The 72,089-nt window shown below is 31.3% G+C and overlaps 6 protein-coding genes across 12 annotated transcripts; 3 read left to right on the top strand and 3 right to left on the bottom strand.

Annotated features, from left to right (window-relative positions):
* Positions 1 to 3,960: 3,960 nt before the first annotated feature.
* On the bottom strand, positions 3,961 to 6,018 carry LOC114406146 (chlorophyll a-b binding protein CP29.2, chloroplastic-like). The gene is made up of 2 exons (XM_028368743.1): positions 5,459 to 6,018; positions 3,961 to 4,661 (listed from the first exon to the last, which is right to left on the bottom strand). Exons 1-2 carry the CDS (start codon positions 5,963 to 5,965, stop codon positions 4,296 to 4,298), a joined length of 873 nt encoding a protein of 290 aa, XP_028224544.1. The 5' UTR covers positions 5,966 to 6,018; the 3' UTR covers positions 3,961 to 4,295.
* A 4,269-nt stretch (positions 6,019 to 10,287) lies between these two features.
* Positions 10,288 to 13,323, top strand: LOC114406145 (high mobility group B protein 1-like). Of its 4 annotated transcripts, none has more exons than XM_028368739.1 (8): positions 10,288 to 10,446; positions 11,226 to 11,319; positions 11,528 to 11,650; positions 11,729 to 11,786; positions 11,878 to 11,922; positions 12,172 to 12,252; positions 12,339 to 12,413; positions 12,996 to 13,323. In XM_028368739.1, the coding sequence occupies exons 2-8, from the start codon at positions 11,252 to 11,254 to the stop codon at positions 13,044 to 13,046; spliced, it is 501 nt and encodes a 166-aa protein (XP_028224540.1). In that variant the 5' UTR covers positions 10,288 to 10,446; positions 11,226 to 11,251; the 3' UTR covers positions 13,047 to 13,323. The 4 variants fall into 4 exon arrangements, with proteins under 4 accessions (XP_028224540.1, XP_028224543.1, XP_028224541.1 ...); XM_028368742.1 differs by lacking the exon at positions 12,996 to 13,323 and adding an exon at positions 12,637 to 12,684; XM_028368740.1 differs by having other exon boundaries at positions 10,358 to 10,481.
* Positions 13,324 to 16,575: 3,252 nt separating this feature from the next.
* On the bottom strand, positions 16,576 to 20,973 carry LOC114406144 (probable pyridoxal 5'-phosphate synthase subunit PDX2). Its single transcript, XM_028368738.1, has 7 exons — positions 20,683 to 20,973; positions 20,452 to 20,579; positions 19,331 to 19,418; positions 19,124 to 19,197; positions 18,541 to 18,732; positions 17,051 to 17,148; positions 16,576 to 16,966 (listed from the first exon to the last, which is right to left on the bottom strand). The coding sequence occupies exons 1-7, from the start codon at positions 20,735 to 20,737 to the stop codon at positions 16,837 to 16,839; spliced, it is 765 nt and encodes a 254-aa protein (XP_028224539.1). The 5' UTR covers positions 20,738 to 20,973; the 3' UTR covers positions 16,576 to 16,836.
* Positions 20,974 to 27,537: 6,564 nt separating this feature from the next.
* On the bottom strand, positions 27,538 to 31,058 carry LOC114406143 (E3 ubiquitin-protein ligase AIRP2-like). 4 transcript variants are annotated; one of them, XM_028368734.1, is made up of 5 exons: positions 30,759 to 31,058; positions 29,307 to 29,457; positions 29,075 to 29,141; positions 28,533 to 28,767; positions 27,538 to 28,028 (listed from the first exon to the last, which is right to left on the bottom strand). In XM_028368734.1, exons 1-5 carry the CDS (start codon positions 30,821 to 30,823, stop codon positions 27,791 to 27,793), a joined length of 756 nt encoding a protein of 251 aa, XP_028224535.1. In that variant the 5' UTR covers positions 30,824 to 31,058; the 3' UTR covers positions 27,538 to 27,790. The 4 variants fall into 4 exon arrangements, with proteins under 4 accessions (XP_028224535.1, XP_028224538.1, XP_028224536.1 ...); XM_028368737.1 differs by lacking the exon at positions 30,759 to 31,058 and adding an exon at positions 29,786 to 30,627; XM_028368735.1 differs by lacking the exon at positions 30,759 to 31,058 and adding an exon at positions 29,564 to 29,759.
* A 22,539-nt stretch (positions 31,059 to 53,597) lies between these two features.
* On the top strand, positions 53,598 to 56,629 carry LOC114404926 (26S proteasome non-ATPase regulatory subunit 8 homolog A-like). Its single transcript, XM_028367648.1, has 5 exons — positions 53,598 to 53,601; positions 54,641 to 54,743; positions 54,960 to 55,223; positions 55,580 to 55,691; positions 56,396 to 56,629. Exons 1-5 carry the CDS (start codon positions 53,598 to 53,600, stop codon positions 56,612 to 56,614), a joined length of 702 nt encoding a protein of 233 aa, XP_028223449.1. The 3' UTR covers positions 56,615 to 56,629.
* A 5-nt stretch (positions 56,630 to 56,634) lies between these two features.
* Positions 56,635 to 58,500, top strand: LOC114406142 (beta-galactosidase 3-like). The gene is made up of 5 exons (XM_028368733.1): positions 56,635 to 56,975; positions 57,124 to 57,302; positions 57,394 to 57,503; positions 57,586 to 58,167; positions 58,255 to 58,500. The coding sequence occupies exons 1-4, from the start codon at positions 56,763 to 56,765 to the stop codon at positions 57,729 to 57,731; spliced, it is 648 nt and encodes a 215-aa protein (XP_028224534.1). The 5' UTR covers positions 56,635 to 56,762; the 3' UTR covers positions 57,732 to 58,167; positions 58,255 to 58,500.
* Positions 58,501 to 72,089: the final 13,589 nt, after the last annotated feature.

Genomic DNA, 72,089 nt, shown 5'->3' with positions numbered 1-72,089 from the left:
ATATCAGGGATCAAAAATATATTTAAACTTATTTTTTATATGGAGTAATGATATTTGTATATTTAAAAAAAATGTATATCATCCATGCATCCACCTAGTAAATATAGTTAACCAAAAAAAATGCACGGCCAAATTATGTACTCCAATAAAAAAAAATTGTTAAATAAATATTCTTATTGCTATAACTCTAGCAAAAGTCTTTCCGTAAAAAAGAAAGTCTTATTTGTAGCTTATTTGTTTTTTTTTTAAGATGATTCAGGAATTTTATATTAATTGTCATTTATAGACTTACTTTATTTGTAAAAATAACATAGACTTTCTTTTTTCTAGGGATCTTAATTCTAATAAAAAAAATATTAAGATTTGAATCTTTTAATATAAATGTTTAAATTATTATAAAAACTAATAAAACTAAAATGAGTTATTTATCACAAATTTAATCGGATCATCTAAAAAACATAAAACCATCAAAAAGATGCCAAGAAAACAAATTTTAAGCGGATAAAGAAAGTTGTAAAATGGCTATCTAGCTATGAAGTATATGGAGGAGGAGAAATGACAAGGTTTCGGAAAATAAGGATGTCCCAAATGAATTTATGGTTAGAAAAGGAGAGGAGTTTCACCAAAGTTGGAAGTGTGTAAAGAAAAAAGATCATCTAGGAAGAATTAATACTCGAAATTGCATCATTGAAGGCTCGTAAATGTGAGGACATAGATGATTCAAATGCAATATGGATTCTAGCTTCCATATGATTTGTAATACCATTGAAACTGGTTTATGTGTTCATGATGATCAAGGGAGATTGATTTCAGTAATGACATCGTGGAGACAACCATGCACGAATGTTCAAGAAGGTCATATATGGAATTTTAATCATGTAGTGTTTGAATTAGACTATAAAATGGAATGGTAGTTGACAAAATAAATACTACATGTGAGGACTTGAAAAGATTTGAGAAATATTATTGTTGGGTGTAAAAATATTTTAGTTACTCATCCATCCTATGGAATAGGATTTGTTAAGAGACAAATAAATAGAGTTGCTCGTGAGTTAGCAAGGGTGACTCCATTGTTCCCTAACCTTTACTCTATTACTCATGTAATTTTTGTATTGATTATTTGATTCATAATGAAATGAGATAAGAACTATTCCGCAAAAAATAAATTGTAAGATATTTGAATTTCTTAAAAAATATCTTATGGAATCAAATATTATAATGAATAAAATTTGAATAATAAAGTACTATAAATGAACATCTCATCAATATTTATTCAACCCTTATTTTATATAACATAAAATATTAAATTATAATTTTGGTCCCTCTAGTTTCAAAAAATCTTAATAGAGTTATTAAGTTAATTATAGAATAATTTTAAAAATCCATAAATTATAAGTTAAAGGTCAAATTTTATTACCAACAACCATTGACATAACTATATCGGCTTTGTTCCTTAATCAAGTGATCCAGGATTCAAATCATGGTCGGCCCTCGAGTATGGAATAAATGTTGAGAGGGAAATACCCACCTTGTGTGCGTTCAAGATCTCCAATGAAGATATGTCACTCATTTTAACAGAACATCTTCGTACCAATAACATGATTAAAAAAAGTCAAATTTTATCCTCATTTTTTCTATTTTCTTTTTCTTTCCCTTCTTTTACCCCATTTGCTCTCTACCCCTAGTGACCTACCATTCCCAATTCTGCCTCATTGCATCTGGGCACTGGTGCGCAACGCCGTCAATGACACCACCAATGTCATTGACTTCATCACCACTAACAACCTTGTGATACATTGACCTTTTTTCCCTCTCTACAACCCATATCCATATCTAAACAAATTAAATCCTTACCAATCACCAATGACCTTGCGCACAATGCCAACGACACCACCAGCGCCGCTGAGTTTGACAACACCACCAACAACCTCTATGTCAATGACCTTTCTTGCCTCTTACAACCTAGATTTAGATCCTTCACCAAGATATAAACCAAAACCTCACCAATCACAATTGATCTTGCTCTGCCACGCACAACCTCACACGGCCACAACATCATAGCAAGGTCACAACACCACCACAAGGCTACCATGCACGACCACGGGCGAACGGGTTTGTGGTGGGTTTCACAATGGTTTATAATACGGTTTGTGCCATTACGGTGGGATTTGCTACGACTCACGATGGGTAGGCAATGATTTTTGCGACGAAGTTTGTTGTGATCTATGGTGCGATTCACGACGAATAACAACAGGATTCACGGTGTAATCAAAGTAAAACTATTATATAATAGATCAAAACCAACACCTACAGTCATCACTCCCTACTTATGATTATTCTTTCTGATAAAAGTATACAAAATAATTATAATAAGATTCAACTATTTACATGACATATAATTTACTGTCATCAAATTATTATATAACAAAAAGTTTAATAATTCTTTTTAAAATTATATTTAGAATAATTTCTAATTAATCCACTGTATAAAAAATATTATCAAAGTAACTGTTGAGCACTAGCACTTCTTAGTAAAGAAAGACCAAGTTCCTAAAACAAAATTCTTCACATAAAATTTAGGCTTACTTCACACACACAAGATCTTTCACTAGTAGGTCCTCCATTTCTCTTGAATCCAAATAAATTTTCTTCCCAATTGCATGTCCTAGAAGGAAATATTGTTTCTTAATACTTGGCTGATTATTGGTTTGATAATGGAGGTGTTTAACGACGTTAATATGTTAAAGTTTAAAGTACATTTTATTAATTAATGTGGCATAACATGATTGGAGGGATAAGGAAGGGGACAAGTTTTTGGAATAGGTGATTTCAATCCGTACCAAATAATTCATTTAAAATATCTATAATATATAATTACTTACTTATTTTAAATTTATAAATCTTAAATAACACATAGATTTAAAAACTAAATTACTAAAGTGAATACTTAACTTAAATCACATTAAATCTTGTAGTTGAAAAAAATATTATTTATTAATAAGAACCAGTTAAATAATGTTGCTTATTACACAAACTCACTTAAGTTCTATTGGTACGAACCAATCATGTTTTTCAGTAGAAAATATTTTATTATGCAAAATTACTTAAATTTAATCAACTCGTAGAGGCACTCTTGCTGCATATGCTCTCATTGCTATAACCCCAGTAAAAGCCTTATTTCTGGTTTATTTGGGTATTATTTAGATGATTTCAGAAATTTATATTAACTGATATTAATACATTTACTTTATTTGTAAAAAAAATCTTATTTTTTGGAATATTAATTTCAATATATTTTTTATTAATATTTAAAGCTTAATATAAAATTTTAAATAATTATAAAAACTAATAAAACTAAAATGAAATTATTTATCACAAATGAAAAGTTTAATCGGATCAACCACAAAACATAAAATTATAAAAAAAGAAAAATGCCAAAATATCAAAGTTTAAGCGGATAAAGAAACTTTTAATAGATTTGAATTTGAAAATAAAATGGAATCAATTACTATAATGAATAATAAAAGTCTTGTATATCAATTTCCCACCATTATTTACTCACGCCTTATTTGATTCAATGGTATTTTATTTAGTTGGATAAATTTCACCAAATAACTAAATTCGTCTTAAAAGTGTACATCAATGATAAATTGATTCCCTTGAAACATTAAAAATACAAATGTCTGAATGTAAAATGAATGTATAAAAAGTTCGATAAATTAATTTTATCAATAAATTTATAAAATTAATTTGTTATTAAGTTGTAATATTTAATTACTAATTTAAAAAAAAATTATTTTTTTAGAACTAATTTATTGTACTTTCAGTGCCAATTTGTTGACTTCTCACACACAAGTTTAACTATTTATCCTATATAATAAGCTGCTGACTACGCTAATCAAAATGCAAGAAACTTTGTCAAATTGGCTAGAATCAAACTTTAGTAAATCAGCGCGTATCTAGAACCCAAACTTAACAAATGAATAAATTAAAACCTTCAATGGCCTCAATCCAATTCCCTGCCATTACCTTTCGTAGTGATCTCAATTTTATCAGTATTTTTTTACCCTCGTCATTCCCTCTCGATTCCGTGCATAATAAACATTTACAGGAGAACACTTAACATCAAGCAGAAGCATTTCTGCTTAGCCTCTCCAATTTCACGTTACAAGTTTTTCACAAGTACTACTAATCCAACTAAGTGAAAATGTTCTAATTACAACCAAAAGCCGAAGAAGAAAAGACTTTTACAATATGCTAGTAATAGTGACGAGGCACAAGAAAGACTCTTCTTCTTAAGAGGAGGATGAGAAGGTGTCAATGATGGTTGTGTGGAGTGGGTCACTCAAGTGGGTGGCCCAGTTGTTGAGCGGGCCCTTGCCGGTGGCGGCGGCTTGGACTGCAAAGCCCAAGAAGCCCACCATGGCAAGACGGGCGTGCTTGATCTCCGCCAATTGAAGGGTGGCTTTCTTCTCTGGGTCTGAGGCCAGGCCCAATGGGTCGAAGTAACTGCCACCTGGGTACAACCTCTTCTCTGGGTCGAGCTCTGCATTCCTCTGGAACTCTATGTAGCCAATTACGAGAACCTCGATCCAGATCAGTGTGGTGATTGAGAATGGAAGTGGTTGCCCAAGGTATGATGACCCTTCTACTAGCTCCACCTTAAAATCAAAGACCAAGTTCATAATCAATTAAGATGCCCGTCATATATACTACTATCAAAAGAAATAACACGCATAATTTCTTTGATTCCATTTATTAGTTAACTTAAACATTTTTATGGCATCAACTATGTGATTGGATTGCAGTAAAAAAAACTGTGATGATAATTGAAGAAATATCAGACATTTATATCGTTCATTCAACCGATTGATCTAGACCACTTGGATATTCTAGAATGGATAATTGCTGCATTCTGGTTGTTTGGGACACAATTTGATTTGCAATTAAATCTATATATTTAAAAAACATGCAATAGGACTTTCACTTCATCGTTCTAAACTGGAATAATAACGTAAAATTAGAAAGAAAGAAAAAGGAATTTAATTAATATTTAGATCATTCTAAACATACAAATTAATTTAAAATTAATAAAATAATATTTTAGGACTTCATAGCATAAAAGAATTAAATTTTAAAATACGGTAGTTTTTCATGATTTCAAACACAAAATTAAAGGAACTGACCACATTACACAACAAACAAAGCCAAGCATCTGTTCCGACAAACACACCAAAACCGTTTAAAAACATTCCAAACTAAAACTAATATAGACTCTTAAATTTGGCACAATTCATGTAAATCTAACCTGTGAATCTTATTTCTTATTTAATGGATCTTGTTCTTAAACTAGAGAGAGTGTGTGATTATCAGATCTCTAATTATCATCATCAAACGATAGAAAGTAGAAATGCCCAATAACTGGAGGGGGAAAAGAAGTCACAGCAGAGAACCGTACCTTTCCGGCGTCTTGCCATGTAACACCAGTGAGCCACTCAACAGTGAGAGCTCCGAGAGTGGCGAGCATGGCCCACCTTCCATGGATGAGTTCGCACTCACGGAACCTCTGGAGCCCAAACACCTCGCTGTAGGGCTGAAACGGCGTGGACTTCACGTCCGCGAGCTCGGTCCTGGTTCCAATGATGTCCCCAGCCACGTTCTTCGCAAGGTTCTGGTCCAGCGAGTCCAGCTCGAACTGCAGGTACTCCGCGGGCTTCCCTAGCCCAAACGGATCGAACCCGTAGTCTCCGACAAGACTCCCATCGAGATATTCGGGCGCTTTGGCGCCCGGATACCAAAGGGGTCTGTCGGTGTCTCGGCCCGATCCCCTGGAGGCTTTCTTTGGGGCGGGAGCCTTTTTCTTGCCGAAGCCGAATCGGGCGTGCACTCGCCCCGCCCCGGAGTGAGCCTCCAGGAGACGCGTCCCCATAAAGGACGAGGTGGCAGCTGCTGTTGCCGTGGCCATGATAGTTTGTGCTAACGTGCGCCTGGTGTGAGAAAAATAGTGGTTATAGTGAGAGAGAGGGATGGGAGATGTATTTGACGAGGGAGGGGAGATTGGATAATCTGTGCAGGGGAGTTTGGGGGCGTTGGATTTGGAAGAGTATCCATCTGACGGTAGAGAAGAGGCTTCGACTTATCGTTATGTTTATCTGGAGGTGGTGACGTGGCGATGTATGTGGGACCCGCTGGGTTCCTGATGGTGCAATATATACGTGGGAAATTTGTGGTGCTGGTTCACTCTTCCACACTGGTTGGGTGGTTAGGATTGCGGATTTGGACAAAAAAATCTAATGAGTTTCTGTGAGATTAATTAATTCTCTTTCTGATAAATCTATTTGGGGTCTGATATTTGGTCGAATGTAATCGAAGTATTGTATTTGTGACGTTGTTGTATTAGCATTATCCCATCATCATTGATATTTTTGTTGGGTAAAGTACAGGATTCGTAAAAAAATTAATGGCAGTTAGATAAATGTGTTACTCCCTCCACCCTAAAATAATAGTTTTCCTTGTTTATTTTATTTACATCAAGAAAATAAGAATAATAATTATATAAAATTAATTTTATATCATCATCAATTTATTTATAAATTTTATTATTTGTCTTTAATATTATAAGAAATATAAATAAAAAATATAATTAATATTATATTAAAAAATTAAAATAATAATTTTTTAATAAATATTTTTCTCTTACACAATAATTATAATGAGACAGATAGAATATATGATAGTGCCAAATGGAATAATGAGAGAAATTAGGTTGGGTTGATTTTTGATTTCTTTCTCTAAAAGAAAAATTAATTTTCTTTTTTGTAAATGTGTGTGTGAGAGAGAGATAAATAAAAATATTAAAATAAAAAACAAATAAAGAAGACAGTAAATTTAAAAAATATTTCTGTATATTCATTAAACTATACTCTCTTAAAAAAATTATTTGACCCTTTTCTGAAGAAAAGATGAGAAAAAGGAAAAAAAAGTAAATATGATATATTAAAATATATAATATGATAGAATGAGAAAGATAAAAAAAATGATGAATTTTAGAATTAAAAAGTGTCTATGGATCATTACTTTATATAAGTGATCAATTAAAACTCTAATTTTATACGATTAAAGTAGAATAACTTTTGTTATCTCTTTAAATTTAAGAGAGTATTTTTGAAATATATATATAATAGAAAATATATAATAAAAATTATATATAATACTGAATAGTGTATTAATTATTTGATGTTAAAATAATAAAATTAAGGTTCAAACAGTTTTGTCAAATTGCAAAATGGGCATGTCACTTTAAAAAAATTTAAGAGTTAGTTACAATGCAAAATAGGCCTGAAATTTTTCAAAATAATGAGGAGTAAACTTGGGCCCTGTTATTTGTATATCTGTGTACTAAGTTCACACCTCATTCTTTTATTAATGTATAGAATTACTATTTTATCCTCCTTTTCCCTTACACTAGCCCATTTTAATTCTCACCCCCTTCACCCTCTCCCTCATTGCAGCACACCCCTTTTCTCTTCCTTCACATCACTGGCAACCAAAGGTTACCTTTCACATTTCACACTCGCTCCCTGATCATGTTGCTTTTCATTCTGAATTGCAGTGAGCTTTACAAATCATCAATTTGTTTTATTTTATTATTGTATTGATAGATGTAACAAATTAAAATTTATTTTCATCATGCATACATACACAATGAATGCAAATTTTTGTTGTGTGTATCTAAGTTTTATACATAAGAAAAAACACATTTTCATTATGTTTCTAGGTTTGATACACAATGAAAATGCATTTCCATTGTTTCTTTTATGCATTAAAAAAATAATTTGATTTTTTTAAATCTCATTATTTCAGTAAACTTTTATTATCTATTATTGAACTTTTAGGTACAAAATGCCGGCAAAAATATTATTAGGTGGCCATAGATGGTTCGAGAGTTTTCACCAAGAGTCTCATTAGAGAGACATTGATGTAGGTACATTTAAAATTGTTCAAGAACTTTGCACGACTTTAGTTTATAAGAAAGAGAAAAAGTGGCAAGAGGCAACAATGCTTGTTGACGCAACACAAATGACAGTTGTTACACTTAAGCTTATTGAGCCTTAGGTGCCCATTGTTGAGACATGGCGCTACTGGATGAGTCAGCATTTTGAGGTCCTAACTCCTACGCAAACATATTGCCCCGTGCTTATAGGAAGGATTAACCTGTAAGAAGTTGAAAGTGAACAATTATGGACGTATGATCTTACACTTATCTTAAAAGCAAAAGATGAATCTTTCATTCAGACTTGTTATTGCACAACAAACACAACCATGGTGTATGCTTTTTTTTTCAATAATGGAACAAGAACTTCATCCACCTTCTAACAGGGTAAATGATCATTAGTCATTGTCATCTCACATATATATATAAAAGCAATTCTTGATCTAGTCTAATATTTTAGTTTTGGTCATTGGGTGAGGTAAAAATAAATAAATTATTATAACTTTTTTAAAGTTTTCATATTCACTTATTATTTATTGGTTTAATTACTTATTTGGTCCATATAGTTTTATTATTTATACTTTTTAGTTTTTATAATTTTAAAGTGATTTTTTAGTTCCTATAGTTTATATTTTAATTCTCTTTTAGTCCTTGTAATTTGAAAGTAGTTTTTTTAGTCCTTATAATTTATATTTTTAATTTTCATTTAGTCCTTATAGTTTGAAAGTGATATTTTTAGTCTATATACTTTATATTTTAAATCATTTTTAGTCCTTGTTATCAAAATATGAGTAATATTATCAATTACAATTAACTACAAAAATATTAACAAGTAATTCATAACTAATTTATCGTAAGATAATTTGTAATAAAAAAATAGTTGATAATTTATAATTAATTTGTAGTTAATTATTTTATAAAACGTTTTAAAGAGATTAAAATAATATATGTATAGGAAGATTAAAAATTACATATATAGAGTTTTCTTTAGTATAGGGACTAAAAGAAGTTTTATAACAATAAAATCAAATGAGTAATTATTTTTTTATCTTCTAAAAATACAGGAAACCATGTAAAAACATTACTAATTTAAAATTTTAGTTTTTCTTATATTTCATATTTTATTTATATTCTATATAAAAAAATAATTTTAGATAAAAGAATATATAAAAGAGGTAAAATATAAATGGTTTATCATTTTTAACTAAACTAAAAAAAGTTTTATAACAATAAAATCAAATGAGTAATTATTTTTTTATCTTCTAAAAATACAGGAAACCATGTAAAAACATTACTAATTTAAAATTTTAGTTTTTCTTATATTTCATATTTTATTTATATTCTATATAAAAAAATAAGTTTAGATAAAATAATATATAAAAGAGGTCAAATATAAATGGTTTATCATTTTTAACTAAACTATTGTTACGAAATATTTATCAACTTTATTGATTATTAAGTTATGCTAAAAAAATTGACTAAACATTTTTAGTGAAATCTCTATCTTCATTCGAAAAGCTCAAATAGAAGAATATGATGTTGATTTTCACTAAAATTAACAACTAACGACTTACTATCACATCATAATAGTAATGATATTTGAACATTTCATTATTTTTAACATCTCATTAATATCTATCATTTTACTCTTTTCTGTTCCTATCACATCATAATATCTATTTTATTATTCTCTTTTTCTAGGTATCAATTGGTATTTGGGGTATCTATATTTATTTTTCTCTAATTAAAAAAAAGTGAGAACACATAAAATTAAACTAATTTTTCTCTGATCATAATATCATTTTAGATTAGATGAAATTAGATCAATTTTATCTTAAAATTAAACTAATTAAATGTTAAATAAAAAATCATATTTTTTATTCATAGGAATTCAACCCATAATAAAAAAAGTTACAATATTTATATATCTTTGTTGACTAATTGAGTTAGTCCTAGTTGCTAAATAAAAAATTTATATAAATAGAATAATTATTTCCCCTCGCAATATTATCTAGTGTAATCCACCTACTCTCCCATCCAAATATCGTGGTTATCTGGCCCAAATAAAACACCAACACTTTGGTGCCCTTTTTATAGCAAAATTTCGGTCAATTATGATTATGATATAAAATAATAACGGTCTTACAAAAATTATTTAGCTGGTAATTATTGAAAAGCAATAGCAATCATTAAATATTTAAATTAAGCATAATATCGTGGTCGAGTGGCAACCGGGTGTGGCCGGTGAAAACCAATTCTCGGGTTGAGTCGTGTGGAGGCAAGGCACCAAAGTCTCCAAAAGTTAACCGGTAGATCCGGTTGCTTTGATCCGTTTTGCTCTCTATTGGGCCGTACCCTCTTCTTTAGTTTCCAACAGCCTTTCTCTCTCTGCTTTTGCTAGTGGTACTGTCTTAGCTTTGATTCTCTGTTCTCTGTTTTGTTCTGTTTCGCGTGTAAGTTCCCCTGTTCCTCTTTTCCTCTTTCTAAGGTATTCTTGTTCTTCAATAATATCCCCCTTTTTTAATTTTCCTTTTTCTTTAGGGGGTTATATTTCTTGGCTTCAATTTCTGTTTGGAAGATGAGAAAATTCGAAGTTTGATTTCTTTTTATACTTTTTTTTGTGGTTTATGGTTTTGAGGAGTGTAAAAATAAAAAAAAGGTGAGTTAGGAGGAGGAAATTGCATAGTATCTGCTGTTTTCATGCTTTTCAATTTTGTTCTCTCTCTCTCTCTCTATTAATTTGAATTTGTATACTGTGGCCTCAAAGCATGTCAAGGGGAAGGATATATGTGACTTGAGGAGTTTTTATGTGCTTCTTTTTGTTGATTGTTATATCATAATTTTGATAATTTAGACTGTCTCTGATTTCTGAACTTTGATGGAAAAGTCAACTTTAATGTGTGTGACAATTATTCTGGTGCTACAAAATCTCAAACATATGAATTTCTTCAAAGTGGATTCCTAGGTAGATATGTAACATTCGGTCAAGCATCAGTTAACCTTAACCCCGTAATATTTCTGAAACTTTGGTTATCGTATGATCCATGTAGCCGACCTCACCATATGTAACACCATATGTAACACCATATGGTGCTTTTATTATACCCTAATTTTAGTGGGGTTCATGTTTTGTGTATTTAGCTAATTTTGCTATTTAACTTCTTGAAGTTCTATCTATCTTTTGTCCCCTTTTTTTGGGAATTTTCTGACTCCCGTGTTTTGATTGCTGTAGATTGTCTTCATACAGGAACTTGAACAATGAAGAATGCAAAGGGCAAGGGAGCAGCAAGGGCCTCAAAAGAATCACTGAAGCCCGTTGATGACCGGTTAGTGAGTGTATCATAACAATTAAGTGAAATTAGTTGATTGTTCATATAAATTTGTATCTCCTTGTCCATCAGGGCGTTGGCTTTCTGGCACATTTTTTTTTATATCGAAACATTATATTAATATCTAATCATACATACTTGATGGTGCATCCAGCTGTTACAGGAAATAATGTAGTGATGGAACATATATCTCTGTTGTTTTCAGAAAGGTTGGAAAGCGGAAGGCTTCCGGTAAGCCTGGGAGAAGTAGTGCACCAAAGAAGGAGAAGAAGGCCAAGAAAGACCCCAACAAGCCTAAAAGACCACCCAGTGCTTTCTTTGTGTTCCTGTTTGTATCTTCTTTACTCTTTCCTTCATATCTCTCCCTCAGAAAAATGATATGACTTATTTTCCTTCTCTGTGATAGTGAGGAGTTCAGGAAGACCTTTAAGGCTGAGAATCCTAATGTGAAGGCTGTATCAGTTGTAAGTTACATGTTAATTTGCTTCATCTTCAATGACGACGTGCCCTTTTTGAATATGCATCTGAATTGTTTGCTGCACTCTTTGTTTGAAGGTTGGGAAAGCTGGAGGAGAGAAATGGAAATCCTTGTCCAGTGCTGTAAGCTTTGCAATTGTGATAAATAATGGCTCATTTTGTTATCTTTTAAATTATTTGACTCTTCACTGTTTTTTTAGTTGTTTTCAATATAAATTTATTTTGAAGTAGATATAGTTTCTCATTTGTATGCAAATGTTGCTTCAATTTGAATTCCAGTAATATCAATATATATGTACCAAATGAACTCATTCTATTGAAGAAGGGATTTATTTTTTTATTAATTTTTATTCCTCTCATTGAAATGTGAAGGAGAAAGCTCCATATGAAGCCAAGGCTGCGAAAAGGAAAGCTGAGTATGAAAAACTTATCAAAGCTTATGATAAAAAGCAGGTCAGTAACCTGTGCCAGTTTTTCTGTTGTGTGTGGCACTTTGATTGTCTTGTGTTTATATACTTTATTTTCTATAATGTTGCCAGGCAAGCTCCGCAGATGATGAAGAATCAGACAAGTCCAAATCTGAAGTGAATGATGAAGATGATGCCAGTGGAGAGGTAGTCTTCTTTCCTCTTTCTCTGTTAATTATGTTACTTAGAATATATTCTCTGTACTTCCTTGAATATTGAGTATGATAGAGAGCTTGTACTGAATGAATATTATGTATAATTGCTCTGAGTGGAGTTGCTTTGGTTTCAAGATTTTAGTTCTAGAGGGTAAATATGAGATAAAGAAGTTATTTTCAAGAAGTAAATGTAATGAATTCAATTACTATGGCAGTTATTAACCCTTTTGACTCATACCTTCGCATAGCAAGGAGTCTTTCGGCAATGGGGTATGTTAGCTTTAGTAGTTATTAACTTGTTACTAACTCTTTGGACTCATCAAGAGAAGTTTGTAGAATAGAGATTTTCAAACATGGATTGAACCTTTTTGTTTTTATACTAAGGCCTCTACGATGGTTTAGCTTCCCAATAAGTTGAAAAGCTGGGTTCCTTAGTTTAAAGAGGCATAAATGCTAGTGCTGCTTATTTTTTAGTTTTTCAGCAAAACATGTATTCTTTTGATGATAAAAGCTCGAAGCCATTCCTCTTTTTTTTTCCCTTTCTTTTTGAGCTCATTTTTTCCTTTTTGTACAGGAGGAGGAAGAGGATGATGAGGAGGAAGAGGACGATGAAGATGATGACTGAGATTGATGTCCAAAACCTTGGTTATGATGTTTTGTTTGTGAAGGAGGCTATTATATATTCTGATTGTGCATACTAGGCTACTTTTTTATATTTGTGCTGGTAGAAAAGAATTTCTTCTTTTGTTGGCATGATATACTCTACCAACTACTTGAGCTTCCCTCACTTAGCTATCGTACCTGAATCACTCTTTGTGCATTGTAGCCTTACATGGGTTGCTTTAAGTAATATAATTTCTTTCTGATCAATGCATTGTTATAATTATAGTTATTAGTATAAATGGAATTATCATTTTCTGATCAACCTTTCATTGCATACACGAGAAACTTACTATCATCTTCATCTCATTGTGGTTGTCCAGCAGTACTAGGAGAAAATGTTTTCAGAATTAGTATGACTTGTCGATTTGTTGTCACTTGTATAATTGATTGATTCATGGTCATTTATATTTGTTTTAGAATTGTTTTTTACAATAAGTCTCCGTGCATTTATTTCAACCCTTTCACTATTAAGCCGGCCTAATGGGGTATAGCAAATTGTTAATAATACATGAGTGAGTGGAATCATGAGATAACTCTTTCATAAAGTTGAAAAAAAAAACATTGTTTCAATCAAACATGACATTCCCTTCCTCGCCTTTTAGTCAAATGGCCTAGCATAGCGGTTGCTTCAATCTCTATGTTATCGCAGAAGAGTCTTTATTTTTACAGACGTTATTACAGAAGAGAAAGGAGTGCTAATTTTTCTTTATAAACTAAAAGAACTATCAAGTTTATAAAATTATAAATAAGAACTAAGAAGTGATTCAAATGTGACTATCTGGTTATGGGAAATAACATCAGGTTTTGAGATTAATTTTAAACATCTAAAACTAGTTATTTTTATTTAAAGGGGTCTTTTAATGTACATCCACTTATTTTTTTTAGGAGTACGATTACAAATTATAAATTCAATTAATCTTAAAATATATTTGGTGTAGGTTACAATAGTATTCCTTTTAAAAATCAAATACTCATCTCATCTTAAAATAAGTGTCACTTTTGAGAAAAAAAATTATCCCAAAATTATATTTAGTTTTTTCATGTAACATTAATTGTTGTTTTCCATCAATACCCTAATAAATATCACTTTAATTTTTGAATTTAATATTAATACTATTCTCTTTTATCTATTAAATAAGGTTAGTTTTGTAAAATTATTATATTTCATCTACTCCTTTCGTACTTAATTATAAAATCATTTTCAGAAATTTGTTTTTCCCATTTATAAGACTCTTTTTTTAATTTCTAGATGTATTAATTATTTTTTCTTAGATATTCTTACTTAATTATTGTCTCTCCAAACATTAATGAAAAACAATTAAGTAAAAAAAGATATAAGAAAAGGATAATTTTAAAATGATAGTACATATAATTGAAAATTTTAATGTAATTATCTAAACTAATTATTTTTTTAAGGGACCTGAATTAGTTAAAAGAGATATAATTAGGAAAAGAGGAAGTATTTAATAGTTTTTCTTGAGTTGTCTAAAATAACCTAAGATAAGACTGATTTTGGAATGGAGGGAGTAATGTACAATGAACATTAGCAAATATTTGTAGGATTGATTAACATACACTTACTTATTTCTTAGAATGAGTATGTTAGGAAACTATAACTACAATTATTCTTATTATAGACTTGGGATTCAAAATACAAAGGTATAATAAATGTTTTCTAATAAAATTTTATTAGTTTTAAATATTTAAAACTAATCCTAACATTTTGTATGGATGGATGATGAGGTAACTAAAGAAAAAATAAATAAAGAAAAATATGGTAAAAAAAGTTGTATCATTTGGATATATAGAAATAAAATGGATAGAAATAAAAAAGAATCCTATGAAATAAAAAAGAATCATATGTATTTATTTGGATGAGTAGGAAAAAAAAGAAATAGAAATTATATATATATATATATATATATATATATATATATATATATATATATACCCTAACAAAAAATTTATTTTGTATTTAATTGAGGCTAAAATAGTAATTAATTTCTTCCATTACTCGTGTTTTTTATGGAAATTCTTGGCTATTATAGATAGAAGTTTTTTATGGCAGGAGCCAGACATTTTTTTTGTTGTTGGTATTCAAACAAATGAAGTATTTTAAATATTATTCACCTCAAATCTTACCAATTAAAATATCAACTCTACTAAACAAAAACAATTTAAATTTTCCTCGTTTACTAAAACTCCTGTCCATTCGCTGCCGACCCTGCTAATGTCCAAATAACGCTTCATTTAGACTAATGGATGCTATAGCAATAGATGTTGATTGAATTGGTTGTTATAATTTAATGAGGTTTTTGTGCTAGTGTTTTGATGGTTTTCATTAAATTATTTTGCAATTTCCGTAATGTTGAACATGACAGTACTTATCAAGAAAGGTAGAAACAAAAATTTCTAATAAACTACAGATGGTGCCATTAAAGGACGTTTTTCAGTGTCAGACGTTTTTCTCACTTTGATAGTAGGTAAAACTGGAAAGTTTTTCTTAAAGATGCGTTTGCCGTTTGGGAATGAGATTTTGAAAAGAAAGAAAAAAATCTTATTTTTTAATTAAGTTAATTATTAAATTACAATGAGGTGTTCAAAGGAGAGTAAAATATTGAATTTAAAATGATCTATCATTTTATTTTAAAAATAAATTTATTAAATTAAAATATTTATTAAAAGAATTACTCTCACTTCCCTTCAAAAATCCAACAGCCAGTCACAGCCTTGGATGTTTCACAAATAGGTAAGGCAGATTTTAAGGGCCATCAAATTGCCAGGTCTTGGATCTAGAATTTTCTATGCCATGTCAACATCATTCGGCCCAAGGAATATTGGGACTACGAGTCCCTTAACGTCCAATGGGGGTAACAAATTCTCCTTCCTCTTTTTTCCTTCAACACAATTTTGAGGTGGCGAGGAAGGTGGGTAGGAGAAATACAATGAGGTGTTCAAAGGCGTTCAGTGCACAGATGGTGGGAAATGGGTGATGAGATTGACCCTTGGTTGAGCTTGATTTGGAGATGCTTGTTGAAAACTCAAATTTTGGAATGTGAAAATTTGAAGCACAATTGTTTGAGATCGAGTGGGAATGTTGAGGAAATATGTGTTAGAGTAGGAATGTTGGGAAGTTTGGTTTTTTTTTTTCTTTCTAGGGAAGCCATTTTGCTTGTTTTTTAACGGCCAGAAAATATAATAAAATAAAATAATAATTAAACAAGCACCGTGTTATCACTTAACATTCAAAATAGACAAAAATGACTAAAACAATGGGAAAAAAAAGTTTGACGACGTTGATGATTAAAAAGTAGTTTAGAAACGAAAAACATACTTTACCCATGCGTTAGAATGCATGAAGGTGACAAAATGTGTCTCCACTGAATCCATTTCCACTTAATAAGGACCATAAACTAGTAAATACCCTAAAAGCTTAACACTTTTTCCTAGATAATGTTACATGGCCCAAAGAAAAAGAAAATAGCATGACATCACAAAAAGGTAGCTAATAGCTACTTTTGATCGACCATCAGAAAAAGCTGGAATGAATATTTGGCAGATAGATGACTACTTAACAGAAAACATCAAAGTCTAAATACAATACTGTTTGTCCAAATAGAAAAAAGAATAATAAACAGCTAGCTATATCTTCTAAGATCCAACAATTATATGATAAAATGTTCGAGAAAAATATAGAAAGAAAAAAAAATCATCCACAATTGTTCAAGAAAGGCTTGGGGAGTATTCTGGTCCTATCGATAGATAGGAAGGTCATTCCGGGGCTGTTGATATTGACTTGTACTACTGACTTGTGCAGGAACAAGGCTACTCGAAGAGGCCTCTTCTCTAATTTCATTTGACATTTTTACGAAATAACTATGCCTGAAAAATTAAATGAATATAAGTTTATAACTCGATATCATATAAAACTGTAAAATTCAAAGGCCAAAAACAACTTATATCTACCATCGAGTATCGGCTGTCAATTCAGGATGGAAAGCAGTGGCTAATATGTTCCCTTGTCTCACAGCAACTATAACTTTACTTTCTTTCTCAGCATTCTCCTGTCATATCCAAAACTAACATGAAATCTGCTTGATAAGAAGTGAAATACTAGAAATACACTTTCTCACACACTCTTTTCAACACACTTTTATTAGTTGAAATTTATTGAAAATGACAATTTGTTGGTCTCAAATCATATTTAATGATTTGTTCTCCTGTAGTTTTCAATAAATTTTAACCAATTAGATAAAGTGTATATGAAGGAGAATGTTCTTAGCACTCCTTGGAAAGACAAAGTTAGAGCTGTTGGGTTATAGCAGGAAACATTATTTGTTAAGTAATAAGAAGTGTCAATCTTGTCAAGCTAACTAGTAGACCATTACATTAGACCATTTGTTTAAATGTCCAATTAAATCATATTCAGACCATTTGTTTATCAAATGCTGAATGGTTTTGAAATCATTACATTACAAGATTGCTTCCTAAATCACCTGCAACAAACATAAAGGCCTCTTAAGCAAATAAGTTAAACGGAAGTATGGTAACCATCAAGTAATTGTGTATGGTCTAACTAAAATAGCATAAACAGTGAGATTAAGGAGCATCTCTAAATCCACTGCCGTAAGATTAAGAAATAAAACTACCATACATATAACACATAGGGAAATACAGAGTATGCTAATTCTTCATTGAGGGAACTAATCATCCGAGGAACATTTCCTAGAAAGCAACATAACCAGAGCAAATACTTCCAGCAGCATGCTATATATACAACACCATATGGCCAAGACAGTTTTCTTTTCTATATATAGCCACCTTGTGCTGCTAGTATGAGCATGTGACTCAGCTACCATTTAATGATGGCATTATTTTTTTTAATAGTGCAAATATGGATTAGCCTTAACATACAATGCTAAAAGGCTATGGCCGATCGGCAATCAATGTTAATATACAGCACTAAACCTATTAATACGGTATATCAGTAATTCATTGGGTATATGAAGATGAAGCAACATATTGGATTGGAAACTAAATATCCTATAAGGTAATATTATTATGTACAGTTTTCACAAAAGTAGGAAACTTTTCCAAAGAGGATAAGCATATAAACAAGGAAATTTCCAAAGAGTGGAGGATCATTGAATAACAATGTCCCTAACTAATAAGAGTTGAATATTAATATACTTAATGTTGTCCATTCTTGCATGTTTTCATTACTCATTCATCATACATGAATCTTTTAGATTCTAATGGCTCTGGAATAAATAACCACTAGCAACCTAAAACTAGAATTGACAAATGATCACACTCTAAAATTTGAGTCAGTCACGTATTTCCAATTTAGTCAAAAGTTAGAAACTCACAAACATAGCACTTTTATTTTTTTTTATCTTATATTCATAACAAGGAAAGCTGAAAGCTTCCTAAAGACAGATATGTTATTAACTAACCGTTTGGTCTTCAATAGAGGAATCAGAACTCAACAATCTGCTAGAAGGTACAGGATAATCAGCCAGCACTTGAACTTCTGGCCCTGCTTCAAGAATTGCAGGGGCACGAATAAAAATTCCACAAAATGTTTCAGGACCTCCTTCCTTGGAGACAAGCTCCGGCACTGAAAGCTCTGCCTCAAAGCTTTGAATCTAAATAAGTATGTATTTTAGTTAAATGTTATCCAAATTATCAAAGTGCACAAAATAATTTGTTCCTCAAACCAAGCATATTATTCTCTTGTAGTTTTGTGCATCACATACTATATTTACATTCATAGAAATCCATGAATCTTATTAATTATAATGACACAAATGGTAAATGTTTTAAAGCAAGAGAAATTTGTTTTGGCAAAATAAACTTGTAATAAATGTTATCAATGGCGGATGGCGGAAGGCCAAAATTCCGCCATATAAACACACCATTCCACCTTATGGCACCTCCATGACGGGCCTCCCTTCACAAATTGCCTATGGAGGTTGGGTTGTTGTGGTTGTCAACAGTTTGTTACTATAGCTTAAAATGCATAGCACATGCATTTACCTGGCTGCCAAAGAAATTTCTATGCACTGTACAATCAAGTCCACCAACCAAATATTGACCACCAGTCTTCTGTCCTGAAATGATATTAGTCATTTTAATTTTTTAAACTATTATCTATTTAAGTGAGAAAAAAAATTAAGAATAAGATACCTGATGTTGTCTAAAATTCAACACAAGGTCAGAAAGGAGAAGACAGAAATAACCCACCTATAGCTTTATTTGCCAAGAATATAAGCCCTGCACAGGTTCCCCAAACAGGCTTTCCCATTTGTACAAACTCTCGCAAAGCAGGAAACTGAAAAATCATAACATCCAACATAAATCACCAACACCAAAATCATCACTTGGTTCCATGAGCATAAAGTTATAACGTTAAGAGTGTGTAAAGTTCAAAGCATTACTCAAAATTCACTCGCTCAAAGCCACAACCAAACACGAAAAATCAGTTCCCTTTCCATCATTCTCCTCTCTCTCTCACCTTTACTCATGCCATAGTTACAAAATTCTCTCAATAACCCTATGTACTATGCTGAATGCACCATACCACATATAAGATACTAGATTCTCTTTAAAGTAAGTCTTATAATAATAATGTAAAAAGTCATGAACCAAATACCTACACAAACCGCGTACACATACCCATACACCTGGTAACTATGACACATACCAACTATAGAAAACAAAATTTTAATAAAAAAAAAAATGCCAAAACAACACACCATGAGGAATCCTAAAGCCAGAGAGACTCAAGAGACCTCAGCAAGCTCTAATAATATGCGTGACCTAGGCATAACAGAGGAGGTACGAATCACAACTATTTATGTTATGTGTCCTCTAACGGCTCTCATAACCGTTTCCTGCCATATATCAAGGGTGTACATATCATGCTGCTTCCACGTGCATACGTAGAGTGGTGCATATTACGCCCTACTCAAGTCATAGAAGGCTCTAGAACCCTAGTATTGGGACCAAGTCCTTCAAAATTTTCAGCTTTGTCACCCCACTTAAATGGTCCATGGCATAAAGTTTTTTACCATCTTGTCCAACCTTAGGAACTCAACTTTTACTTCGGTCAGCCTAATCTGGCTGTACAGTCCACATCCCCTCAAGTGCTAAGTCTAAAAGACATGAGTGCTTGTTATGGCCAAATAGTCAAATTTCTATCTTATTCTTCTTACTTAAAAACACAACCAAACCAACTCTAATCCACACACTCAAACCAAAATAAACCCTTTAAATATTCCTTTCCGATAAAAGGCAAATATTTTTCAGTCTACGCAAATATGAATAGATATAAAAATAAAAACAAAAGAGGTAAAGAAAGCGACCAGGTTGTGATACTCGGCGAGCTTAGCCATGGTGGTGCTTTCTCCACCAGGGATAATGAGGGAACTAATTGTGTTAAGCTGCTCTGGCTTTCGAATCTCCACGCCTTGCACCCCTAACCTTCTAAGAGCTGCCATAAAAAACAAAAGGGTTGTTGAAAAGGTGAATGAGGAGTGAGACCGAAAAATTTAAATGAAAAAAACATAAGAGAAAGAAGGGAAAGATGAACGTGCCAGCTATGTGTTCGTTGAAAGATCCTTGCAGCGCGAGGACGCCAACGACGGCCATGTTGGGGAGAGTGGAGAAAGAGATAGCAGCGTTTTGAGGTGGTTGAAAAAGGTTTTGAACTTTGATGTTTTGTTTTAATGAGGTTTGGATGTTTTTATCTGTGTGCAACGGAATGTCTTTGGTTTTGGTCCTCTCGTTTGGGGTGTCGCGGGTTAGTGTTCTGTGTTTAGTTCCTCGCAACTCCACTGGTTCAACTTGGGTTGGCCCAAACTTACGTCTAGCTCAGGACCGCGAAATTAAGCATGGTTGGTGCCTATTTATGCCGAGTGTGTACGTGTTCACCCTATATGCTCCTTAGGAGTAGGCTCCTCTAACAAATAGATTATCTTTAATTGAACTAATATTTAAATATATTTTAATATCTGATCAGACGCATTATTTATAAGGTATAATTATCTTTATCTTTAATTCAAATGTTTATCTTTAAAATTATCTTTAAGCGCTCAACTATTATCTATAAGTCAGAGATTATTTACGAGACTAACAATAGTTCCTACAAACATTCATATACTACTTTTCTTTCTCTTTCGTTTATATGAACTATTTATAATTTGTTTTATTTTCCTTACACACATCCTTATTTGAGCTCGTAGTTCTTTATTATTTTACAGGTTCGCTCCTCTCAAAGACACCCTTCACGTGTGAAGTTTGAGATCCCACTCAATCACATCAATCCTGACATGTCAAGATTCCGAATTTTGGTAAAACAGTATGGAATTTTTAAAATTTTGAATTGATAATAAGACAGAAGAAAAGAAAATTATGAATTTTAGATTGGTTTTTTTTATTTATTTTTTGTATAAATATAGTGAATTTTGTTTCTTAAAAATAATTGTTAATTTTTCTTCTTATTAAATTTAAGATTCTTGAAAATAATTCTTATTATTATTTAGGAATTACATAATATGTATCAAGATATGTCATGGATTTTAAAACGATTTCGAATGGTTGTTATGTCATAGTAATATGTGATTTTAAAATGGCTTTATTATAACTTATTGAAATATATATATTTTATGGCTCGTGGGAACAGAAGAACCATTGGTGATAAAAAAAAATTAAAAAATGACAAGGAGTAAAATAAAAAATATAAAATGGCAGATAATATTAGATAAAAAAATATTTTTTTATTGATAAGAGACTTTTTATTTTCTTAATAAATTTTTATTACAAGTTTATAATTTAATTAAAAAATCATGTGAAAATAAAGAGTGTAAGAGAAAATTAGTATATTCTTTAATGATAGTGAATGAAAGTCACACTTAAATGAAATAATAGAGTCCGATAATATAAATAGTGAATTAATAGAGATGGTGGGAAAAAAATCTCATTCTCTAAATTGTATATTCTAATTTACAGAGATGACTGATATGTGAACAAAGTTTTTCTTTTAACTTTGATTGTATTTATATTTTTCAGTTTAAGGAAAAGTTAGAAAATACTAAAAATATTAAATTTATAAATAAATATCAATAATTAATTTTAAAAAAGTAGTTCATATTTAAAATGAAAATTTTAAATTTAAAAAATAATGTTAATTTAAATTTTAAATATAAAAATAAGCATTCAATAATGATTAAATTACTTATTGTAGGATAAATAAAAGATATAACAAAACATATTTTTATATTAAATACTTATACAAACGTACTATTTAATGCGCAATGATTCGTTATAAAAAAAGTTACGTGTGAAGAATTAATAATTTACATATAATTATTTAAATATACGAATGTACGATGATAAAATATGATTTTTTTTAATAATAGTATCATATATATATATATATATATATATATATATTTCAAACTTTATATTACAATTTATTGAAATATATATATTTTATGGCTCGTGGGAAGAGAAGATTCGTTGGTTCTGTGTACTCCACACCCGCCAAATCACCTGGGCTATTGGTGACACCCAATCACCTACCATTTTTCTTTCGTGCGAAAATCATTTGTAAATTAAAAAATGAATGAGAAAAATAGTGGGACCATACTTGTTATGTGCCTATTAAGCAATTTGATTAGTTTATCTATTTTGTTAGATGATTTTAGATTTAAATGTATTTTTTGTTTTTATAAGTTTATATTTTTTTAATTTTGATTCTTGTAAAAAAATTATTTATTTTTAGTTTATGTAAGTTTGTATTTTTGAATTTTGTTTTCTGTAATATATTTTACTCATTTTTGTCTTTGACGTTTTTCTAATTTTGATCCTTATAAATATGAATTTATGAAAACTATGAATGAAAAAATTGAAATCTTATTAAAGGGACTAAAATTGAAGAAAAAAATAACTTACAAGGACTAAAAATAAACACAAAAACTTACAAAAACCAAAATTGAAAAAGATCAACTTACAAGAATTAAAATTAAAAAAAAATAAACTTACAGAAACCAAAAATAAAAAAGTACAAATTACATAAATTAAAAACATGTATAACTGATGTTTTTATTACTAGTGAATATCTTCTTTGTTATTGGATCATCAAACTGACCTTGAGGTCGACAAAGTAATATCAATCCTACTGCAAAACACTTAAGAAGTTGTGCCTATTTGTCTCAATTGCAAAAACACTATTTGACCCTATACAACAAACATGTCCGTTACTTGTAGACAAGAGGAAATTGTCTCCCTCATGACAAAATGACCAAGAACCTAATTTTCCAACCAACAACCCACACCCAAGAGTTCCTAGCTAGGGTAGGAAGATATCTTGATGACAACGATCAAATCAACATTGCGTTATTAGTTTACATGGTCACTAAAACCATTAGGAAGTGGCGACATGTCAAGCGACACCACAATATCTCTTGGCATGTTAGAGTGGTGTAACGATGTCTTCGTATGCCTTTGTACCAATAATGAAGTGACAAATGACTATTTGTGTCGCAGGATACTTCATATAAATAAAGGTGTCATGCATAATTCACCTCAGGTTCATGATTGGATAGAGCTGGGGGAGGGTTCATGAGGAGTCTTTAAGCTTTTGGGTGCTTCATTCTCGATGTCCTCCAACTTGAACAATATATACATTTTTAAATAAGGTTAATGATACCACAATTGCTTTGATTCCAAAGGTTGATCATCCACAAGCAGGGACGGATGGGGGTTGAGCATTGTGGGGGCAATTGCCCCACTAATTTTTCAGTTTTTATTTATGTAATAGGTATGTATAATTATTATTTATTATAATTTAAAATATAATAAAATAAGTCTATTCATAATACAAATATTATCCCCCACAAATTTATTTTTAGTTTCAATCTTTTTATTCTTTCGATTAAACATTTATAATATTATTCATTTTCCTTTTTTTATGAAAAATTTCTCTCATTTATTAATAAAAAATTTCTCTCATTTATTAATAAAAAATTTCTCTCATTCATTTTAAATTATCTTTCTTTCATCTTTACACATATATAATAGTTGAGTTTTTTTAACTGTCTATCATTTAAAATCTACCTTTTTTATCTCCATCTTTCAATAAAATTTCAATAATTTTTTTTCAAAATAAATTATCAATAGTTAAAAATAATCTTAAATCATAATTATTTTTTCATTGTAAATTCAAAATATAAATTATATATTTATTATATTTTTATTATGAACTTTGATTATAACATCATTTATATGTTAAAAATTGTTATTTATTATTTAAATTTTAGTTATCTAAATTAAACATTTTTGAAAAAAAAATAAACATTTATTTATGATTCATAAACTAAAATATTGATTGTGTATATAAATATTGCCCCTACAATTAAATTTTTTTTGGATCCGTTACTATCCACCAGGTATGAAAGATTATAGACCTATCTCCTTATGTAATGTGACCTACAAAATTTTGTCTAAGGTGTAGGCTAATAAACTAAAGGTGGTCCCAAAAAATTATGTATTTGAAGAACAATTTGTTTTTGTTCCTACTATATCTATTATTAATAATGCTTTGGTTGCTTATGAAAATTTGCATTTTATGGAGTGCAAAAGAAGGGGAAAGAAAGGAGATGTAGCATTAAAAATTGACATTAGCAAAACACATGATACAATTGACCGGGGATATTTGCAAGAGATGCTCACTAAACATGGCTTTCATACAAACTTTGTTAAATGGACAATTCTTAGTGTTTCTGGAGTGAATTTCTATGTTAATGTAAATGATGAAATAAATGATTGGGCCTATTAGGGGTGCATCAAGAGGATCCTCTATCCTCCTACCTTTTTTATATTGTGTGCTAATAAAAGATGAAGAAAAGAAGGGTGATGTGCGTGTGCTTAAAATTTGTATGAATGCTTCTGTTGTTTTTCACTTATTGTTTGCAGATGATAGCTTTCTCTTTTCTAAAGCTAATGAGAGAGAAGTTGTGGTGGTTAGAAATTTTTACGATGACTATGCAAAGGCATTTGGGCAATATATCAATCTATAGAAATCTAAAGTCACTTTTAGTAGGAATGTGGATCAAAGTTTAAAGAATGATGTGATATCAGTTTTGGAGATGACTAAAGGAAATGATGGAGGGAAATATCTGGGTTTCCCTTTTTTTGTGGGAAGGATCAAGAAGGCTATTTTTAACTTCATCAAGGATAAGGTGAGGAAAAAAATAAATTCTTGGAGTGGGAGGACCCTATCAATGGCAGAAAGAGAGGTAATGGTGAAATTTTCTCTTCAAGCTATTCCTAATTATTGCATGAACATTTTCCTTGTACCTACAACTCTTGGTGATGAGATCCAAAGGATGATGAACTCATATTGGTGGGGTCGAGTAGTAAGGAATCAAGAAAATGAATTGGCTAGCTTGGGGAAAATTATGTGTCTCAAAGGAGCTTGGGGGCTTAGGCTTTCCAAATATCTATGCTTTCAACTTGGCCATGTTAGAAAAACAAGGGTGGAGATTTAGATCAAAGCCCAATGCTTTGTCAACTAGAGTATTCAAAGCCAAATACTTCCCTATAGGGGATTTTATGGGTGCTGACATAGGTAATAACCCATCATATTCTTGACAAAACATGTTGTTTTCCAAAACGGTGTTGAAGGAATGTGTGAGGTGAAAGCTAGAAAATGGGGAGAAGGTTAATGTTTAGGGAGAATCGTGGTTAAGGCACAAAGGTCATGCAGTGATTCGAACATCACTTATAAATGGCTCGGAGGATTTGAAAGTGAGCATTTTGATGAATAAAGAGGCTTTGTGTTGGAACTGCATGCTTCTTAAGCAAATTTTTGAAGCGGAGGATGTTGAGGTCATCTTGAGAACACCATTGTTGAATGTTGATCAACAAGATGCCAAGATATGAGGCTATACACCGAACGAAGTCTACTCGATAAAGAGTGCGTACAAAGTGATAATGAATAAGCTAGAGGATAATGAACACCTAGCAATACTTGGTGATTGGAGGTTGATTTGGAAAGTGAATGTTCCACCACGTGATGTGGAAGATATGTAGAGGTTGCATTCCAACTAGAGCAACTTTGAATTCTAGAGGGGTGCAGTGTCCCATTGTTTGTCAGACAAATATTCACACATTTTTTACATGCACAAAAAAATGAAGATTGTTGGTCGAAGCACAACATAAGTCATTGCCTAGAGGAGGTTTTGTTATAGATCAAATCAAGTAAGAAATTCCTCTTCACCTTGTTTTTGAAGCTGCAAAACAAAGGAAAGATCAAATGGCTATCTTGCTATGAAGCATATAGAGGAGGAGGAATGACAAGGTATGATAAAACAAGGATGTCCCAAGTGAGTTTGTGGTTAGGATGAGGAGGAGTGACAAGGTCATTGCCTAGAGGAGGTTTTGTTATAGATCGAATCAAGTAAGAAATTTCTCTTCACCGTGTTTATGAAGCTGCAAAAGAAAGGAAAGATCAAATGGCTATCTTGCTATGAAGCATATGGAGGAGGAGGAATGACAAGGTATGAGAAAACAAGGATGTCTCAAGTGAGTTTGTGGTTAGGAGGAGGAGGAGTGACAAGGTCATTTCCTAGAGGAGGTTTTGTTATAGATCGAATCAAGTAAGAAATTTCTCTTCACCTTGTTTTTGAAGCTGCAAAAGAAAGGAAATATCAAATGACTAACTTGCTATGAAGCATATGGAGGAGGAATGACAAGGTTTGAGAAAACAAGGATGTCCCAAATGAGTTTGTGGTTAGAAGAGAGGAGGAGTTTCACCTAAGTTGGAAGTGTGCAAAGACAAAAGATCAGCTTGGGAGAATTTATACTCGATACCGCGTCAATGAAGACCCAGAACATGCATGAATCAAATGCAACATGGATTCTAACTTTCATATGATTTGTAATACCACTAGAATGAGTTTGTGTGTTTGTGATGATCAATAAAGATTGGTTTTAACAGTAACATCATAAAGACAACCATGCATGAAAGTTCAAGAAGGCAAAGCATGTGATCTATTAACAACTCTGTTTTGTAGCTGCAATGAATTTTAATCATGTGGGATTTGAATTAGACTATAAAATGGTAGTTGACAAAATAAATATTGCATGTGAGGACCTGACAAAATTGAAAAATATTGTTGCTTGCTCATGATTGAGCAAGGGTGGCTCCGTTGTTACCTAGCCTCTATTCTATTAATCATTTGATTACTTGTATTGAGCATTTGATTCATAATGAAATGAGATAAGTGTTATTCAGTCAAAAAAAATATTGACAAAATTCGATAAATCTGAAGTACATGCGCATTGCCTTATAAAATCCGAAAAATGTGCCTAAGACCAACATTTTAAGGGTGTAGAAAAACTATGACTGCTAGCACGATGAGCTAACTCAGATGAACAAACAAGACTTTTAGACTAGAGAACTCTTTAATTTCTATGGAGTAAAAGTATATTATTTCACTATGAAGGCAACATGTATTTACATTTTGAATCATCCCAGCACAAACTGACGATCAAACACCAAATGGAATTTGAAGTAGAAATTATCTGTCACTAAAGGGAAATCAGAAGTGCTGAGAATAAGACATGAACACAGGATCTGGCACCATGAGAGGCAATTTGTCAATGTACATAAGTGGCCTAATTAAATTCTACAGCTGTTCATGCAGACCCAAATTGATTAGGGAAAAATCGAAAGCGCTGAGGATAGGACATGAATATAGGATCTGGCACAATTAGAGGTAACTTGTCAATGTACATAAATAGTCCTTTTAGATTCTCCTTGTTGATTGAAGCTAAGTCATCTATCTCATTGCTGTTCATGTAGATCCAAAGGTCACCAGAGTTTACTCTTTGAAGAGTGTCCCGACAGAAAGGGCAAGATTGAGATCGTGCATGCCTAAACAAACAACAAAAAACTTAAATCATTAGGAGTGGTGACAATGTCAGCAGAATAGCATTGCCAAAGTGTTAATCACATTTGAAAAAATCTTAGAAATAACTCAGAAGCCTAATATTTCTGCTCAGTTAAATTACCTCATTAGGACAAATCTTTTCACATACCAACAGAAAAGTTAAACTTTTTTTGTATATTCTAACAAATGGTAGCTCATTTCTTTCATATTCTTTTATATTATGCCTAAAATAAAAACAACCAACCTTCTTCTGTTGTACTTGTACCCTACAACTACATGGTCTTGGGCATCAATCAATATCTATTAAATTACAATTTCAAATGCTTAAGATTTAAAATTGTCTTAACTCTTAACTTCATTAATCATTACTATTTTATCATTAGAATTTAGAAGCATTTTCTCCATTATTGACTCAAGTTTGCAAAAGGTTTGGGGAGACAATATGAGATCCATACCATAATGTAACATTTAAATCACAATTTGCTCACCAGTTTCTGTAGCATTTCATACATAACGAGTGGTTGCAATTGGGCAGCACAACCTTGTTGTTCATCTCCATGCAAATACCACATTCTTCTTCTCTCTCTATATCAATTTCAGATGATTTTCCTCTTCTTATTATATCTCTTGGCTTGTACTTTGTAGCACATAAATCTTTCTGTTTTCTTTCTTCTACATCACTGATTCCTCTGTGGAGTTGTAGTAAAGAGGGAAAGATCACACCTGTTGTTAAAAGAGTGTAAAAGCAATCATATCTGGAATTTAAGCCACTTTTCTAGAGAGCCAAAACCACGAAAGTGTTTCATACAATGATATGGCATGGTTTCAAAATTGACTTTTCCTTTTGGGTTAAAAAGAAGTTCTTTTTTTCCTAGTGTGGAGAAGTGGATGGTGAATAAAGCACAGGCTAAATATCCAATCTTGGATTCAATCCCAAGGACAAACAATACTTCAGGGGATTTAGTGCCATTTATGCTAAAGCTCTTGGACCAAAATTGACTGTTTTATTTCAACCTAACTATTCACTTACCATAGAATTCCTTCAAACTGGCTTTCTTTTCATAAATGGACATGGTTGTCTTCCCATCTTCATATACCTATTGACAATCCCAACACTTTATTACAAGCCTGACAATAAAATGGAAGCACCGGTCTAAACTATCATATTTGATTGTGAATTACAAGTTTTATAGAGATCCTTTCAAAAGTCAATATTATGCGTGCGCGTGCATGTGTATAGAGTAGAGGGGCAGCAAATTCACCTTATATATGAGAATTCTCAGCAATCCCAAAACTCCAGCAAGGTGACAATCAGTCCACTGAACCAGAAAAAGGAAAAATTGAGCAGCTGGGCTGTAAGACAATCTCATTTGTATGGAGGCGCCATCAGATTCTCTTGGACAATCAGAAGCCCTATACAGAAAACAAGGTTTGCACAAAGAATAGGTTTAAAATTATATAATGAAAATTTTCAATGTTGAAAGCTGAAATGTAGAGAAAAAGAACATTAACATCTAACAGATTCAATTCATGCCAGAATCCCACAGGCATAAGCACTCAAATTTATATAAAGCTTCTATATAGCCTTCATAAGGATGCATCCTGAATTCCCATGTAAATTTATCTCATTTTGATGTGCCACTAACACAAGTCTTACACATTAGTGTCCAAACAAAAAGTAATGTCTACAACAGTAAAATAAAACTAAAATTGAAAGCTAGAAATGACAATAGAAACTTACATTGCCTAAACAAAAGCATGCGTAACAGTGAGTTTATTTGTACAGAAAAAGTGAAAGGCAATGTACCATTGAATTTTGCATAAAAAGCACCTACCAATAACAACAGGAAAAAGAAAATGATAAAGATAAAGATACACTTCAATTATCTTAATTGGGTCTTGTATCCTTGAATTTTGACAAAAAGCACCTACCATTAACAACATGAAAGAAAAAAAAAATGACACAACAGTTACAACCTACAAGCGCGTGCGACCAGTGTTGAATCTACAAAATGCCAAAAGCAAAATATGCTTGAAAAACGGGTTGAAATAAAGACACATTTAAAGCCAACCAAAGGAGCCTGCTTAGTGCTTTTTACGTCATAGCAAACATTTTTCAACCAAATCTATTAATCTAAGCTCTCCTTTGCTTCACCCATGATATGAAATCTTTGTACCCTTCAGGCTCCATTCACTGAACCTTCCAACAACCGTTTAACATTTGGTGAAAAATTAAATAATAATAATAATAATAAAAAAAACTTAAATGACACGCACCCTTGCAGTTTAGTCAAACACAACAAAATAGAGTCCAGAACAACACACCCACTAATTGTTTCATGAAAATAATAAAATAAAATAAAAACTACTCCAAAGGTCTCGCATATTATTAGTCACAGGTTCATACTCACTCAGTCACTCGTCTCTTTGAATGAACTAAATGTAAATATCTCTGGAATCTTTCATTAAAAACGGAGGCTTTCTCTCTGCTTTGGATTGGAACACTGTCAATTATTTTTTTTTTTAACAAACAAAAACTCCATTCCTAAAAAATAAAATATAGAATTACCATTTCCACCCAAATATATCCCAGAATTTCTGAAACTAATCAAAATCAAAATAATTCAACATTAAAAGCCATTGTAAAATTAAAAATTCAAAAATAAAAAATATTGGTAGATATTGCAGAGTGTAAAGAGTAATGAGAATTTTACAGAGTATTCGCGAACTGAATGTCAGCTTCAAGAGCTTTGAGGGAATCCTTGAAGGACTTTCGCATCTCTTCTATGTTATGACTCTTCCTTCTTCTTCTTTTTTTGAGGTAATTAACTCATTCAATAAATAGTGTGATGACGAAACTCGCCTCAGAAAACTTGAACCGGTTCCTGGATTCCTTGCAAAACACAAGGTGCAAAAAGCAATCAACGAAAGAGTATTTAAGAGAAAGAGGGGGAAGAGAGAGTAGAAAAAAGGTTCGTGGGAAGAAGGAGAGAGAGGGGTTGTGGGTTTTGGCTTGAAGCACACGTAACCCCTTTATGCATATCTCATCTTCTCCATTAGTATTTATTTATTTATTTATTACCAAATTAAAAATATTGAATTTAAAGGGGATATAATTAGAACTTAAATGAAAAAATAAAAATTCTCACCAAACTGTCATCTGACTACAGGACTAGGTTTGTTTTTTTTTTTTTTTTTACAATGGACTAGGTTTATTATCTATAGAAAGTTTATTAATTTTTAATTTTGTATTGAAAAGATTATTTTTAGCTAACTAGTGGTGTAGAATTTTTATTATATTAATAATGGATAGAGGTTAATCTTAAATTGTATAAAAATTAAAGAATGATTTGAAAGTGTGAAAGTTTTTTACATTATCATTTATTCAATAAAAAATATATAACTAAAAGAATTTAATTTTTATATATTAGTGGTGTAAAATAATTTTACATTATTATTATCACCATTTAATCATAAATTATCGTTTAAATTACTTTATCATAATTTTTTATATTGTTAGTGCATGATCCTCTTTCTCTAATTAAAAATGAGCTTAATTATCATGCATTATTATACATGTTTTTGCACTTTCAATTAATTAGAAATTATTTATGATATAACTTTTAAAATAAGAAGAAGAAGTTTATTTATCACTGATATATAAATAATTTTTATACTATCATATAATCATAATTGTAATGTACGGTAACTTTGTTAGATTTCAATAATAATTATTTTAAAACATACTAATAATACTTTTTATTAATTAACAGCATAAAATTTAAACTTCTAAAATTATTATTATAAAGATTAACCATGATAAATTCAATAAATGAGTGAATGACAATATAAAGAATGTTTAGTTGTTTACATTGACAATGTATTCCAATTAAATTTATTAAAAATTATTATTTTTTACATTAATTAACTTATAAATTATTTAAAGTAATTTTAAATTTTTTATAACATAAAATATATTACATTGATATTGTATCAAATTAAAGTCAAAATTAAAATTTGTTCAAAATTTATTATAATTGAAAATAATAACTAATATGTATTTTTGAATATAAGGTATCTTTATTTAGATATTGAAATTTATTTAAGGATTTGACCGTTCTTAAAGAATAGTTCTTAAGAAATATTTTTTTATAAAAATGATATTATTTTGTTGACCTAAACATGATAATGGAATCACCAACATGTTGATGACAAATATATTTATTATCTGATTTTTATGTATATTTCACGTAAATACATATTGTATTTAAGTCATTATTAATTGATAATGATAATTTTAGTATTTCTTTTTATCACGATGTATTGGTACAAAATATTTTTTATTAATGATTAATTTTTATTGGAGAATTTAATTGAACACTTTTAATGAATTTTTCTTTTTAAATCATATTTTTTCTAACAGTTAGACTTAAACCTTCAAACCTTACTTTAAAAATTATATTTAAAGTAAATTTTATTTTTTTATAATATAAAAATATATTACATTAATAATGTATCAAAATTAAAATTTATTATAATTGAAAAAAATATGCTTTTTTAGCCTAAGGTATCATTATTGAGATATTAAAATTTATTTAAGGTTTGACTGTTTTTAATAAATATTATTTTCCCTAAAAAAAAAAATATTATTTTGTACACCTAAACATGATACTAACTAAATACTTATGGAACATAGTTATATGTCAACTGTCAAGTTGGTAACAAGTATATTTATTATCTAATTTTTATGTATATTTAACCTTAATACATATTGTATTTAAGTAACTATTAATTGATAATGATAAGTTTAGTATTTTGGGATAACTATGGTTTTGATATAAAATATTTATTAGTTTTATTGATAATTCATTTTTACTGATAAATCTTGATTATTTTTTTAATCATATTTTTTAAAACTATAATATGCAATCTAAAATTTTGTTTACGGAGATAAAATTTAATATAATTTGAAACATGCTGATAAGGATAATTTATTTTGGAAATAGGTAATAATAATTTTAGTACTACTATAATAAAATATTATATAAAATACTATTTTATAAGTTTTCAATTAATATTAGCAGATTTGGTGCGGAATTACGGAAGTGCCACTAAGGTAGACGTGCTCGATATTTATGGAGGATTGGGATAAATAAATATGTAGGTGACGTAGTGGCATTATGGCGTTGCCACTTGACCTTCCACCTGGCTCTCTCGCAGTCCTCTGATCTTTCTATTGCTCTCTGGAATCCATATATCCTCTTTCTATTTTTAATCTAAACCGAGTTTGTGAACAACTAGAAAGTGAATCCATGTTGATGATAAAGTTATTAAATTAAATAATTAATCGATTCGTATAATAAAGGTTAAAATATTTTTTTTCTTGTAAAATATTTAAAGTTTGTCTTTAGTTTTTAGAAAAAAAATTATATATTTTTTATTCTCAAAAAATTAAAATATATGATTTATTTCGAAAGACGAATCCAAACTTATTTGACATTTTTTAATTTAAATTTTAAAATGTAATTTATGGAGTTAAAAACTGCCATAAATGATAGAAAAAAATATAAGACCGTTAAAAATTACTCCGAGTTTAAGAAAAAAATAATAAAAAGAAATAACAATTAGGCACCACACCTCAACCAAGCAACCACCATCTCCAACAACCAAATCTGAAAATCTCTAACCCAAAATCAACTATAAATAAATTCGCAATTAATAACAAAGAACATTCAAATCATCAAAATTCGCAAATTCTTAAAATATTCACATATTCAAAAAATAAATTTGCAAATTCCTTAGGTTTCTTTATGACGCATTGGAATGCATTCGAGGCGAGAGATTTGTGAGGGCAACTAGTGATAAAATTGACGAAATCGAGGATGGAGGGGTTAGGGAGGCAATTACATGACATAATGTGGAGGCATCCATTACAGAGGGAGAGGCAGTGGTGTGCAATGTCGGGGTTGAGCCAACGAGGGAGGTGGAAGGCGGCCTCGATGAGGAGGTAGTCATCATCAAAGTCCCAAATTTGGAAGGAGAGTGAGGGGAAGCGTTGGGAGATTTGGAAGAGGAGGAAGATGACGAACCACTCGTCGTCTAGGTTTTCACTGAAGCAGAGGGGCAAGAAGGGTTCAAAGGAGTTGAAACAGAGAAGGTGAAGGGTTGGTGTTGCCATATGTAGTCTTCAATGAAGGGAGATATGGTTTCAAGGATTTTGCAGTGGAGGGATGGGAAAACTACAAGAAAAAATCCAATTATCAACAAATTTAGGTTTTCGATATAATTGAATTACTAACCAAACTGTCATCTGACTACAGGACTAGGTTTTTTCTTTTTTTTTTACAATGGACTAGGTTTTTTTATCTATATAAAGTTTATTAATTTTTAATTTTTTACTCGTCGTCTAGGTTTTCACTAAAGCAGAGGGGCAGGAAGGGTTCAAAGGAGTTGAAACAGAGAAGGTGAAGGGTTGGTGTTGCCATATGTAGTCTTCAATGAAGGGAGATATGATTTCAAGGATTTTGCGATGGAGGGATGGGAAAACTATAAGAAAAAATCCAATTATTGAAAAATTTAGGTTTGTCGATAAAATTGAATTACTAACGATTTTCTTTGGTAAAAAATGTTTACATTACCAACAAAAATTACTGAAAGATTTTTTAAAAATGTTTTTTTGACAGCTATTTACCGATGGATTCATATCCATCAAAATGTTTACCATTTGCGACAAGTAATTATCGGTGAATGTTTTCAACGATGATATGACCAACAAATTTTTGTCTGATGGATTTTCATTCTTGCCGACATATTTTGGCCATCGGAAATCAACATTTTTCTTGTAGTATGGAGGGTTGTGGTGGTGGTTGTGGTGAGGGAGTCAGGGTATACATCATAGAAAATAGTGTCATTTGATGGGCGTGGGGAGAAGATGGAGGAGTAAGAAGAAGAAGGAAACTCCATTGCGTATGTAGTATATGCTTAGTTGAAACGAAGATGGTGAAGGGATCAAATAAGAAGAGAGGTGGTGGCTAGGTTAGCGAGAGAAAAAGAAAGGAAAAGAAAAAATAGGTTCAAATTTCATCATACGCATGTCTTGTTTTTAGTGGACAAACATACACATAGGTTCAGATGGATGCGAACCTAATAATTCAAAGATAAAAAGTAACAATTATAGCATTATGGGGGCGAAAAGCAGACAAAACTTTTTGCATGGACTAAATCTGAACTTTGGGCATTTTACATGGGCAAAAAATATATGTTAGCCTATAATAAAATAGGAAAAAAAAACCATATATCATAGGTGGTATAAAACTTCATTTGACATTTGTTCATTTGCACAATGTTAATATTAATAATTATGTCTATTAATAAAGACAATTATCCCATTTAGTGTACACATTTATTATTCTTAATTTACCATTCAACTACTTTTAAAAACCACTCATTACCCTAAGCCTCTTCTTTTACATGAGTGTAACTTTTTTATCCAATTAAAATCCTTATATCATTGTTATGTAACTGCCCTCTACACAACGCACTTGAACTCCTGTTATGTAATTGCACCCTCTAGAACATGGTCTTTCACATTTTTTCTTTCGTGCCACAAACAAACATTGTTATATGTAGTCCCAAAATATCCCATTCCGGCATTCTCAACCCCTCTATAATTATATTGTTTACATAGTTGTCGCCATTGGAATGGACAAGTTGTTAACAATGTCGACATAGTTGAGAGTACAAAAGTAAATATTTTGGCATTTCATTCTCAGTTTTTCTTAAGCACTTTCGTTATAAATTTTTTCCCAAAGTTGTTTCAAAAACCTTCTACCATTTTCAAAATTCTTCATGCTTAATGTTAATTTAATGTTGTGTCTTTCTAGTAATCACTACTACAGAAATGATCTTTTACAATGCTGCATTTATGATGGTTCTACATAAATCAATGTCGTAAGTTAAGCGGTGACATTTTTGTAAATATTTAAAACTTTATAAAGTCAATTTTCTAAAAACCGTTTTTGAAAATACTTTATAGCATCGGTTCTTGAAGAACCGTCTTTGAAAAGATGTGTTTTCTCTCCTCTTACGCTAATGTGACACAATTTAATTGAAGCATTTCATCTTATCGGGATTCATACCAACACACCAATAAACAATCACTCTCACTCCCTTTCTCTCTATCATATCTCCTCGATCCACTCTTGAAACACACAGTGGCCGCTTGAACTCCCACGACCCATTGAGGTCTGATGATGCAATCGAGACGGGCATGGCATCTTCTAACCCTTTTAGCGTGTGTATTATGAGGGTGTAGTGTGCCCACGGACATTCCAGACCTACGTAGAGGTGGAAGCTTCCTGGAGAAGGAATGGTTGAGGAGAAGTGAAATTTTGAGACGGGGCAAGAGTAGCCGCCGGAGGAGCTGAAGGGGGAAACGGTATAAAAAATCCCCTTTTTATTTTATGTTTTGTCTTCATTTGCCTCATTCTACTCTGTCTTCTCACCTCCTCCTAACTTTTTGTCTTTTCATTGCCATTGTCGTGTGATTCTGAATCCATTTCTTCTTCTTCTTTCTTTGGATATAACGAGGTGGTGATGATGTTTTTTGAAATTGAGTGAAGAGGCGTGTTATGTCATGTCGAGGTGATCCACTCTCTCATGTAGTGGTCACAACCATGCCCTCACTTTCTTGCCTTGCAATACCCAAATCTCTGAGTCCCTTCCTTCACTACACAATCATGTATAAAAATCATTTCTTTATACACCATTAAGCCATTCCTATAACCATATTCATTATTATCATGTTTCATTGTAATACCAATGCCTGAATAAGTTCAATGGAAGCTGCTTGGAAAAGTCGACTGAGGAAAAAGGTAAGGCCTTTTCCGTTAATTGTGGATGAACTTATAAAATGATTGTGATATAATGATGTTGTGTTATGTCCCACAGGGTTATGATGCTCTGCAAGTACATTGGGTAGCCTATGCATTATGGCATTAGGGGCACAAAGTCTTGGCCTTAGCTTTGCAAAGTCGTGCTAGTGAGGTATTATAGTTTTCTAGTTGGTTGTTGTATGCATAATATTATCATGCACATGATAATCCAAGCCCTTATCTTTTACCACACAGGTTTCTGGTGTGGACATTCATCCAAGTATCCTGGTTTCATCTTTGTTTGCTATTGTATAATAGATTAAGAGGTTAACATAAGTTACATGTACGAGATAGTTTTGTCTTAGGAAAGCAAATCGAGAAGCAATATATTATAGCAATAGATTCATGTTGTTCCAACCAACTTATTTTTTTTTTAATATGGAAAAATAGAATAATAAAGCAGAAGGTATTGACTTCGATCTTCAATTCTTGATGGCACTTAGACAATTGATTTCCTTACTTTTTATTTATAGTAAAACAACTGATAACTTGAGTTTTATCTTGAAGGATGTTTGCCTCTCTGTTGAAGATATTGAAAGCTCTTTGGTCTTTGATTATTATTGAACTTTATGGTTTTATGGTTTTTTCATATAGCTGGGAAAATTGGGGAAGGGATTTTATTAGATCATGGGACTGGTGTGGTTATTGGTGAAACTGCTATGGTTGGAAACAAAGTTTCACTGATGCATGTGAGTTGTGATTCTTCATTAATTTCTTCTATATATGATTATTTTTGCTAGTTCTTTTACAAACTTTAATCATCTCAAACAAATCAGCTATTTATTATTTCCTATATGATTTCATTTTAACAAATTGGCTCTTGCATAAGAGGAAAACATTTACTAGGATGTCTACTAAATTTATGGTAACCACAAATAAATCATTTTTGAAAGAATTAGGAGTGTCAAATAATCACTATTTTTTCCTTGAAAAATAATGTTTTCACACCCTTAAATTTCATACTATACTAAAAGATTTTTTGTTTTACTTTCATCTACACTAAAAGATTTTTTTTAGATATATGATATTATAGTTTATTATTTATATATAATTAATTATTTATATATAATTAATTAGACCATTAATTCATTATATATGCATAATACTTCTTTACAAGTTATCATTTTCAAATTAGTTTCGGTATGTGAAATTATTATTGATTTAATTTGTAACTAACAAACTAAAATTGAGAACATGTAGGGACCTGAATTAATCCAAATCCAATAACACATAAAATTGAGAAAGTGATATTTCATTGTCATTTGTTGGCACCATTGCTCTCCAAAATTAACATCTCCAACATATATATATATATATATATATATATATATATATATATATATATATATACCTTTATGCTCCTTTTGTTCTAATTCACTTCTTAGTTTCCAATGCATTTTATATAAGTAGAGAAAAAGACAAGATGCCTCAAGAAACACTGAAAATGTCACTTTTTCTTCATTGTCTGCATCCCGAGCATTCTCCTTCTATTCCTAGTTATTGGAATGCTTTATGACTATCTGATTGTTTGCTAATGCTTAATATATGGCCAACGTCCATACACAGTCTCCAAAGATGGAAATGATTGATAATTTGTTCAAGAAAGCTTCTGACAAAGAGGATGAAGGCATAGTGAGGTTAATTTAATTTTGCATCAAATCATTGAATTAATTATCCTAGTATATTTATGATATCATATTCTTCTCATTTTTTAACATCAATTTGGAATTTGGTTATGTGAAATGATCAGAATTTGGTTTCTAAATATTGTATCAAAGCATTTATTTATTCATTATAGTTTGTATACATGCTCGTGCGTTGTGCATTACCTCTTTGCTTTAAAGTATACATGCTTTGATTTGTATTTTTTGGAATTGGATGGTTATTGGTGTGTTGTATATTTGCAGAGAGCTTCTACTTGAATTCATTTAAGTACCTGAGTTCATACAGTAGTTATATAACTATAAGCTTGCACAGAATTTATTTGGCATTATCACTGGTGCATAATATTTTGTATCCAATAAGATGAAAATTATAATAAAAGTAAGATGTTCAATTTTTTTAATAATAACATATTTACCATTTTAATTTTTTTTAAATACATTCTAAGACAGTTCTTAGAAAAACCGTCTTAAAAAGTATACTTTCTAAGACAGTTTTTGAAAGAACCATCTTAGAATTCTCAATTTTTATTTTTTTTTTAAAAATTCATTTTAAGACGATTTTTAACTTAGAATCATCTTAGAAAGATATTTTTTAAAGATGATTGTATGTTAAAAACCGTCTTATAATAGTATCCTTCTAAGACGATTTTTACTTCAGAACCGTCTTAAAATGATATTATTATTCTAAGATGATTTTTAGTTAAGAATCGTCTTAAAAAGGTGTAATTTCTAAGGTGATCTTTTTTTAATTATCATGAAAATTCTTGATTTTCCACGACTTTAGATTTAAAAATTCAAAACCGTCTTTGAATGGATTTCAGAACTGTCGTCATATAACCTTTTCCAAATTGTGAATATTCCGTAGAATTCTTCAAATATGCATTTTCTAATCAGGAAAGAAAATCTAATGGAAGTGTACAGTTTCTAAAAGAAAAACTCTCAACCTTCACATGATTCAACACCCAAATCTATGTACCATAATGCATAAATAAGTTTTTACAAGAGCAACAATGAATAAGATTTCTTCTTTAGTGTTTCTAAAGTTAGTTTTTTTACTTTCTCAACATTAAAAAAACCTTTATTCACTACTACAATAATGGATTTTTACGACACTGCTATTACGTCGATCATTAACAAAACGTCGTAGAAATAGTCGTGGTGGCATTGTTGTAATATTAACAATGTTTACAACGCCGGTTATTGTAATAACCGCCTTTAATAAGCAACCACATCGGAACAACAACGATCTTTCCATAATGACCGTCTTTGAATAATGTTTGAAAATTTAATTTTTTGAATAATTTATTCGTGATATATATACTCAGGAGTCCCGCGGCCGTAGCTAGCTACTGTTCTTCGATACACTCAGGAGTCTCGCGTGCGTAACCCTAACTATTGTTCTTCGATATTGTCCTCAACGCGTTCATCGTTGTTAAAGGTAGTCCTCTACTCCCTGAAAAGCCCCTTAAATTCATCTTTGTCCTGGACTTTGACTCCCTCATTGGGTGCCTTTGTGTTTATATTACGGCCCTCAAAGTGCATTATGCCTCTATTTCTTCAATCTCTGCGAAGCAGCGACAGAGAAGTTTTCCGACAAAGGTAAGTACCCATGTGTTCAATGTCTGCTCCTCAACATCAATGTGTTGCCTTTGTTAATTGGTACAAGTAGTGCATAGTCGTTGTACAGTGTACACCACAGTCATACGCCTTTTGTCATTCCACAGTCATAACCCTTTTAATGTAGGAGTTAATGGGTCGCGAACACTGTAGTTGGATTCAACCAGTAGAGAGTTAGGAGAACATTTCATGCTTTAGGTCTTTTGTTGTTGAAATTTGTTTTTGCATTGTCCATGACCATGTAATGAAATTAATTGTTTGGTGTGTTTGCCGAGCGTTGTTTGTTCTTTGTGTGGACCTTCAAAAGGTCCTATGTGTTAATTTGAAACGATTTATTAGTAGCAAAGATGTTTATAGGTTTGTGGTGTATTGAGATTGTGGTTGTTTGGTGTATTTGGGTGGAAAGAAATGGTAGCATCTTCTCAGAATCATCTATTGAGTTGATGCCAAGGTATAGCTAAAGGACTGGCTAAGAATAGGTTCACTTTCAGCCTCTCCTTCTGGCCACATTGGTATGACTATGTACACAACAAATCTTTCCTTTGCCTTAATCTTACTTACCACCTTGAGTGCAATTTCAATTGGAATTAGATTAGTGCAGCCAGTGTGCCTATCTTTCTTCCACCAATGGCACCCCCCAATGAAATATTGGTTTTCAATGTAACTAAACCTTTCGGCACGCCTAATTGCTTCAACATAAGCCTCATGGATGCTCCTTTCCACATTTAACTTTGTAGACAACTCACTAACTGAGACATGGTCAATTGACCTGTATACTTTAACTTTCCAATTCCACTCCTTCCTCTGTCTTCTTCTTGAATAGTTCACCTAACTTTATTCCTGTGGCATGTGGGATTTCTGTGTGAGGATCTATAACCTGCCAAGGAGCATATTTGCTTCTAAAAAAATGAATATCAATGTGAAAGGGGAGTGGATCCTAATGCATATAATTTCATGTTCAAATTCTGTGTGTGTGTCTTCATAAATATTAAATAAGCCTTACCTATCTGCTAGACACAAACTTTAAACAGGATTTCGCCATGCTAAGTTTTTTTTGGGTGAATAAAATGTTTAGATAAGTTAGGTGTTAAAGAATCTTTAAGGCCTCAAAACTCAAAAAACTATTATAGAAGTAGTTATAATTACCCACCCATGAGGTTCTTATATCCGCAGTGGAATTCGAATTCATGATGGTATGAGTGTTATTGTTATCAACTGGACCAACCTTCCTTGGCTGGTATAAGTTAAAAAGTCAAGTTAAAATTTAGCACAAGAGGACCCATTCCTATCTAAAAGGACAATAAGAAATGACATTGCAATTACCAGAACCATCATGGGATTGAAGGACCACCCTGCAATATAAACTAAGTACTTTGCACCCTCAATGGCTTTATAGACATCCTCCCATAGCTTATTTAGAGCTCCACATAGATCAAATGGAGGTTGAAAAGCAGAAGAATGGTGAGCATCATGATAATGTTTGACATGAGAATTGGACCTTAGTAGGAAGGTAGCCTCCCTCATCCCTTGAAATTCCCAGTCATTGCTCAACATCTTTGCCTAAGTCGGTTCCAATTCAGCCGGCTTGAACCATAGCTAGAACTTCAACTTAAGTTTTGGGTTTGGTTTTCCATTATCCATGAGGATCGGGAAGAAGCCGTTGATGAAGCCTCCTTTCTTCAATAGCTGCTGAGCCTGAATATCGAATTTTCCTAATACCAAAGAACATGATGCTTTCAGCGTAATGGTGATGCATGAATCAGCTGGATTAGCACAGTGAATCTGAAAAGTTTGGTTCCACACACGGTTTATTTCTTGGCTGGTTTTTGCAAACTTCTGGTTGTCTATCTTTATAGTCACATAAGCAGGATTTCTATTTGCACATATGCACTGAAAACAAGAAAAACGCTGAAAAAAATTAATGCATGGAATGAGTTTACAAAAGGACAAAACTTAGATGCACTTCCTTAAGAATTTTTCGTGATATTCTTCAATCAAAATTTGAGTCTTACCTTGGTAAGCTGCATAATAAAAGTTTGCATTAAGATCAACATGAGTTGTTTCATTTGATTGTTTTGTTCTTATGCTTGTCATCTTTTTAGGGGGGGATATCCTTGTTATAGAATTTAATTTTACCTATTGCATGAAAGTGAAATGTATTCAAATTTTATGGCACATATTTTTCCCTTAAATACGCAGAGGTAGGTTCTTATTATGGTTAAAGGTGTAATTTTTTTAAAATTGTTTTGTGTTTGTTGTAGATAGAAGAATATAAAGCAGAAATCAATAGACTTGAAGCATCCGAGGCACAAATTAAAGCACTAGCTGTTAATTATGCAGCTCTATTAAAAGAAAAAGAGGTATGAATGGTATTTGTTAATTTGGTGTGGTTCATGTCTTCATGTTAGTTTGTTTTTTTTATTTGACAATGACCTGTAGTTTAGCAAACTTTATGTTATTGTTCTTCAATTTTTTTATTTTTATTTCAATTTGGTTGCTGAATAAATTCATTGAACATGTCTACTTCCTCTTGTCTATTGAATGAGATTGGCCAATTCCTCTCATGAAGGCCTTTTGTAGGAAACTATGTTTTTCTCCCTCCCCTCTCATTCCTTTGTTTCTTCCACTTTGTTTTCTATCTCTTTCCTCGAAGGTCTCAGTGTTTGTGGTTATGTGTTCTGCTCCCTCTTTGTATACCAAAGCCAAATTTCTCTCAAAATCCTTCACCACATTTGCAGATTCTTGTTGATGTTCATATACAACAGATGTAGCTTACCTCATACTGGCCTTTTGACTATTCTTTTTGATAATTTTCTTTCCCCATTATTGTTGGTACAATGAATTTGTTGATGCACCTTCCCCATATTGTTGTCCACGGGTTTTGATCTTGGAGGATTTTCATCTACATTAGGCTGCACGTCATCATATAAGTAAAACCAACTTATATTTTTAGATTTTAAAGTTAAATGTCAAGATAGTTTCTTTAAGAGCTCTTGATCCTTCACACTTCAAATTTGAAACTAAATGGTGAGGCAGAATACTCCAATATCCCCTTTACTTTCAAAGATCTGAAAGAACAAAATTCAGTTACTTAAATGAAAGAATAAAATTCTTAGAATTGGGTAGACACGTCTTAGTTGGCACTCTATTACCTTCTTATTTAGAGGTCTTGCCTTGACATTAGGGATCTTCTCAAGCTCCTATTTCTCTAATTCTAATGAGGTTTTCACTTTGGGTGGGCGGGCTCTTAGTGAAGTTTGGAGTAAAGGTGTTTTTGGTTCAAGAATATGATGCTTCCATGAAGGTGCGCTATTTTTAAAAAAAAAAAACGAATGACTATGGATCGAAGTGAATAGGATCAGTTGTTTGACTTGATTCTAAAAGATACCTTATGAGACACCTCTGTTGAAGCTATTGAAGTTGTATCTGGATTGTGATGGGCCCTAACCTAAGTTTCCAGATGAAATTCCTGAAGAAAATGAAAAAATGTGAACAATTGAGAATATAACCCCATTTGGAACTTGTGGTGTAACTGTATATATATTGTAATTTGTAATTCAATCTTCTATTGATAGCAAATAGTTTACCTTAAACTCTGGTGGCTGTGGTGTACTTGTTGGAACGGGAGGCAAAGTTGCAGTTTGCAAAATCTAAAAAAATAGAATAACATTCAAGTAGGAGAAAAGAAAATGGAGTGGAATTGAGCCTAGATTCCTTAACCAAAGTCTCGGATTCAGGCTGGATAGAAAAGAACATGGTTGGTGGGTAAAGGTCGTTAGCTAGATTCTCCGGTTAACAGATTGGAAAAGATTTCATGTGTCAATTTCTCCAGCCTGTGTTGGAGAATCAGTGCCCCTTTCTTCATCTCTAATTCTAAAACTCATTATATACTTTCTTCTTTCTTGCAAACTGTATTTGCACACAATGAATGTCCTTAAATGAAACTACATACCGTAAAGAGTCTCAAAAGTCAAAATCCTCCACTCTATATATTTACCAATTTTCATTAAAGATATAAGATTTTACTTATATCATTAGGACATTCTGTAATCTGCAATAACAACAAATCAAATAGGTTGTACTGTGTTGTACCACTAATGGTGAGTGAGAAAAGCTAGTTCTATTATTTATCAAGTAGCAATTACAATCGAATGACGCTCATAACCAGGTCAAGTTTTCATTTGTTTCACCATTCCAGCAGTAGCAGAAAATCCTAAACAATTGCTCAAGTAAATAGACTTTTGCTTAAATACAACCTGCTACCACATCATCCAATTTCCGTAACAGTAAACCATGCAGCCTCCAACTCATGCAACCATATCTATAGTTCCATAAGTTTGAAGGGCTAATATTATTAGTTAGGTAGAGAAGGCACAAAGTAAGTTACTTGGAAAGATATTGGTACAGATAAGAAAAAGGAAAGAGAAACAACAGTTTTTGTTCTTTCCCTTCCTTTGCAAGGGGAGAGAGGCACAATGGATTGAGAGCTGGTGGTAATTTTAAGGGTATTAATGAGTGACCTTAAGCCAATAAAATAAAATTAAATTTTCACAATGCACTGTAAAAAAGTGGATTAAAATATGTAGAATAATAGAACGTATTTCCTGTAGTGGTACAACACCTTGTCTATTTAGAGTTAGAATCTGCTAAAGTTTTGCCTCATGATATGGAGGTGGAAGAGAACACTGTCCGATGGATCCAATGTTGAAACTTTGAGACCCATCATCCCTAAGGACTCTAGATGAATTGACTGGAGAATCTGATGCTTCAATGACAATGGATTGAGATTCATTTTTAGATTGAGATTGACAACATTTTTCTCTGGATGGTTTCTTATTCCTTCATAAGAATAAACTAGTAACTTTCCCTTTAAATGATGATTTCATACTCTTTGACTTTGTCAGCTCCCCCGACCCATGTGCTTTGCCAGCATTATCACAAACTTGAACAAAATTAGACTTTTTAAATAACTGCAGTACCTTCAATGATGTTTTCTTTTGGATTGGTTTGTTTTGATTATCAGATGTAGATAATTCGATACGACTTTATATTTATATTTTTCTTATAAATCTCCATTTCATTGTGCACATTTAAATACTTAATCTATTGAGGTTCTTCTTACCTTGCAGGGACCAAACACCAATCTCATCAACATTACTTGGAAAAAGCTGATAAAGCACGGAGGCAAAGACTATCATCCAGTTCTGCTTCTGCCAAATCAGGTTCATCACTATTTTGTTGAAGAGCAAACTTTTTTCCTGTAACAATTAAAGCGTTTTAAATATGTTTGTTGGATGTCCTTTTCTCTCTAGTTTTATTCTATGGAATGGAGATCCATCTTCCTTTTTGCGTTGTCCCATAGTGGTAAATTAGTTTTTTATTTGGGAAAACAAAAAAGATATGATGTATAAGAAAATTTCCTTATATAATAAAATTGGTTAAGTATGATTTACCTGTTTGAAGCACAACAATTGGATAGGGAGACTTCTCATTGAAGCTTGTGCAGATGTACAATGTATCCCGCTTTTCATATGCATTGGTAATAATTTCATTGCAATGTTTGTAGTTACATACTCTTATGTCGTGCTTCTTAAAAATCATTTGGTAGCTCATCAAGTCATCAACATTCTCTAGTCTCTCTAGTCTAGTCTCTTTACCAACAACACTACAAAAACATGGAAAGTATATTATTCATTTATTGTTAGCGTAAGTATGTTGAAAATTTAGGATAAGTAATGAATAGAAAAGAGATAGTGATAGAGACATGCCACTTCCCACTAGCTAGTACTCCACTTAACTGTGACACTTTATATGAAAATGGGCATTCAACTCAAGCTAGACAAGGATATGATGAAGAAGGTGATGTAATTAACCCCAATCCCCTAGAAGCTTTGTTGGATTTTTGCCATTTGGCTCTATTTTGATACCTATCCATATAAAATAATAAATATTTGTAGCAAAAAAATATATACAAGTGCTTTACAAGATTGTTAGTGCAAGATTTTAGTCCCCTTTTTAACGAACAGTGTTGGATAATAAATTATAAATCCACCGGAATTAATAAAATATTAAAGTTCATATTTTTTCATGGTGAAATCGACATTCTTTTGTCGTATCTTGGTAAGCTTTTGAAACTCGATTCACCTAAATATTAAATTAAAAAAAATGACATCCTTCCCTTAATATTTTCTCCATCAAAACCAACCATATCAATTTAAAGATAAAATTAAAGGCAATGAAACTTCAACTAAAGACAAGTTATTGCTATTATAGCATTAAAAACTTTTTAAATTGTATGCAGACATGTACCTCCCTGATATTAGAGATGTAGGTCTATCCCCCGGGGGGGGGGGGGGAAATTGATAGAGACCGATTGTAAATGCTAGTTGCTAGAGAGGGATATAGAAATGAATTTTTGTCGTACGACGAGTTAAGTTAGTATACACAGTAGAACTATATCATTGACCAGGTGCAATTCAAAATGAACCAAATTTGACTCAAATCATGATTCACTATACCTCAATCTATAACTATGGTCAATATATTAGTGTTAGTGAATGCGCGTCAATGCCAATTTATTGCAAATCTGTGATTATTTCTATGGGCCAAAAACAAAACCAGAACTCGTGAGTTTTATGAGCCCTTGGAAAGGAAAACCACTCATAGGACTAAAATCGGGGGTCAATGCCAGTTTATTGCAATTTGTATGCACTGTATTGCATCGAATCAGATAAGTTCAAATCTTCTTCTTCTTTTAAATTATTATTATTTTTTGTTTGTCTTAACTAAATAGGAGTCTTTTTTTGGCATCTTAGATCCTCACTTCCCTCCTCTTACTAAATGCATCCAATTGCCAAACATAAAATATATGTGCATGCCCACTTTTTTGGCATTTCAATAATGGAAAATGTAGCCAATGTTGCCTTCTCTCTCTTGATATTATGTAATATAAAATTGTATTATTCTATGCGAATGAATTGGACAAATTTTTTCATAGGCATTTATACAAGAAGAAAATAAAAAGTAATGAATTGAACTCTTTTTTGTAAGTTAAAATTAACTTATACAGTAACTTTTATTAAAATTGTCTCATCCAATTTTTTTAAAAAGTAACATTTATAAGTTAATTTAAACTTGTAAAAAACTTAATTTAAACTAAGATTTAAAAAACTTATTTCTTTTTTGTGTTTGTGGTGGTGAAGACTAGAATCAGAAATGGAGTTTTCGTTTATGCTGAAAATATGAGATTCACTTACAGTTGATATTTTCTACGTGACATCATTTTTTCTGTCAAAGTAGCAATCCTTTCGAAATCTAGCTTCAATCTGATATTTTGCAGATTTTTGGGATTCTTTTTTTGTTCTTTGTTCATATCTTGTTTGTAGCATTTTCTTCAGTGTTCTATTTGGATCATGTACAGACTAAATTTAGAAGAAATGGAAAAAATAGCCAAAAAAGAAAAATAGACAGGATTTTTAGTGAGACAATTACATCCTTTCATTATTTCCACTTCCATTTTCAAACCTTCTCTCTGTGAATTCCACTGCACAAAAAGTTGGATGAAGAATTTTCCTTGAGAAATCGACCACCCCATGTCCTTATCACCTTTGGTAAATAAATTTCCTTTTGCAAATTTCTTATTTCTAAACTTTTTTCTACATTCCATGTGATGAAGAATTTGATAGTCTGTTTATTGGGATGGGGACCATTTCACAAAACTCCAAGCTTTCCACAAGAATACAGAAAACCACCGCATAATTTGTTCTCATAATTATAGGACCTTATGATATTAATCAATGACTATTTAATATATTTTTTTCCTCCCTCTGATGTCTCTGACTATAATAAAAAATTAGTACTATACTTAATTCTTTAATGTCTGAAGAGATCTCAACCAACCCTGGAAACACAAGATAGTGTTCCACAATCTACACACTACATTCAAAGACTATCCACAACTGGAATCCATATGAGGTTGCAAAGTAGATTTAGAAACTTACATTTAGTGCAACCTGACTTGCAAGGTCATCATAGCTAGGATTTCTATTACCAGGTCGAAATAATATATATTATCGTGGGACAGGATAAGGCAACAAGTTTATGGCAGCTTCCAAGACAATGCAATAGCCTCTTACTCGAGGAGGGTTCTTGTCTTTAGAAACAAAGTCCTTGTAGCTTACTCGGTTAGGAACTGCTATTCTCAGTGGCTTTCCATTGTTGGGGAACACCCAACCTCTTGGTTTAGCTACAGTTTCTCCAGGCCATATAACATCATACAATTGCTGGCTACTTGTTGAAGTGTTAGGTGGTTTCTTATACAAAATTTCTGGAGTCACAACTGAGAGACCTGAGTAATTAGACCAATAACCAATTCTGCGCATTCCAGATCCACCAATATTCAACATATCATATGCCAGATGATTTCTATTCCTTTCAATATCAAAGTGAGCTGTTCCAGTCAGACCAGAGAAATTGGTGCTCAAAATTGTCTCAAGAAACAAAGGGTCATCATAAAAAACACGAAGCGATTGTAAATGCAACATGCTTCCATTTGTTTCGAGCAACTTAGGGTCAGAGGAGAAAGATACAACACTACCTTTTTTGACAAAAGCATCAAGAGCACGGGCTACTAACCAAAGAGTATCATATACATACAATGCATAGGAATTGAAGCTTGGAGTCTCCTTGGTTTTTAGTCGCTGCATCCTTGAGAGAAAACTCTTCTTTTCATTAAGATAATTATCATAAAAAATAATAAATTTATCATGGTTAATAACATGTTATTAGATAATACAATTAAAAATCTGTTCATAGTGTATTCTAATAAAATTTATAAAGATAGAGTAAAAAACATATTTATTCTCAGTAAACGTAGACACCAAAGAACAATGGATAAAAGAGGGGAGATAAATTACTCATAAATATGTACTAGTATAATATAGTATAACAATGTGACAAATTAAATAAAAAATATCAAATGGTTGTATCGCAATTTGGAATATAAAGATATCAACATTCAACACTCAATCATAAAGTCTTTCATCTTTCATTTTCCAACTTTACTGTCAAAGATTGCTAGCCTACAAAAGAAATATAAAAATTCAAAGAAAATAATGTCTTCAAGGGACTAGAGATATCAATCTTTCTAGGCTTACACAGAGAGAGGAGGCTTACACATTATTTTCTTGGCTATCTCGACGTCCTAAAAAATAGAGATTAAAATGTGGGGACTGGAGATAGAAAGTTGGCTACCCTTAAATCACTACAACCTTTCTTTACCTAATGAAGCTTGGCAAATATTTTGGCTGTAGAAGACATCAATAGATTAGACAAAGACATTGAATAGTTTGCTAATTTATTTCTATCCATCATTTGAATAGTTTGCATTTGAAATCATATACAACATCAACATTGAAAAGTTGGTATATGTAGTTACATTGAATAGTACATTGAAGAGTTAACAATGATATTTTTTTTATTACTAATAAATATGAAAATATATATTTGATTTCTAAAAAATATATTTACTAATAAATAAGAATTAAAGATTTAAGAGAGGTGTAAGAAAAGAAAAGTGGAGTAGTAAAAACAGCAATTAACGCGTGTAGAAAAGAAAGGGAGGGAGAGATATGTAATTGAGAAAAGGAAAAGAAAATAAAAGGAGATATATGAAAGATGAGAAAGGGAGAATAGAAGAAAGAGAGATCAGAGTAGAGATTCATACTACTAAAAGCAGAAAAAAACGTAATTTCTTTCCATTTTAAAATATATTTAAATTATCCTTATTTCACTTAAAATAAGCCTCTTTACTGTTTGTACTATTTTATAAACCTTAAACATGATGCATTGTTATTTGAGTATGATTGATCCAGCTGATAGTTTCCCCCATTGATTGTACAGATTATATGTCGTCATCACGACATTTGTATTAGTATGTCCCATGTAACTGCATCCCCGCACTCATTGTCGTTTAGACTGAGCATCTTTCAAGGTATGTCTCTATTTTTAAAAATGTCATGATTGTAACATGTCGTTGTTCAAATATCGGTATTGTTTCATGTTACTAGTTAGTTGCATTATGAGTGAACCTTAGTTGCCCGTTCGAGATTTGATACACCGATTAATACGGATAGTTTGAATTAATCGATGTATTGATTCTTGAATTGTTCGTTTGGACAGTTTGGGATGACATCTTTTTATAGTTGAATCATATGTAGAGGTAAATCATCTTTTGAATGATTTGAACAAATTTTGGTATACTGTATTTCACATTGTTCTTCGGGTGCATATTTGACTGCGGTGACTGTTCACACATTCACCGCTTTCATCTTGTGTACCTGAAGACCAATGCGAAATGCTACCGAAATTTCATCAAATCACTCAAAAGAGATTTTACCTGTACGTTTGATTCAACTATAAAAAATGTCTTCCTGAATGGGAAAGGGCCACACCTTTAATGCAAAAAAGTGAGTTTAGCATGCATGACAGATAACTTATTGATTGTCATGAATAGCAAAGACGAAACATGGATCGAAGTTGGATGAAAGCAAAATGCATCAGTGACGAGTATGAGAACGGGGTGGAACAATTTCTAGAATTTACTCAACTTAATGCTGAAATTTTGAGGGGCAATTATTTCTGCCCATGTGTTAAATGTCTTAATGGTAGACGACAATCAGTTGATGAAATCCGATCACATTTGATATGTTACGACATCATTCCAAATTACACAAAATGGATATGGCATGGGGAATTGGCCGACATTCCAACTGTTTCTCAGTCTCAGCCGGTACATGAAGACAGCAGAGAGCGTATAGAGGAAATGATCCGTGATCTTGGACAATAGACTTTTGAGCAAGCTCATGCACCTCTGTATGATACAATAGAACGTGATTCCAACACGCCATTGTATTCGGGGTGCACATCTTTCACGCGGTTGTCAGCACATCTAGAACGTGATACTATATTGGCCTGTATTTATTTGGAAATATATTTATCAAATTTTGTGTTTTGTTGTCTCTACAAAATTGTTGGGCTGAGAGAATGGAACTTGTTATTTTAATTTCTTGTGATTAAGGGCAGATGGAAGGATATCAAGCAAGGGAAGACCCAAAATAAAGGCTATAAATATGTTTGGCAACAAACACAAGATTTGAATAATACTGGATTTAAGAAATTTTTTGTTACAAGGGTTGTTTATTTATGTTTTATTCTTGCAGATTTAAGCCATGGCATTCCTACTTGTGGCTTATGGTATTACTACCCTTCTATGCAGTTGTTGGGACACATTTTTATATGAAGTTGACAAAATTAAGAATGAATGAGTTGAATAATTTCAAGGGCTTGATCTGCATATTTTTGAAATTGAGCAATTGTGCACAAAATTCCCATCAACAATTGTATTGCTTGATCACTTGGGCTTTTGCAAACCACCAATGTAGGACACTTGTACTTTTTTGTAATTTATCAGTATGAATACAAACATGGATCCAAATTGATTATGAAGTTACTTCACCTTATATATGACAATCTTTTCCCTCTTTCTAATGCCCATATTTTCTCCATATGACTCAACTGGTGAACATTTGTTGTAGTTGAAAAGCTTTTTCTCTGACTTTCCTATATCCCATGTAGACCAATTACAATGTTCAATTGTTCACATAGATAGCTTCAATTGTTTTAGTAGAGTAACTAGGTTTTACTTATTTTGACTTTTGTCATGTTCTGAATTCCACTTAAATGAAGTTAAAGGATTTCAGATTGTTTATATGCTAGGTATGAAGTTGACACAGATGCATTTCATTCTGTTTAACCCCTTCAACCAATTCCAAACATGGATTCTGTCCCCACCATTGTTGAGGTTTGTTACTTATGAGCAGCTTTGTGTGTAACTAAAAATAAAAATCAAAAGCAGAGAATAAACTTTATTTGAAATTTTATTAATTAATGGATATAGGTTTCAAGTTCCAAGACATGTGATTTGTTGAAGTCAATCTCAGCATTGAAAGTAGAGCTAGTAGAAAATGTGGCATCCAAACTATTTGTTCAATGCTTTCGGCAGAAGGGACTTATAAAGATCTACAGGCACTTGCTAAATTATCGAAGTACTGCATTTATTAATTTGGTATTGGCTTCCATTCCTAGTTTAGTTGGTGTTACACTAAAGTAGGCTGAGGTAAAATCTTGCCTTAAATTTGTAAACTGGTTAAACCTTTCATGATAAATTTTTAGTTGATGTACATGCTTTTTTTATTGGAATTCTAATTTTTAGTTATCATTTGCAGAAAATGTATTCAATCTTTGTAGCTTGCCTAATCTAGAAGGACTAACATATAGGCAAATAAGACATAGATTTCCTGAAGTAATTACTTTCTTCAAATGTAATTTCTTGACTCAAATTTGCATTTATAGAATTTTCATTAATGCTTTCTACTTTGATATTATTTCAGGCTGTTGTATGTGGTCTTTACCGGAGTGGGAAAATATACTTCCACCCAAACGATGGTGAAATTCGGCAGCAAACTGACAAAGTATGTAGACTAATACATACCTTTGTCTAATTCACATTTATATGATATCTGTCCTGTCTACCTTTTTGTCATGGAATTTATGAGCTCATGGTTAAGGGCCCGTCTATTAAAGCTTAAAAAGTGATTCTGTGATACAACTTTTTCTGAAACTACTAATTTTCACTTACAAGAAAACACTAAAGCAACTTACTTTTTCTATTTTTTTTTTAGAAAAATTTACATATGTTATTAGATTATTCTTTAGGATTAGATCCCTATCTCTTATGATCTTAGGATTTGTTACCATATTTCCTTATCTCGTGATTTGCTTCCTTTTTAGTTAGGCTTATGATTAGTATAAATAGGGGTTAGTGCTTTAGGTTTTATGATCTTATCATCGCATTGTAATACATCACATCACATCAAGTCAATGTCAATCTCATAATATTTAGCCTTTATTCTCTCCTTTTGCTTTCTCTTTACTTAAAACTCCATAATTTCAACAAAGGGCATGGGTCATTGTTGCAGATCTTTTTATGTCACCATTGTGCGTATAAATTGCAATCAGAACAGAATCAATGATCAAACAGTTGGTAAACTGGAAAAAGAGAGTTGGCGTCAGAAGAATGAAATTGGATTAATTTAGGGCATAGTACATTTTATGTTCTTGATTCCTTGGTATGAAAGTAAAAAGTTGCGCTACTTTTTTGACAATTTGCCTAAAGGTAGTTTTCCCATTGCCAAAATTTGACCTTCTCAACTACACATTCACCTTGATGTCAAAAAAACAAAAAACTAGAGATTCACCTTGGTTGGCATGTTTATTACAAATGGGTAATCAATAAGATGGTTAACTCTTGTATCCGCTTAAATATCCAGTACAAGTTTTGTGTATGTACTGCTTTGCAAGCAAAATGGTAATCAATAAAATGGTTAACTGTTGTTCTGTGTTACAATGTTTTCCCATTAATATATTAGGCTTAATTTTATTGTTTGTGTACCTAGTTTAGTTTTCATTTGTTTTCTCTGGTTTCATTTTTTATAATGTTGTACTGTTGGTCTCAAATCATTTACCATTTCTGGCCATAAATAATATGCAGGAAGTGTTATCAGACACTTATTAAAAAATATATAAAATTAAAAGCAGCTCTCAGATAGTTATGTGTTCACTACATTTCTTTTGTTAAATTAATTTGTTTCATGTTTGGGGTAACAGATAAACACTTGCAATGGCTTCTATTGTCATAAATTTACTCCAAATAGACCCTATAAGCCTATGATTTGGATAGAGGCTTGGAGTGGCTGGTAAACTTTTTTTTTACTATGACACTAAAATTTAGAAATGAGGAAATGAAATATTATGGGTGGCATAACTTTTTGTTAAATATAAAGGTTTACAGAATTTGGAGGTCCAATTCACAAAAGACCTCTCTAGGATTTGGCATTTGCAACTGCTACATTTATAATAAGAGGATATCATAAAGGAAATTTTTATACATTGGCTTGTCTATAAGCTCTTTGTGATTGAAAATGGATTTTTCTCTTCTATACCTTGTATCTTTGTAGGCAATGGCAAATAAAGCCAAAACTAAACAATCATGTTGTCTTTGTTACTAAGAGAATTTTATTAGAAGCAAAAGACAAGACTATAATGAATATTTGTTTATTTGAATTTAAAAAGTGTTAGCTTCTTGAAGGCAATGGAAAGATGAGCTGTATTAATTAAATCAAACAAATTACTAAAACATTTTTGCATGAATGAATCATATTAGCTATTTAGTATCAATAAGATTATAGCTACTTATTAAATGAAAAAGTAAAAAATGTTAAGATATCAAGTTTATTTTTTCCTGTTGGTTTTTTAAACTTCCAGGGGATATATACGAGCATGCTATTGTCCTTGGTGTGAAAAATGAGGATCAAGATGCTTTTGAAAGGGATTTCTTCCAGTTGAAGCCTTATTATACAGATGCCTGGTAACTTTTCTTGTCCCTTTTTTTTCACTCTGAAGACAGCTGAATCTGCAACCAAAGCAGACAATGGACATCCTCTAATTGTTCACTAAACATAAACCTGTATAGAGTATGCCTAGAAACTTTATTAATATTTAAGCATGATGTTATTTACTAATTTTTGTTTTTTTCTTCCTTGTTGGGTTTTTGTATTTTATGGGTACTTTTCCTTTGTTGCAGCAATCGACTTCCACCATCTCCTCAGGAGTACCCAATTCTGGGTCTCAACCTGTTGAGATTACTTGTGCAGAATAGGATTGCTGAATTCCATACTGAGTTGGAATTGCTTTCATCTGCTGCTCTTGAGAATCCTTGCATTAAGCATGTTGTGGAGTTGGAACAATCTTTTATGGAAGGGGCTTACAAACGTGCCTTGAGTGCACGACAGACAGTGCCACATGATACATACGTTTATTTTATGGATCTTTTGGCAGAGACTGTCAGGTAATAATTGTTATTGTCGTTTTATTTTAATAGCCCAGTGGATGGTTGAACTCTAGTGATAAACTAGAGGAAACTGGAACTACTTCTTGATTTCTTCAGAAGTTGGACTTATAGTTTAGACTGTTTTGCATTTTTCTCCTCCAAACTAGTTTCTATAATTTTATTATTAAATTCAGCAAGTTATTTATATTGCAATTCTATTCTCTCTACTATCTGTAATGGCAATTGGGTGGAAGCACAAACTTTATTACAATGCTAAATTTCAAATACCTGCCTCTCTAGTGGTTCTATTATTTTACCATTTGTGCATCTATATTTTTTTTCTAATTAGTTTATATCTATCTTCAAACATTGAGAGATGAAATAGCTGGTTGCAGTGAGAAGGCCTATGACTATCTTTCAATTAAGGATGCTAAGCAAATGTTACTGTTCTCCTCAGACCAGGAACTCCTTGAATATATTAAAGAGGTGAGCATTGTTATGACCCCTTAATATTTGCATGTTGGGAGGTTTTTGGTAAAATGTAAAAAACACTAAACGATTGTTTAGCGCATGAGAATGGACATGAGTTTGAGACTTGCAATTGAACCATAGATTTGTAATAATGATGCTTGGAAGTCCTTTTAGAATTGGAATCATAATTCCAAAGGCATAATAATTTCATGGTAATATAACTAAAACTAACCTTTAACGACTCCTAACCTCTACCTTTACATTACAGTTTCCAACCCCATTGTAAGGGCTACCATTGCCATCACCAATCACTTCCACCATCATGACCGATTCCACTGTTGCTTCCACCTCCTTGCCCCACCTCCCAAACCACTGCCACTGATTATTGCCATTACAACCACAGCCTCCACCATCCCTACAGTGACCATTTTCACCACTGCCACTTGCAAATCAATTTTTTTTTTCTTATTCAAACCCAACATAACTCAACCAATGGCGACTAATAAGAGGTGTCAAAATGAAATTGAAATTGAAGTTCAACTTAGAATGATAATTCTATGTTGTAATTATTTGTAAAACCAAATATATATTTTGAGGCAATTCCAATTCTGACAGAATCGTTTAAGCTATAATTCTGTTTACAACATGGGAAATCATTCATCTCACCTTGCATAATTTCATTTGTTCCCATGTGATTAAGTTATTATCTTTCATTGCAGGAGCATCCTGAGTGGGAGATTAAGAATGGTAGTGTCTTTTTCCAAAAGGCAAAAGAATCTGCACCTTGCAAAGAAATACCCTCCCTGCAGCTCATCAACCAAACGCTTAGTTATGCTTACACTTTTGGGTGTGTGTTTGTCAGAACAGTACCCTGGAACATTGCTTTTGTTTTTCTCCTCATAACTGACTATTTCTGTAATAAAACATTGAAGGTTTGATTAGGCAACCAAAATATGGTCATTTTAAAGAGCTTCATAGGGCTATCAAGATGTGTGAGTGAGCTTTGGTTTCAACTGACCCAATTGTTACTTCATTAGGGGAATTCCAGTAGGTTTTGACTCAGTTCGAAGTTATTTTGCTTTTCATATGTGCATAGCTTGTTTACTGATCCTAGCTAACAGTCAACATTTCGAGGCTCATGTATACACTACGGAATCTGGAGATTGTACTGCTTTTCTCTCCAACTATGACTCAAAATCCTCTGCTAGAGTGATGTTCAACAATATGCAGTATAGCTTGCCTCCTTGGTCAGTCAGCATCCTCCCAGACTGCATAAATGTTGTCTTCAACACAGCAAAAGTATCTAATAAAATTTAGACATAGTTTGAAATCATCTTCTATTGTATTCAACTATTCAACCCATGCCCTTAATGACACAACCTTTTCATCTTCAACATTATTTAAAAAATGAAAATCAAACTGATGAACTTTTGTTCCCCTTGTTTAGGTTGGAGTGCAAACATCTCAGATGCAAATGTTGCCAACAAATACTCAGTTGTTCTCATGGGAAAGTTTTGATGAAGATATTTATTTTGTGGATGAAAGCTCAGCAATTACTGCTCATGGTCTCCTGGAACAGATAAATGTAACAAAGGATGCAAGTGATTATCTTTGGTATATAACTAGGTAAGCCTGATCTGTTGGTAAGTGAAATAGTTTTATAAACCATTTTGAATATATTTATTCTATAATTCATTTTCTGTCTATGCTTCTGTAGCGTTGATATAGGTTTGTCTGAATCCTTTCTACGTGGAGGTGAATTCCCCACTCTCATTGTTCAGTCTACAGGCCATGCTATACATGTATTCATCAATGGTCAACTTTTTGGTATGTACATTTTCTTGAGTTTTCCATTAAGCCTTTTTAGTTTATATTACTAAAAGTAAACATGATGTATGATTCAAACCAGTTTCTGCCTTTGGAACAAGGGAGTATAGGAGATTCACATATACTGGCAAGGTAAACCTTCTTGCTGAACTAAACAGACTCGCTTTGCTCAATGTTGCCATTGGACTTCTTGTAAGTTTTTTTCCCCTTTTTTCCCTCTTTCTATGATTATGAAAGGCTTGTAAGTAACAATGTCAGCTAATTTTGACAAGAAATAAAAATATTAAGAATGGCTCAATTCTTTTCCTTCTAATAACTAATATTATTGAATAAATGGTTTTTTGTATTTTGTTGTCAAAGAATGTGGGAGAACACTTTGAGTCGTGAAGCACAGGAATCCTTGGTCCAGTTGCACTCCATGGACTTGACTAGGGAAAATGGGACTTGTCAGGGCAGAAATGGAGTTATCAGGTTGCATACTCATACTTTAGATACTTAAGTTGGTTCACTTTCCAAGAAGAAAATTTCAGTAAGAAATGCTTTTAAACAGGATGGATTGAAAGGAGAAGCCATGGATGTTGCCTCTCCAAATGGTATCTCTAGTGTTGCGTGGATGCAGTCAGCAATAGTTGTTCAAAGAAATCAACCATTGACATGGCACAAGGTAAAATTACATAGAAATGTGCTAACTTAGACTGAAAAAAATAACACTAGGTTGAAAACTGATGAAGTCAATCCGTAAACTGCGCAGACTTATTTTGATGCTCCCGAAGGAGATGAACCATTGGCATTGGATATGGAGGGTATGGGAAAAGGTCAAATATGGATCAATGGATAGAGTATTGGAAGATACTGGACTGCTTTCCTCATGGACAGAGTATTTAAAACTTTTGTAGTAGATATTTATAAGGACTCATGCCACGAGTGCTACCTTTTAATAGAATTTTTATTTGAGTTTTCTGCTATAATAAGATTGAATGTATGATTAAACATGAAGCTTGGAGACTGCTTAAGAAATTAACAAATTTATCAATACAATCTTAGGATCATAGCACAATTTTCAAATTCTAATGAAGCTTGGAGACTCATACTTATCATGTTATTTGCCAATTATTTATCTTTTTTGTGCAGACTGTAACTTGGAAGCTTCATTTGAGATTTAATTCTGCAGTTATGTTGATTTGTTTTCAAATCCGCACAACTATTATTATTATTATTATTATTATTATTATTATTATTATTATTATTATTATTATTATTATTATTATTATTATTATTATTATTCAGGTTTTACTTATGGCCAGATTAAGATTGGCTTCGTTGCATGTTAAAGTCAAAAAGCTAGTTAATGCCTCATTGCTTCAATTATGAAATTATAGAGGTTTTTTTTGTGATCATTGACTTTGGGTTCTTGCATTTGATACTAGATATTTTAATTGGACAAATATTTGTGGATAAAATACTAGTTAAATGCCTGGAAAGAGAGAAAAAAATATATAAAACATTTGGTGTGAAAAAACATCAATTCTAAAATTACTTTCAAAGACATAGCATTCAAAGACGGTTATTAGCTAACAACCGTATTTGAATATCAAAGTAGACATAGAATTCAAAGACGATTATTAGCTAAAAGACAATTATTAACTAATAATCGTCTTTGAATGTCTAAGCAGACATAACATTCAAAGACGGTTATTAGCTAATAATCGTCTTTGAATGTCAAAGCAGACATAACATTCAAAGACGGTTATTAGCTAATAACCGTTTTTGAATGATTCTAACTTTTAAAGAAAATTATTAAAATAACTGTCATACAAAATAATTTGGTTTTAACGATGTTATATACAACGACAGTTTAAAATCATCATTAAAAATACTTATTAACCGTCGTAAAAAATCTTTTTTCTAGTAGTGATTGTTGAAATTCTAGAATGTATTTTATTTTTTCTTAGAAAAATTGATGCATGAGACTGTGAATTTTTTATTCATTTATTTATTTCAATAAGCATAAAAAATTATTTATTTCTATTGTTGAGAAGTCATGTGTATTGAGGCTTTAACTTTTGTGTGTGTGCTTAGTGCTTCCCCCTATAATTTATTGACTGAAAGTGTATCGACCGATGGTGGATGAGAAACTAAGTTTGGATTCAAAACAAAAGTCATCTAGGATTTTAGTTTTTAGGGGAAGTCTTCAATCAAGCCAAAAATCAATTTGTCATATTGATATATTGATGAGATACAAGACAAAGAGGAAACAACATTTCAAAACACTAGCTTTCAAGGCCACAACCATAGAGGAATGAATGCCTAATGTTCTTTTCCAATCAATGTGTTATAAATGTTGATGCCTAATATTCTGTTTTTGTAGATACAGTGATCAATTTATTTATTTGTTAAAAATTACAGTCCATGAAAACCTATTCTCTAAAGTCGGTACATAGTTTAATAAATTGTTATTTTTTTAATTTTAAATTTCTGAAGTATCACACTATTTTTAAACTTTGTCTTCTCATCACAAAGTTTTTCATCATCCCGGAAAACACTCTTATAATGACTAAGTTTTTCAGTTTTTTAAAAAACTTTATTTAATTATTATTGTCTCCCTTTACAAAAAAATAATGGAGAGTAAAAAAAATCTAATTTAAAATTTTAAATCGTACTAATCTCTAATTGGTGTTAAAGCTTTTTCTTTTTGCATCTATTTTTTTAGAAAGTAACCAATTTTCATTTAATTTGAAAACTATCTATTTTTTTAACTTAAATTAAATAATCTATTAATTTGTTAATTAAACAGTCATTTTTTAAAACTTTAAAAATCTAACAATTTTTTAAAAATCTACCGAAGCTTCTTAATTTTTTTACTATCTTTTTTTTTTTTAAATATCGAGACTGTGTGTTTTGAAACACCAACAACGTCCTTTATTGAAATTTTTTCAGTTTTTAAACAAGAATGATTGTTATTTTTTTTTTTCTCTTTTACTATCTTATCATTTTTATTTTAAACTTCTATGCATGTGTGTGATTTGAGATATAAATAATAGTATATTTAAGTGTAATTTTCTTTTGACTTCTTTCTTAAATTTACAGGTGAATTAAGTGCACGTAACAAAGACAAAAATTTAGTTCTCCAATTAAGTTTTTGTTTGATTTTGTTTTCTTAATTGTGAGCCTCTTACGTTTCTTCTATCACATGCTGAGCTTTTCTTTCTTTCTGCGGTTTCATGATTTAAGTTGCAAGGTACATAGATAGAAAATAATATCAAATGCTATTTTTTAATTGGAAGTGTCATGTAATTTAGTTTAAGTACAATAAGAGAATTATGTATAGAATTTTTATGCCATATAAACTATTATATTTTGTCTTTAATGATGGAGGCTTCAACATTATTATATAGCCATATAGAATATTATAGATATAGAGTATCTCTTAATTTATACATGTTTATGGATATTTCTATTTAACAAAAAATACTTATTGCCTTTCTAAAACAAACAAAAAATATATTTACCAGTAGTTGTTAATAACCACGTACAATGTATAGAATAGGTATAGATCAAATGGGTAGTGTAGATTATATACTATATAATCTTTCTTTACGAATATATTATTAAGAAATTATTTGATGGTATAGGTTTGGATATTGTTTAATTTATACACATATTATATAATTGTTGCATATTTTATACATACACGCTTCTTTATGGCCTACAATATAATTGACCATCTGATCTCACTTTCATCTTTTTTTAGATTAATTTATTTTCATCATTTTTTATGTATGTTTACACTTATGTATAGTGGATAATTACCATAAGCAACAGAGGCATACAGAGTTAAAAAACGTAAACATATAATATATTGAAAAATATTAAACCAAAACGTCAATGCATAATATATATAAAAAATGTTATAATATATCAAATTTCGAGAAATAAAAAATAATTAGTACAAATAATAAAATTAACATATACATAAATATGATGATAAAATAAAAATAGAGACACACATGATAATGTGTGTTTCTGCTAATAATAATAATAATAATAATAATAAATAATAAATATAATTTAAATGCAATCATCTAAGTATTTTTAGCAATATATTTTTGAGTTTAATAAATATATTTATAAGTATATTTTCTTTAAAAAAATAGCAATAAAAAAGTATAAAAAATTTATAATAATTATAATTATGAATATTTTTTTATATAATTTTAAAATAATTATTAAAAAATCCAAAAAATCTAACTATACATAATAGCTTTTGTTGACTAACAATAGGAAGCATCTTTACATTGTTTTCTAACCAAAATTAAAATACACAATTTATCACTCCAATTTTTTTTTAAAAAGATAATAGTAAGTAACAAAAATATTTAAGAAATTATATATATATATATATATATATATATATATATATATATATTGTGCCAATAATAATAATTTATTATTGTAATAAAAGAATTTAACTCAATTGATTGAATATAATATATAAACAACGAATAAAAATATATCATTTGATAATATAACATATTAATTAATGGCTAAATTTTTTCCTTATCTATATTTTTTTTATCTCTGGTATTTTTAAGTCCTACTTATAGTAATTTTTTTGGTACATTGTAGTTGCTTAATTTTTTTAGTGGCGTTATAACATAATTATAAAAACTGTCCGGCCACTACCACATGTGTCGGCAGGAAAGTTTTTTAAGTTTTTTTTTTCTTGTTTTTTCTCAAAATCCGTATAGGGAACCGGTTTCGATGCTAGTTTTTTATTTTTATACAAGTTGAATAATTTTTCTCTATAATAGTATAGTTTTTACAATTTTTTCTATACAAGCCCTACAAATTATTTCACATTTAAATTTTTATTTCGACATAAAAAATAATTGATTTTTTATTTCAATTTTGAAACAATAAACACATTTTTTTGAGCTATACACTCATCAATTGCTTTCAATACTATATTGTATTTCAAACGTGAATCACTGATAAAAAATAATCTGTACTTGATCAGCCATGCCCTCCTCTCAGCCATGATTGTTTTTTTTACTGCTTCTAGAATGTGCTTAGGTTTCTCCCCCTTCTATCAGCCATGCCCTCCTCTCTCTTTTCCCTTCTCCAATCTCCACTATTATATTCACTTTTCTTTTTCATCACCACTGTCACCTTTTCAAATTCCTCTCCCTTATCCTTCTCCTTTATAGATTTGCAACCAAATAATTCGTTGTAATCAAACTTCGTTGTATATGTATTATATTTATAAAAATGATACTGCACAAGCTACGACATTTATCATTTCACCGATATCGACAGTGTGTCGTGAAAAGATCTTTTTTTTTAGTAGCGTTGAGATCATATATATTCAACGCTGTCCCTTCCTTGGCTTTTAAAGTAATGGAAGAACGTGCATGAATTTCAAAGGATGGTGGGTGGTGGCTGGGGATCATTGATTCACGTAATATACAAATAATTTCACGCGCTCCCTTCTCCTCCAAAAATCTACCACCACGTTTAGCATCCTCCCTTCCCTACTATGGAGGTTACAACCATGACACATGCAGCATGCATATGAAAGCAAGAATCGAGGTTGTTGGCAGGAGATTTATGGTCGTTTACACTTGAAGCAATCTTTTGGCAATTAATCACAAATGCCGTTCATTTTTTGTGCTTATGATTTCTTATTTCTTCTGTTAATTTTTTTTTTTACTTAATTACTGTTTTAGTAAATAAACATTTTTTTTTACATTGGTTATATTACTAATACAACCCATGTGAAATTATCTTTTTACATCATGATAAAAATACTATTTTTACATGGGTTGCATTGATAATTAGTATTAAAATTTCTTGTTTACATTTATTATATCAGTGCAAAAATGTATATTTTTATCATGAAAATGATATGGTTGTAATGTTTTTAATAATTAGTAAATATGATTGAACTTTTTAATAATTGATAAATCCAATTGAACTTTTGATTATGATCAAGAGATCAAATTGTATAATTAAGCCTAAATTTCCTTTTAAGAGTAACTTATATGCCTAATTTAAGTATCAAAAGTTGTTCAAGTGAAGTAAGACATGATTTTATATTTAACAAGTCAAAGGTTTTAACCTCTACCTATCATTTTTAAATACAATGTATTAAATTTTTTTTGTGAGTGTTATTTGAGTTTGAAGACTTTTCCTATCTTGAGGTGGGACACTATCCTCTCTCCTCACATTTTTAACCACCAAAATTTGTTAGGTTGATGATAAAGAGTATGATTAACTAGGTTAAATTAATTGATAAGTCCTAAAATTATTTGATAATTTCTAATTAGGCCCTTGAACTTTTTTTTTTCAATTGGCTCCTTGAACTTTTATAATTTGTTTTTTTTATTAGGTCCTTCCATCTAGCTACCATTACAGAAAATTAATTGCTTGAGTCGATTGTGTATATGTTTGTAGCAAGGTTGTTGTAGGGTGAATCTTGGAGAGATTTGTGAAAGAATGTTTGGGTTGAGTTACCTCTAAAGGTGAGAATACTAGTTGAAGACAAAATTTGATCGAGAATACTTGGTTCAAAACCTGTAGAGGTAAAAAAATATGACTTAAAGATCTCAGAGTACTCAATGTAGGCATGAAGAGATGGATTTAGAGACTAATTAGGTCCCTATCGTTAATTTTTCCTAACAATGGTTAATTTTTCATAATACTACCTTTGTTCCTATATATAACATCTTTTTTTTTTAAGTCTAGTGCATTAATTATTTTTATCCCACAATACTTTTAATTAATTATGATATTCTCTCTCCAAATATTAATTTTGAAAGAATAATATAAATAATTGATAAATTTAATATGATTAATTAAATTAATCACTTTTTTTAAGGGTGTGAATTATTTTAAATGATTATATATATAAGGACATAGACAATGTTTGAAAAAAAACTGAAAAACTAGTTGAAAGTTGAAAAACTAACTGATAGTTGAAAATTAAAAAATTAGTTAGTAAATTACAAGTGTTTGATAAAATTATATGTTGAAATAGTTAAAAAATGTAAAATTACATAAAGGATAAAAATAATAAAATTTTACCTTAAATAAAAGATTAAAAAAAGAAATCTAATAAATGTTCAAGGGTAAAAAGAAAATAAATATAAATAGCTAGAAACTAACTTTTTAAAAAATATCACTTCAAGTAACGTCTAAAAAATGTTAAAAACTATTAAAAAAAAAATTGTTTACCAACTAGTCAAACAAACTTTTTAGCTAGTCAAACAAACTAAAATCTAACTGAAATATGTTGTCAAACACACTTAAGGTAATAACAGTTAAATGGCTCAATTAAAAAATAAATAAATACTCAAAGATTCAATTAAAAAATTAACTCAAAGGTCTAATTAAAAATAGTCAAATAATTTCTTTGACATAATAAAAGTACTTATGCCATTTTATTTAGAATCAAATGAGCACTATTAAGAGGAAATATGATATAAATATTGAAGGCAAGAATGACATGGTGTCAACCTAGCTAAGCTATGAGCAACAACATTTGCTTGTCTTCTCATAAAAACTAAATGAAAAGTTTGGGTACTTAACATTTTCCTACACATTAATTGTCAAATAATTGAAAGACCTACAAATTAATTTAACCATTAAAATACACAAGTTACAATTTTCACTTACATATCATATTTCATATTATTATATAAAAGACACTTGTTGACTATTAGCTCACGTGCTACGATAAAAAGATGTCTCATCTTTTATAATTCAAAATTTGAAATTAATTAATTAATTCCACATAATTATATTTGATTGATTTAATCAAGATCAATTTAAGATTTAATGATTTCAAATATGTTCCGCCAATTGAAATTAACGCTGTTAAGGTAAAGACACATGTCACTTTTACATTTATGGGGGTTTAAAACCGCCTGTAACTGATGTTTTTATTTTTTATTTTTCATTTTTGTACTAAAATCAAGCATGTGTGGAAAGTTGATGGGGGAGTGTTTTGAATTTGATAATGATGATAAACCAATGGGAAAATTATTGTGAAACTGAATGGATTGTTGGGGTTTGAAATAAATATTTTATATTGTGAGGGTGGAGTTCCAATGGTCTTAATCGAGTGTGAGAAAACGCATAGGTTGGTTTAGTTGGATTGTGTCTTCTGATGGGAAGGGAAGAGACGTTAAGCATGGCGATGGCAACGGTGCCTTTTGATGGCATGCTCTCACCGGAGTTGCGGTATAGAATAAAACACCACTCACGGGAAGTTTTTAAACCCTCAGAAGTGTAAAAGCCACACATGACCTTCCTATGTTAACGTGTGAGTTTTAATTTACACAATGGACTTAACTGTATCGATTTTATAAATTTAAGGATGAAATTAAATTATTTAAAAATTTAAGGATCAAATATATCCCACCTTATAATATATTTATTTTAAAATAAGTATCTATATTTTGATTGAATCATTTATATTATTTTGTGACATGTCGTATTTTATGATTATATGAGTCATTTTCATTAATTATACTAATCTGGTATCATATTTATTTATTTATAATAATTTTTAATTCCACATTATTTGTAATTATATCTATTAACAGTTTAATATAAACATAATTATATTATTGTAATTATAACCTATAATTAAATATATTTTTATGGTACACTCTTTATGGAAAATGTTTTATTTCACTTTAGGAGGATAATGTTGTCAAAATTAAATTTAAAATTGTATTAAAATTAATTAGATTTTATTATTTTTTATTAAAATTGTATTAAAATTAATAAAAATTGAGTGATAAAATTTGTAATTAAACCAATTATTTATAGAAGTTGGAGGGTCGGTTATATCTTAAGTTCTACCATCTTTCTTCACTACTTTACTAAATGGTAGATCAGCTCTCACAGCTCATGTCTTCATTCCATGAACGATTATTTAAACCCAACACAGCATTCTTTCTTAATTCTGATTTGGTTCTTAATTCTGATTTGGACACTATATGCGTGCAAGTGGTGGATCAATTGTTCAACTAGTAATAATTTCTTAATCCATGGATGTCAAAGTTATTGAACATAAAAATTCTAATTTTTAATATATCAATAGTAATAAACTCCTATAAGGTATAAATGATGTAAAATAATTTTATATCATTATTCAATTATAAATTATTATTGATATAATTTTTAAAATAATTATTATAAAATCAATAATTTTATTATATATGATTAGTTGTGATTGAATAAAAATACAAAACTTTATTTAAACTCAATGTCATCCGTTTTCTCTATTTTAAAAGTCTACCACGAAGCATTTGCAATTTTTTTTGCACATCACTTGGCCTAATAGCTTCTCATTGACCACTATGTTAGCATATACCTTGGCACTAAACTAAAGTAACCATTGATTGAGCAACTGATAATTTAAAATAATTTTGGAGATAACGACATTCCAAACCCATATTAATCAAGAATGAAATAAAGGAAGAGCAGTGCACAATATATGGTGACGTTCAGAGTGGTAGAAATGAACTCTTTTCTTTGATACTAGAGAAATTAATACTCAAGTTTATCTTGTGTGGTATTAAAGAACAATATTTTTTTCCCACTTTCCAGCTATGCTATTTGACTTTTAGCGGATTAATTAGCAGCACCGTAATTATTTTACTCATGCATGCGTATGGCCTTATTTTACATTATATAAACCTTAAACTTTATCATTTGAAATCAATTTTTTGTCTTACTATGGCCTTGCACTAAATAGAAAACATTTCCCCCCTTCTTAATTTCTCTTTCAACAACATTATGTTATTATCAGCTTGTGTGTCTGCTGCTCCAAAATGTTGATGCCTGCTTATTTACGAAGGTTGCTAAACATTGAAGAGACTTTTTTTTTTCTTTTCTCTAGTACGTAATGGCAATCTGACCGTTAACACCACATAATCTTAACCACAGCTAAATCCCGTACCATTCAAATTAGTAATTACATTTACAATTTTCAATGATGGGATGAAGAATCGGTATTTTTTTTTTCTTATTGTAATCTTCCCTGTTTGCTATTTTAAGGTTGAACAATGAACATTTTAATTTAGAGTGTTGCTAGGTGCATCCAGCATTATTGCTGGTGCATCCAGCATTTTTGAAAAATGACAAAATTGTCCTTGCTTAATTTTTCACCTACGGATCAACTTGATCCGTAAGTCTCTTCCGGATCAACTTGATCCGTAAGAGAAAAAATAATTATAATATACTTTTAAATACAACATATTTATTTATAATATAATTAAATCTATTTTTTATTTTATTAATTATAATATATTTATAAATATTGATTTATTATAAATAATTAATTTTTTAATATATTTTTTTTATAATAAATTTGTTTAGAAAATGATATTAAAATACTTACTCAGTCCCATTATAATTATTGTTTAAGGTTATTTTATACATATTAATAAAAATCAATAAATACATAAAAGATAATATTATAAAGAATTAATCATATCATTATTAATATTATAAAGAATATAAAAAAAATAATTAGTATTATATAAAAAATTAAAATACTAACTACTTTATAATACATTTTTTTACATGATCATTAGTATAAGTGGGAAAATTGTAATTATAAGAGAATTTAAAAATATTAGTATGTTATATAAGATCTTAGATAATGATGTCCATTTTTTGGTTAATTATTTTTTTTACACCCTTTTCAACTTCTTTATTTCAATTATATTTAAAGTTATATTTTAAATTATTTTTTATTAGTTGGTAAACTAAGTTAACTAGACCATTTTAATAACACGCGTGTATATAGACACAAATGGAATACACAATCAATGAAAATAAATAAAACTAACATTAGTAATCAAAATAAATAAAACCAACAATACTCATGAAATGAGTTCATGTACAGTATCTGTATATACAAGGAATATCAATGTAAAATATGTACATAAACTAAGCCTGATCAGTGCGCCACCTGCGTCTACACCTAACGTATACTAGATGGTCCTGTGTCACACTCCTGGTCAATCTGAGGCATTCTTCGATCACCTCATGTGTCGATGAACCAGGCGTGACCACCCCTAGACTCAGATGGCGCTCCAACCTCTCAGCAATGTCATCACAAACTTCCTATTACATACAAAACAAACTAATTACACAAATTATTATGCAAATATTGAGGTAAATGACGTAAATTATTAGTATTACTTACCACTGCATGTCTGGGCTCCTCCGCAGATGTCGATGATGCTCCTGGCTCCGGGGCTGCGGGGCCTGAGGGAAGACTCGGGACTGCGGGGCGTGACCATGAGGCAGAGGATCTACTGCGTGGCCTGGTGTCATGAAAGGATGGGAGATGCAGAAGAACCAGTCGATGTAGTCACTGGAACACGCCCTTGGCACAACGTACACCTCACTTGCAGGTATGATATGATCCTCGTAGTGCATCCACCTGTCGTGTATACCATCATACGAGACCCATGAATCGATAGGAGGAGCAGGAATGGTCTGCGTGTAACCAAACTGCTGCACGACCCTCTCCGGTCGGTAATAAACAGCAACAGGCCCCCAGCGCAAGAGACCGAAGTAGCATGATTTGACGTGGAAGTCCCGGACCTCTCGATGCTCCCCATACGGGATCCAACAGACATCCGGAATTCGGAGTCGGTCCAGGCGCTCCCTGTACGACAGCGTGCGAATGCTCTTCACGATCTTCTTTGTCGCAATCCACCTACACGCACGCGGAGAAGCCTCGTCGTAGTCCTGATCAGCGGTGGACTCCGTAACCGAGGGAAAGTGCTCGTAAATCTAGCACTACAGATGTAACATTCAAATTATAAACATTAATAATGAAAGTGTAACAAAATTTAAAGTTGAACATTGTTTAGCCTAAATGAATGAAAAACATATTTGTTACCTGACCTAAGGCACGACCTAATCCTCTGGTCCTAACCATGATCTGCAAATGAGTACCGCAAAATCCATCACTCATTTCATTTTCTCAAATTTCATGCGTCTAACGCATATAGGACATTGATTTGGGACAGCAAAGCACCATCACCCAATGGTTGTTCAAGCAGTTGGTTGACTCAATTCAATTACTCTAAATGCCAACTTGTTGTTTTATCATATGTTTTAGTTATTAGAGAGAAACTTGCTCAGCTTAATGAATCTGAGAAACAATGGTCAACAACATCTCAAATGCTTAGTGGTATTGACCTTGATTCAGGAATCTGAGAAACAGATCATTCCTGTTAACATCAGTATAGTATACCTTAACTCCATGCATGGTTTTAGTTGTGTTCGTCTCATTGATACTAACATCAGTAGAGTATGGACAATTTAATTCAGGCTAGAGAAGGCACATAATTCAATGGATCAAAGAATTTAGGACTTTGTTGCGAGAATTAAAGGTAAATTTTTCCTTATGAGGATTAAATGGATTGTTTTATAAATGTCTCCATGCATGGTTTTATAAATGTCACAAGAAGCAAAAAAAAAAGTAGCAGCAATTAGTTCTTAAATAACTTGAGATTATGAGGATTAAATGGATTGTTTATCTCTTCATTAAATTTTCCTTTTCGTCTATAAGATTAATTATATTTGTGTATCAAGACTTTGATTGGCCAATGTTGAGCCAATCAGGAAGAGAGAATTGACATGTAGAATGATTTATTCCATAGGTGTTGAATGAATTCACACATGGGAAGCAGGAATGATTCAGGTTATGAAGCTGAAATGGTATGCATATTCTCTCAGATTGAGTCCCCTGACAGATCACTTCATGACCATATAATTGAAGCCCTTGGCAAGCTCACTGTTGAACAAGGAATTCCTTATGTTACCAAAAAAGTCATGAGAAATTAAAACAAGTTTTCATGTGTTGCTAAGAATGTTTAGTGTAGCCCAAAGTCAATTCAAGGATCTCGAGGTTGTGATTAAATTTAAAGTCCTTTTTATTAATTGAGAATTTGTGTTTTGTTTCTCTACCTTTTATGTTTTCAGTTTTTGAAATTTAATTGATGATTATGATAGGGTTTTATTGAATTAGTATTAGCATTAGGTGATAGAATGGCTGCTTAATTGATGACCAAAATGCTTATTGCTCTAAAGTTTGATATAAAACCATTTGTATGGAATAGTTGGTTCATCATTTGTGATATTATATTATAGCCGACCATGTGGCTTAGAGTTCTAAATAACTTAAGGTTTTGGGATAGTTGGTTCATGATTCCAAATGCATTTCTTCACATACAGGCTTAGAGGTTCTAAGCAAACTACCATCATGCCAAATTCTCAGTTCTATCATGTCAAATTCCTATTTCCTAGTTTAATCCATTAATTGCAAGTATTTGCATCTATCTAAGGTATGAATTTAGGTACAAGAAGCTGCAGATTGTTATTCATTGTTGTTCTCCTCTAATTTGGATTTAGGTACAAGAAGTTGCACATTGTTATTCATTATTGTTCTCCTCTAATTTGGATTTAGGTACAAGAAGCTGCATGTAGAAGGCAGTCCGACAGAGGTAATACAATAGTCTTGTGTAAGCATGTGTGGGCAGTTGGTGTAGCTAGTGCTCTGTCTTCAGACATTCGGTATTTAGTGGAATAAGTAAAGAGAATATGTGGATTGGTATGGGATGTAACAAATTCTTACATTGTTTAGTAGGTATCCAGCATATTAGTATCAGATCATCTTTGATCATCTACATAGTGGAGCTTTTATTCCTCTTTATTCTCAAATGACCAAACCATCTAAGGCGAAATTCTATCATCTTTCATCAATAAGTGGTACTCTGACTTTTTGTCTTAACACATTCATTCCTAAGCTTTTATATTTTGTTATATTTCCACTAATTTCACCACAATATTCTGATATTTATAAAGCTTTTATATTAAGTCTCTCACTCCCCTTTTTCTGCCATAACTTAAGCCTATACATAATTCTTTACCCCATGTGTGGTTCCTAAAGATTAGTATAATCATCACATAGTAGGTATCTTTTGGAATTTTTTAAATGAAGAAGAGGATACTATTTCGATAATCAATATATAATCATAATTCATGATAATCAATATAATCATAATTCATGCTAATCAATATATACTATTTCAATAATTCCCTGAAAGAGGATACATCTATATATAATCATAATTCATGCTAATCAATCTAATTCGTCTTGAAAAGAGGATACAATTTGTAAAATGAAACTGTGGCTATTTACGGATCAGGTGATTCGTAAGCATTTTCCTCTTACGGATCAAGTTGATCCGTAAGAGGAAAATGCTTACGGATCACCTGATCCGTAAACAACTCCAAGCTTCCCTACTCCGACATCAATGGCGGAAAATGATTGAAATTCTTACCTCGACGGTCGACGCTGACGATGCTCGACGATGGATGCTGGTTCGTGGTTCGTGGCTCCTCTTGACGGCAACACGGCTCCCTTCACGGTGGTTTGTGGCCGAGGAAGAAGACGAAGATGGTAGCGCGAGGAAGAAGAATGGCTGCAAGGAGAATGCGAGGAAGAAGAATGGCTTTGTGGGGGGGGGGGGGGGGGAAGAAGAAGAATGC

This window comes from Glycine soja, chromosome 3, assembly GCF_004193775.1.
Source record: "Glycine soja cultivar W05 chromosome 3, ASM419377v2, whole genome shotgun sequence".
NCBI lineage: Eukaryota > Viridiplantae > Streptophyta > Magnoliopsida > Fabales > Fabaceae > Glycine > Glycine soja.
Note: the sequence above shows the minus strand (reverse complement) of the source record. Positions and strands in the feature narration are given on the sequence as shown.

Excerpts from the sequence above, each read along its gene's own strand:
- LOC114406142 (XM_028368733.1), top strand. The coding sequence starts at position 56,763 with ATGTGCATAGCTTGTTTACTGATCCTAGCTAACAGTCAACATTTCGAG. Across the intron at positions 57,303-57,393 it reads TATCTTTGGTATATAACTAG|CGTTGATATAGGTTTGTCTG; the intron begins GTAAGCCTGATC and ends ATGCTTCTGTAG. Across the intron at positions 57,504-57,585 it reads CATCAATGGTCAACTTTTTG|TTTCTGCCTTTGGAACAAGG; the intron begins GTATGTACATTT and ends GATTCAAACCAG.
- LOC114406144 (XM_028368738.1), bottom strand. The coding sequence starts at position 20,737 with ATGGCCGTCGTTGGCGTCCTCGCGCTGCAAGGATCTTTCAACGAACAC. Across the intron at positions 17,149-18,540 it reads CCTCTATTGAAGACCAAACG|GAGAATGCTGAGAAAGAAAG; the intron begins GTTAGTTAATAA and ends TGGATATGACAG. Across the intron at positions 16,967-17,050 it reads TTGACAGCCGATACTCGATG|GCATAGTTATTTCGTAAAAA; the intron begins GTAGATATAAGT and ends TTAATTTTTCAG.
- LOC114406146 (XM_028368743.1), bottom strand. The coding sequence starts at position 5,965 with ATGGCCACGGCAACAGCAGCTGCCACCTCGTCCTTTATGGGGACGCGT. Across the intron at positions 4,662-5,458 it reads CATGGCAAGACGCCGGAAAG|GTGGAGCTAGTAGAAGGGTC; the intron begins GTACGGTTCTCT and ends TTTGATTTTAAG.
- LOC114406143 (XM_028368734.1), bottom strand. The coding sequence starts at position 30,823 with ATGCGAAAGTCCTTCAAGGATTCCCTCAAAGCTCTTGAAGCTGACATT. Across the intron at positions 29,142-29,306 it reads TGAGAATTCTCATATATAAG|GTATATGAAGATGGGAAGAC; the intron begins GTGAATTTGCTG and ends GATTGTCAATAG. Across the intron at positions 28,029-28,532 it reads ATGAAATGCTACAGAAACTG|GCATGCACGATCTCAATCTT; the intron begins GTGAGCAAATTG and ends TTGTTTGTTTAG.
- LOC114404926 (XM_028367648.1), top strand. Across the intron at positions 54,744-54,959 it reads CCTTATTATACAGATGCCTG|CAATCGACTTCCACCATCTC; the intron begins GTAACTTTTCTT and ends CCTTTGTTGCAG. Across the intron at positions 55,224-55,579 it reads CTTTTGGCAGAGACTGTCAG|AGATGAAATAGCTGGTTGCA; the intron begins GTAATAATTGTT and ends TCAAACATTGAG.
- LOC114406145 (XM_028368739.1), top strand. The coding sequence starts at position 11,252 with ATGAAGAATGCAAAGGGCAAGGGAGCAGCAAGGGCCTCAAAAGAATCA. Across the intron at positions 11,787-11,877 it reads ATGTGAAGGCTGTATCAGTT|GTTGGGAAAGCTGGAGGAGA; the intron begins GTAAGTTACATG and ends CTTTGTTTGAAG. Across the intron at positions 12,414-12,995 it reads AAGATGATGCCAGTGGAGAG|GAGGAGGAAGAGGATGATGA; the intron begins GTAGTCTTCTTT and ends CTTTTTGTACAG.